The following is a 51,976-nucleotide window of genomic DNA, read 5'->3' on the forward strand; positions in this document are numbered from 1 at the left end:
ACATGGAAATATGATTAATGAGAAAATAATAGACCTGTAAATATTTTTAATGAGCTTACTAACCTTTTAATTGTTAAAATGTGATCTTACTCTCCAAAACTTAAAGCATATCTCTTTAATGCTTTCCATTCAAAGATATTATTGATTTCAGAAAGGTTGTTGATGTGCCTAAAGGGATAAATATTCACAGAATGTTACAGGACTGTAGACTACAAACAGAAATTAGTTTTCTACCTTTTTTTTTTTGTGGGGGGAGGGGGGGGCTATTTTTGTGCCACCATTGTTCCCTTTGGTAGAGTCCTGTCAGTGCTATAACTCCTTGCTTAATGAGTCAATGCTTTGTTTATGCAATTTTTTAAAAGCAGCTTGCACTTGGATGAAACGATCCTTTTTTTCTGCAGAAAAATGTGAAATTAACACAAATAAATGAAAGCACTTTCCCCAGCATATGTAAAACTTATAAAAATTGAGCCAAGATATTTTCATGCTATTTTTATTCAGCAGTTTTTACACTATTCTTATTGCCAAAACACTTTATTTCACATTGTCTTCCTTTGATACATACCGTAAGGTTTTAAAAAGCACTCAGGTTTTAAAAAGCACTGATCAAACTCTTTGATGGCTGTTCTTGTCAGAGAGAGATTCCTACGTTGTCCCTTCCTGCCATTGGTGTAAGAACTGCTGAGACTCAACAGCAGACCCACTCTACATTGGGCCCACTTTTCCTCCATGCCCAGTCACAACCTCCATGCACTTCCACAGACAAGGACAAAGCCGTGGGGATGGGAGTCCTGAAAAGAGATGTTCTTTCTTACATATCTGAGATTTCTCTGTGGGGCTGACACAGGATTTTGGGTAAGCCAGCAGCGCTGAGGAGCAGGTGAGACTTGGAATGTGCAGGGAGATAAACTCCCTTCCACAGACCTTCCAGGATAATAGAGATGTGAAAGGAGAGTTTAGCAATATATTGTACACTTGAGGTATTTGCTGAAATTATATCCTGCTGAAGAGCACTGTGTTGGTACCAGAAGGATCTCCAGAGCACAGCATCCCTGTAGCCTTCCACAGGCAGGACATGAGGGATTGCTGGGTCTGGGCAGCTGAAGCAAGGCTGATGGGATTCCACAAGGATTATCTGATAAATGAGGACTGAATTCTTACCCTAAGAACAGACATTTACCTGAGGCATTTCCACCAGGGAGAGAACCCCTCCCTTGTCCCGGAAGGAGATGGACAGGCTCAGGGAATGACCCAGAAATGGGCCAGCTGAGTCAAGGGGAAGCAATCCCCTGAGGGAGATTTTGGTAATGACTTCATTCACAGAGTTATGTGAGGTGTACCAGATGGATCCAAAAATTGGTGTAGCATTCTCCTGTGCAGTTTGCACACTGACAGCACCTCTCTGCAGAACTAGTTTCTGGAACTTACAGCCCCCACAGCCTTCCAACTCTTTTTTTCTCATCCCTCAGTGTCTCCATCTGTACTAGAAGGAAGAAGTAACTTTCCAGGACTTAAATTTTCATCACTCATCTTTCTTTCTAATAAGAGGGCTACTAAAAGGCATCAAAACCATCTAGGAAGATATGAATGAAATTTATATAGTTTTCTGGTTATCAGCTTTCTCAAGTACATACTTTTGCTACTCTGTCAAGCTTTCTCACTTTTCTTGATACTATTCCCCATTTATCTTGAGAGATCCATCACCTAGAATATGCTGTATAAAGAAAATTCTGTAATCACAGAGACCTTCTTTGATGTTTGTCACCTCTTTGAGGTGACTTTACCCACAAATGGCACAATACATAATGTCAATCTCTGGTTTTATATTAAAAAAGCCATTGTGAAAACTACTATGTTCTTGTTTTTACAACCTGTGAAATCGTCTGGGTAAACTCCTAGGATTGCCTTTATCTCTTCCTCTTCTTGAATTAATCTTCTGCCTTGAATGCATTCCCATCGCCCCACCCTAAGACATATAACAGAAGACATATAATGTATAACACAACATATTTATTGTTATTATTATTATTATTAACCTTAACACAAAAGTTATTGCTAATTCACATTTTAAAAATTGCTAATTCATATTTTAAAACTAATTAATAATGTAGTATAGACAAAAGAAAATAATATCTCATAGAGCCTCATAGGATGAAACTAAGTTGGGTTGTTGCACAAAGCCAAGGGCTTAATTACTCAGAGCTTGAAACTGCTCCTCTCTGCTGCCTCTGTGTCTGGCCAGGCTGAACTCTGGTAGTGTAGGACCCCATGCTAAACCCTGGGGATCAGATCTGTGCAGGGGAAACTTCTGAGCTGTAAAACTGCAGCTTTAATCTGTGCCATGTTCAGTGCCATGAACATTGCTTAACTCGGTGCCTTCAGCACCTCCTTCCTGGCTGTGCTGCAAACCCTCAGACCTGGCAGCGCAAACCTAGACTCAAAGATTTCTTATTGCTGACAAAGATGAATATGTGACCTACTTCTGGCTTTTATATAACAGTTATGGGTCTCTAGCATGGTAATGCTGATTCCCTGGCAGCATTCAGTGTTCCAGTTCCAGTCAGCTTGCGCACAGACCACCCTTGCTCTCTGTCAGTGAAGTCATTGAGGGATTTTTGAGATTTTATGTGCGAGAGATTTGGTCCAGGTCAACTGTTGTTGCAGTCAAGAATTTTAGATGTAACAGGTTATATTTTGTGACTCTAATTTGCATGCCTGCTTTTGGATTCCAAGGAAAGTTTCTATTCATACATGACAAGTACTTGAAATTCTGTTTGTGGATAAATTTCCCCTGTTGGCACCCAAGAGTCCTTTAATTCCAGCAATAATTTATGAGTTATAACAAAATCATGGTTACAGGAAATATTCCCTTGTTCACTGAGTATAGACAGACAGCTCCAGCATTCCCACTTTCAATGTTTCCAACGTCATCTCAGCTACATCTTCCATTTGCCAGGAATTTCATTGCTTTTCCTAAAATGAAGTAGTGCTGCTTCATTTCAAAGTTTAAGACATTACCAAAGCAAAAATACAGACAGAAATTCCATGATTAGCACATCTCACTGGTCCCCTTGTCTACGTGAAATCCATGGCATGTTGTCATCCATTTCTGCTCTGGGCTACATTTTTCTTCATAGCTAAGTAAATATCACTCATTTTTCAGACATTGTGAGTTTTAGCTAATTAATGCTCAAGGTGGAGGGAGTATTTTAATTTTGCTGTTTCCTGGATGTCATAGCTCAAAAAGTAGTACTAACTTTATGCAGGAGAGATACTTTAATCTAGCATGAGTCAGTGTAAACACCAACAGTGTTCTGCTTCACTGTTGCTGAAATGTTCCTTTTGGTTCCTCCTAAACCACTTTCAAGTCTCAGACAGCAAACAGAGCCTAAAGGCCTGATTTCTGAAGGTAGCCTTCACATACAAGAAGGCATCTATTTAGGATATCAAAGTATGTAGGTGTTTTTAAAAACAAAGAGAAATAACTCCATTAGTTATGCACAAACAGTACTCGCAAGCACCCTGCCTAAGCCTGGAGGCATGTAAAGTCCTCAGATTGAAGTTTGTTCAGGATAGGCTATGTACAGAGCAAGAGCTACTGAGAAAGACACTGGGAGATGTTTGGGCAGCACCAGCATTCCTATGTCTCTGCCCTGCCTGGACTGCTGCCAGGTGAGCTCACCCACTTTTCAGTCCATGACTTCACCACAGTGATCCACTGCTCTTGTGGCAATGCTGAGCTGTTGTGTCCCTATTTGACGCAACAGTAGGGACTGTTGTTAAAGTTAAAAGCAACTTTTAAGGCATGGCCTGATTTGTAATATAAGTTGGTTTTAAACCTGGCTTTAGAGGTACTTAGAGCATATCTAGCATGGCATCAAACATTAATGAGGAGAACACAGCAGAGATGAGATTTTCCAAGATCATAAAATTATAGGCTTTTTGGGGTAGAAAGGACTTAAAGGACAATCTGGTTCCAGCCCACCTGTGACAGCCTTGGACACCTTCCACTAGACCAGGTTGCTCAAAGCCCCCTCTGGCATAGCATCATCTCTGCTGCCTTTCTTAGATCTGGGCTGTGAGCACAGTGGGCCTGTGGGTGCACTGGGAGACACATGGCTTCCTCTGGCCCCGATGGATGGGGGGGACAGGTGATAGTATGTCTTTGATCAGATGTCTGAGGCAATTGCCCTGTGCAGAAGATGAGGAGCAAATTTTACCTCTTCCTAATGGGGTTTGAGCTGTGTTAAATGGAATAGTGTCCTTGTCAGCCATTCCAGTCCTCTCTTTTTGCCTTTGCCAGTTCTGTTAGACAAAGATTAATAGCCAGTTGACTTCCTTGCACAATCGCATCATCACATCAGTGTTGCAAGAGATGGGACCAAATTCCTTCAAATAGAGGATGGACTACAGCCAAGCTCTCTTAAACCCAAGGGGTATTTTAACTCACTGAGATATTGCCCTGTGAGCAGGACCCAAACAAGGAGGAAGCAGGTGTGCTTTTCTCTATGTTTCACCATGCATCCTCTGGAGGATTCATCTGTGGTAGCTCCATAAAAATCCTTAGATTTTTTTTCTTATTATTTTGGCTTGTGTGCTCTGGAAAAATGTTCTTGTTTCTGGTTTGTTGTCAAGGATTGTGTGGTAGACTGCCAGCCCTGACTCCATTTCCATGGCACATGGTTATAGCTCAGGAGGGCTAATCCACTGAGTCCCTGTGACCCTGTGATCATATCTCCATCATTTCCCACCCTGCCTGCATGGCACCTCCATCCCCAAACTGGGCACTTGCCCTTCTCTCTAGTAGCTCATGTCCTGCTGTACCGATGACTCTGCCCATTAAAACCACGCTCAGTGGTGCTGGCACACTGGTCCTCTCAGCTACTGCCACGTTCCCATCTACCTGTCCCCACGCCTGCCTTGACCCCTCTGTCCCTGTGCCAGAGGCCATGGCAGCTGAGGCCATAGACTCCAATCTCTCCCTTCGCACACTCTTGTGAAGGAGCTCCTTTTATGCCTCTCCCACATTGTTCCTGAGTGCCTTGTTTCCCTCGTTTGTCACGTGGATAATTTCTAATTGCCTGCAAGAACTGCCCCTTTACTTCTCTTTAACTTTCCTCCCACAGGCACTGAGCCCTGCTGAAAATGCTGATGGGTCTTGGTGCCATTCAGCTTGCGTGTTGTAGCAGATGCCTTGTCTCCAGTGGACTGAGTCAGAACACAAGAACTGCCAAACTCAAGCAAAATACTTTATTACTCAAAAACAACTTGATTAATAAATAATTGGAGGACAAAAATAAATTAAAGCTGTACATTAGGTTTTACATTTTAAAAGTTTTAAATTAGAATTGCCAAAGGCCATCATTTCAGACTCAGTTGCATAGGAACAGGTGAATAACACTGTCTAAAATCAAGAAACATGAAAAATTCTCTCTGGTACAAATACAATCCTGCACCATCACTTAAAATTTCTAGCAATTAAACCAGCTGTTGCTTTTCATTATACGGATGAGTTTCTTCCTCTTGATGTCAATTTCATACTGGTTCGATCCACGGAAAAAGTAGAAATATCCTAGAATTGGGAGGAAAAATATAGAAAAATTAGTATTTCATTTTTGTATATCTGTTGTTACAAGCTCACTATTTCCTTGGATGACTTAAAAAAATCAAACAAAAAATTTAATATATGTATTGAAACATGCTTTTTTTTTTTTTTTGCATTTGGCAGGTGGTCTTTGGGATTTTTAAAATTACATTTTAATTTATTTACCATTTTTCTGAAGGGCAGCATCAATTGGATGGCCGATCCCTTGGAAGTCAGCATATATTTTTCTTGGATAGCCTCTTTCCATTGATTGATTATTTTCATTGAAACTAAATAAAGAAATTGTGGAAACAGAAAACAAGCATGTGACATTCAAAGTTGAAACTGGATTGATTTTTTACAAATATTGCTACTCTCAGCTGAAAATCCAACACCTGTGATCTCACAGAGTTGTATAAATCCTGGCTGTGTGAGTATTTACATTTTTAGTACCCTCGGTAAGTCTGTTTTCAGAATATCAGATTAGAACATTTACTTTTATTCCCTGAGACTGACAATAAGGCTGAATGGGGCTTATACTGAGTAACAATCTTAAATAATTAATCAAGCATAATAATTTTAATTTTACAGCACACAACCTATGAAGTGACCTCATAAGAGAAATGCAAACTTCAGGTGTAATAACACTCTTTCAAGATAGTATTACAGACTAATTATTAGGCTAAGATTACTGCTTAGCTGAACTGTTTCTTAGGAATTAAATATTTTAATCTTCTTCTATAACTTTCTTGGTTTATCATTTATAAATTTCACAAAGCACTTCTGCTTCTTAGTAACTACTGAATGAATACCTGACATGATGGCAAAGTCCACTCAATTTATATTTTTATACTAATTATATTACATTATATTTTTATACTAGCTCACACTGCTTCCTAATGAATAAACAAAACTCATTTGCCCCTTAATCACAACCTGATAAGAGTAAGTGAACACTCAGGTGTAAAAGACTTTGTTTTATAAAAACACCTGAGTAATTGCATTTCAGCTTTAAGCAGTTGAGAAGGCTGACAAAGAGAGGACATGAACTTTCTGTTCAAATACTCACATCACTTGATTAAAAAAGCTGGTTTTATTATCTCTTCTACAGAAGAGAGAAGAACCTTACCTCCAGTACTTGTTGCCGACAAAGAAATAGGTTCTCTTGGTACTTTGGTCATGGACGGCTGCATCGATTTTCCCAACACTGCTGGGGAAGCCCAGGTTCTGAATGGGCTTGGGGAACCCTGACTCTATTCTGTAGCCACTGACAGCCCAGTACTGGCCATCTACAGGAAAACAGAAAACATTGTAAGGATTCTTGAGGAGTCTGATCTCCTTTTTGTCAAAGCCCCAGAGATTTCTGTGTAGTAAATGCTACCAAACATCACAGATGACCAGCTGAAAACATTATCCACTTAGGGCACAGAGAAGTTTAAATATCTCACAGCTGCTGGATTTTCTACTTTTTATAGTCATTAGGAGTATTAGATACTCAATAATTAAAAGTCAATATATTTTTAGGTGTGTTTGTCATCTTTAAAAATGTATTTAGATAATGTAATGTAGCAATCAATTTTGCTACATTGGTCTTTGCTACATTGGTCAGCTATGGTCTTTGCTCTCACTGACCAAGGGAAGTCTGTGTAGGACCATTGTGAAGCAGCATTAGTTACTGGTAGTAGTGTAATTTGCAAAATTTAAATGGATTTAAATATTAAGAATATTCTCTCTTAATGGTAGTACCAGTATTAGAGTTAATATTAATATTACTATATCTTCCATTATGATTAAATAACATTAGTAGTATTGCTGTAACTTCATGTACGCATAAAAAACTGCTGGAAATGTAAGATAAGTACCTTTAAAAAATAGCACTCGATCTTTCTTGTCAACCTCATACGCAGCATCAAAGCCAGCTGTCAGTGACGGCCAGAAGGAGAAGATGGTGTCATGCTCGATTTCTGAGAAATACGGACTTTTGCGCCAGACATAGCTGATAGAAACAAAACCAGCAGTGCTTCATTGTCTGTACTTCAATAGGAGATCAAGGGCCTGTAAATGTACTCAAAATCCTACTGTCTGGGCGCTGGAACCAGTGCTCCCAATGAGGCAGAGGTACCACCCCTTTTGGGATGCAGTCCTTCACTCTGCCCTGCTCCCTCACAGATCTGTGCCCTTTGCTACAGAATAGTTGAGCTGGGAAGGGACCTCTGAAGCTCATCTTGTCCAACCCCCTGGTTCAACCAGGGTCACCTACAGCTAGTGGCCCTGTGGACTTCTGCATTTGTGCCATAATGGTTTGTCCAGGACAACTTAGGATATTTGTGGCAGTGCTGAGAATTGCAGCTTTCTCTCCATCATGACCCACGTAAGTAGGCACAACCCATTCTTAAGAAACATGTTAAAGCACAGTTTAAGGAAGAATTGTTCTTGCCCCCTTCTCCTTGAAAACTATTAAGCTACAATTCTTCATACATTTTAGAAGGAAAATCAGACCTACATCATCAAAGGAAGTTTGTTCAATCAAAACACAACTACCAAGCCAAGAACGGGGGGAAGTCCTGCTGTTTGCTCTCACCAGGTTGGATGCACCCAGCTAGAAATCACTACAGTGAGTGTCAGAGTGTGCCCAAAACAAGGCCACCCTGTAACAGCAGGGGGTGTCTGTAGACATTACTGGTCTAGTGCAGAATCCTAGGTCAGAGTGACACTAAAAATCACCAGTGACATTTTCTACAGCTCCCTGGCCCACACACAGGATGGTGTGATCAGGACAGTGCTGCATGTGAAGCAGCTGCAGGCTGAGGAGTGACACAGGAATTGTTCAGCCTTGCACAATTTTAATAGACAAGGACAATCATGTATGATGGATTAAAACATTATATTCACTTGTTAGTAAACCATGTTACTCACCCAGCGCAGGTGGGCTAATAAACTTTTTCAAAGTTTCCTTAACACTTACAGAAAGAAATAGTTTTTTTGTAACCAAGCAAGGATAAATCCTTTGAACTAAACTTTATGCTTTGACTTTGTAAGTCTCACAAAAATATGTTGCTGGAAATAAAAGTGTTTACCTGTCTTTGAAGAACAGTGTTTCCCCACGGAGAGTAGTGACAGCATCAAAAGTCAGATGAGGGTCACAGTCGTCTGGTCTTTGGGGTGGCATGGAGGGTGTCACTTCTGTTGGTTCTTCCCTGGGAGACATTGGAGTTGATGCTTCTGCAGGTACCATTTCAGTTGGTTCTTGTGGAGGAAAAGCTTTTGTTGGAAGTGCAGGAGATTCCTTGGGGGGTCCTTTGGAAAATAAGTAAGTGTGGAAATGGAAGGTGAATCAGAGTAGTTAATGTCACAGCATTTCAGGCTGTACCATGGGAAGCCAAGTTTTTGGGCAGCTGTGCACATGACTCCCCTTCTGTGGAAAATAAGAGGGTTTAATGCTACAGACATGGGCTGTTCCTCTGGTATCATTGGGGAAAGGCTCTTGGATCTTTTGACTAACTGGAATGAATATAGCCTACAGATTCCATTTTGCAGTGTGGACTCATCTGTTAGGTAAAATGAATTATAAACTGTTATCCATTGTTCATCAGAAAATTATGTTTCTTGCTTACCATAGAGGGCTTGAATGCCATCAATGTCATCCTGATGAAGTTGGTAGTTCCTTGTATCCACAGCCATATATATGGGATACATCAAAGCACCAAAAACGTTGGAATGACTGAGACCTAGTGAGTGGCCCAACTCATGAGCAGCAACGAGAAATAAGTTGTATCCTAAAAAAGATACAGCACAAAGAACAAACACTAAACAATTTTTTTGCATGACAACAGGATGCAGGTGCCATTCTCTGGTGTAAGATATATCACTTACAGTCTTAAAAAAAGGCAGAATCTAACTATGCTCAAGTAAGAGCTCTCTGGCCTCCTGGAGAAGAAATGAGTTTTGAATCATAGGCATTGATTTCTTACTGGAAAACCACTTTGGGAACAATTTTTGCCCATGTTGCAGAAATTTTCCAACGACAAATCAAGGTTTCTTTAACATTAATAACAATTGAAAAGCAGGTGAGAAGGTTTTAGTCACCTGATCAGATTTTGGGAATAGTAAATGACATGGAATTTGCCTGAGGACCTCACAAAGCCAGGAACATATAGCATAATCCCTGGACATTGCTGGAAACCAGAACAATTCACTATTATATTTAATTTTATTTGCCAATAAATTCAGGATGCTTTTTCCTTTCCAGAAGTTAAAGATGAGCATGACTTTAAATCAGAAAAAAACCCAAACTCAAGCAAACAAACAAATGTGAGAGGTTATATTATTGCTTTTAAGGTCATTATTCGAGGGTGAAAATTCCCTGTCTTTTGATGTTCATGATAACTCAACTATTCCATGTTAACTTCATTTCCTTCACTGGAGGGGCAACTGCAGTCTGCATTAACTTCAAGGGACTGTTGTGACTGCATCCCAGATCAAAATATGCAGAACTGTTTTACTAAATTACACTGACATTTTACATCTCAGTAAATACTGGAACTGCTGCCATGGTATATGTGACTTTACAGCATCTTCAAGACAACACTTTCTAATAAAATAACAGTCAACATTATGTTTAAGTTTGCCTACCACTATAGGTTGTAAATTTGGTCCAGTTTTCATCTTCATCAAAATGGGCATCTCCTCCTATCCCACTGCCAGGGGGGTAGGCATGAGCCAGAGTTCCTCCTGGACCATCAAAGGAATAGAAGTCACCGTGAACTAAAAATAAGGAGGGGGAAAAAGGGATGCTTTTCATTATCTTGGTAAGAAAAAGTGACAAGTACTATGATTCCCTGGCAAGAGAGTTTCCTTACATCTAGCTGCAAAGGAAATCATTATATCTGCTTGGCCACCATAGACTCTGGTGAACCTCAGAGGAGTGACACTGCTCCAGAGCTGGAAGGCTCTTGCAATTGCTTCCTCTACATCAGCTTGCAGCATGTCTGGAGTGTAGTTCAGAATCCTGTGAATTAAAGACAAAAGGAATTAAAGGCAACCAGATCACATGTGACTGGGTCACATGGTATCAAGGTCAAATATTGTAATCAGTTGTTACAATTATTTATGTGTCTCAAGTGGTTTATTTTCAAAATATTTGCTTACATAACAGATAAAGATTTCATAGCTTTCTTTTATACATTTCAGAAAGCCTAACATTTATACTCAGCTGTATTCCTTCTATTCACTGAGTTTATTATTTAGTAGGCTATTAACTAACTAATGTAAACTCCTATTTTGTAGGAGTTCTCATCACTATTTGGTAGCCTGAATATTTTCCACATTCCTCTCCCTTTCATCCTGAATGAAGCTTTTATATGGATAAATACAGAAATAATTAGTAAAGAAACCATTTACTTTACTTCTGCCTATCATTCACAAAGCTTCCCAGTGTTGCGGAGAAAATCCTGCTCTAATGTATGTTACCGATAGGTCACATCTTCTTTCATCCACGTGGGGCTGCGTGGGAAGGCGCTGTATGAACGGATGTCTGGTATTCCACATCTAGGCTGCTTCATCATGTCCAGTGTCTTCTGATTCAGCTCCCCAGTCACCTCCAGCCCAAAGAATGACTGCATCTCTCGTATTTTGTCAGCCATGTGGTTGAGGTCCTTTGCTTTAAACAGAGAATGTTTCTCTTCTTTAAAATCATAGAAGTTTTCAAGATACTTCTGATAGGGAAGAAAAAGCAACAGTTTAGAATATAAAACTTTATTTTCAAGTGCAGAGATCTGGTAATAAAATACTTTGCTAATACATCACTGTGTTCATTTTCTTAATAAATTATTTCATGGGTTCTGTCCATAGTCCTTACCTTGGCAAATTGCATATCTTTTTTTTCCTTTTCTGGAGCCACTGGAAAAGCAGAGGAACATATAAAATATAATAACTCAAGGAGAAGAAGGATCTTTGTCTTCATCTTTGTCTCCCTGTCCTACCAGCCCTTGCTAGAAGACCTCTCAATCTCTTTTTCCTCTGTCTAAGACGCACCAGTGTTTCACTATTTATATCAGTGCTGTGCTTACTAAAGTCAATAATGGATGACTCAGCGTATAACATCCTCTGATTTTCCACAGAAATGCAGAAAACAAATTTGGGTTTAGAGGCAAGCAAACACATGACAGTTTACCTTGCCCAAAACCCCCTGATTTCGCAATCATATTACTGGACAGTATGTTGTTTTTTTTCTTTATTCCTAAATTGGGCTGGACAAAAACTACTCCATTTTTCAGAGGTGCTGAAATGACCTGGTTCTTTGTGAGGGTCAACAATCTGTAATTCCTCAAAGCACTTGAGAAGGGACCTCCAGAAACTGTTTTTAGTTTTCTCAAAGTGGCTTGCATTCAGGACCTCAGCATGCCAGGAAAAAAAATCTCTTCCTTTCACCCATGTTGTACCTGATAATTTTAGTGACATAGTAAATTATACAAAAAGCCCATTTTTCTTTTCTTGACTCTGAAATCCCAGCATTGTTATAGAACCATTATTTGTGCTGCTACCTGGCACAGGTAATCATGGATCTATGAATTCATCCCCTTTCTCCCTCACACCACAAAGCAAAAGTCTCAGTAGACTACCAGAGATCATATATCCTGGTCTGCATGGCCTGTTAGCCAAGGGTGGTTTCACAACTAAAGAAGAAACAGCAGAAATTGCCCTACACAACTACAGGCGCCTTTGGGATAAAGGGTCTTCAGCAGAACCTTTTAATAAACTTCTCCAACACCAGGTGGAAGGTAATGAGGATTTGTGCCATACACTCCAAGCTTCCCATTTTGCCAGAAGTCCTACTTTCAGTTCCTATGCCCTTCTCTGAACCTGGTGCAATGCAGTTTATGGAGGGATTGCAGAACTCCTGTCACCCGGTGACTGTCACTTGGTGACTATTGACTGTCATTTCTTAGACATTCACCTTTGAAACAAAATTCTCCTGTGTTGACTTAATACCCACATGCAAGTTCAAAAGAAGAAATATGAGCTAAAAATAGTCTACTTCTCTTTGAACATAAGAAAAACATGAAAAAAGGAACCGCTTCTCCAGTGAGAAAAAACATATTGGAAACTTCATAAAAACAATCCTAGCACCACAGCAGCTGAGCTCTGCAGTCTGCAAGGTGGCCTGGGGAAAGGCATGGCCTTCTTCCAAAGGAAACTGGAGTTGAACTGCCTGGCTGGAGTCAGGTCACACTGTGTGTGTGACCCAGGTCAGAGACCAGGGCCCTGAACCAGTGAGTGAAGTGGTACAAATGTTTACATCTAAGGCTGCAGCAGGATGAGGGTTGCTTTGCCAATAGCCCTCTGCTGCTGTAACGGGGTCCTCCTGCTCCTCCCAGCCTGGCCAGTGCTCTTGCTGGTTTCCTGTGCCCTTCTGTTACCAAGTATGTTTTCAATAAACCAATTCAGAGGGCTGGAGGTACAGGAAACAGCCCATAAAAATAACCCTAACCCCACTAAAAATGGCTTGATTCTGAAGTTAGAAAATGCACTGGCACCCTAAGGGGTGCAAAGGAGGGGTGGGATGTCATGGATGGGAACAGTGATGCAGGAAGGCAGCCAGGAAGGCTGGGAAGCTAGGACCTTTCCTTTGGCAGCGGCAGGGTTTCTCTGCTGGTCATGGAACAGCATCCCAAGCTGCATTTGTAGGTTATGATGTTTGCATTTCCACATAGGAATCCAGACACAAAGCAGGGACATTCTAAATACTGCTGCCTGGCAGCAGCAGCTTGCATATGACACTTATCCTCTGCTTTCAGCTGAATGTTTTGTAAACACCTCGTTTGCTGTGTCCGGGGGCGAAGCAGTCAGAGCATGAGATGCAGCACACCCAGTTGGAAAATATTTTAGTGAGCCTTTTGGATACTTAGGAAGCTTTTATTTTCTTTCAGTGACTTTAACATGGCTGCCAATAGGCATGCTGCAGCTCCAGCTGTTGGTTTCCCTTTCCAGATACTGTTGCCTGCATGCTCAAGCTGACGTTTATGGAGTGGCTGGTGAGTGTTGGGAGGAAGAGCTGTATCTTGCTTTGTGCTTGGCAGCACAAGTGATGCAAATTCACTGCTGAGCAGTCTGCATGGCTCTGAGATGTGTGAGCAATTGTGATACTTACATATGGATCCAAGAAGTGACTTGCCTTCTTATACTGAACCCTAAGACAGCAGTCTTAGTGTTCAAACTAACCTGAGTATTCAGTCTTGTGTTTAAGTATTGCAGGATAAAAGCAGAAGCTGTGTTGTGGCTTTAATCAGAAGTTTAAACTGTTTGAAAATTACACTACCAGGGGACACAGTGAAGATTTACTGGCAAAGACGCAGCTTAAATTTGAATGGAGCGAACTGAGCTGGTACCTTACGTGGCATTCTTGCTTACCTATAGGTCAACTAGTTGATGACTTCTGCTTCAGGGATTCCCAGAATCACTTAATCCTTGACAAGGCATGAAGCAGGTCAGATGCCTGTTTCATGCCTTAATCCCATAGGTAAACAGATGCTGGTATTCCCATCCCAGTCCTGTGAAACTGATCCCTGATGTGCCCTGAAGTCATTGTTGTCCTTCCTCTGGGTTGGAGACCATGTAGAAGTCAGAGGTGACTTGCCAGCTTAAGCACCAGTGAAGCAGCCAGAATGGGTCCAGGAATCCTGCTCATTTCTTCCCTCAGCTCAGCAGCACTCAGACTCATTCGTCCCTCATTGCCAGCAGTTAACTACATTAACTACGCACCCAGGGACAAGAGTGGGTGCTTTCCCAGGAAGACCCCTGAAGTAGGACAGAGCATTTCACAGAAAGCCTGCCAACATCAAGGCTAATATTCTTCCACCACAGAACTGTTTGTCCTTTGGCAGTGCAATTTGTGTTATTCTGTGGGGTCTAGTCCAAGTGCCAGGGTTTTTAGAGGATTTGTCAAACTTCTACCTGGGAATTTTGCCATTTCTTTTTTTTTTTTTTATTTTATTTTTATTTTTTTTATTTTTTTTTTTTAAGTGCTTGGCACTTTTGACTTATGGAAAGAAGTGGAAGGATACTTAAGGATACTTAACACAGTCTTGTAAACAATTATAATTAACCCTTTAAACAACAGAAAATTAAGTCAAAAGAAGCTTGAACTAACCACACACACACACACACATACACACACACACACACATACACTATGATTTCACCTCCTAAACTTTTTAGCAGGATCTGTAGATATCTGTTTTTCCACCTCCCCTTCACTCACGCTGTTTCTAAACTCTCCCTCCTTGTGCTAAAGAAGCAAGATGTGTTATAAAAGTGTTGAACATGCCTGGACATGGAAGAAGATGCTGGTTTCTTTCACTTGAATGGAATTGGGAGATAAATTCATACAAAGAGATTCTGAGACTTGAGGAACAATAACTGAAAAGAAAAAGACACAAACCCTTTACATTATGAGCCAGTCTTTAAGAAATAACAGCTGAATCATAGCATGTAAGTGGTCAGGGGAAGTAGGCAAGCAGAAAATTTGTGACATGGAAAAATGTAGGTCTACTATTAAAAGACCCAGAAAAATCAGAAAATACTTACTGAAAATGATACATTCAATCTCTTTCTACAAGATAGTATTTTGGGAGTATTGAAACTGAGTCTGAAAGAGGTATTGACTTGAATTCCATGTTTTTTCCTGTATATCCATGTACTTCCATTTATCAGTTGAATCTCTTCATCCTGCTTTTCTAATATACACCTTCTAATAGTAATAATATCTGTCACTTTTCTACTTCATCTAAGCATTTTGTCCAAGTTCCATTGCAAACTGAGAGATGGCATGTAGAGGTAGACTCAATAGCTGATCTTAGTTAAACAGGAATTTAGATATTTTTGATGTCTGTATTCTTGAGTATTATCAGCAATAACAAAGCTTAAATCACTTCCATATTTGTATTTTGTATATAAACATGTTTTTTAAGCTGCATGTCATTTCCTCTCAGTAATGTCTGACTTGGTAGCTTAGAAGGCAAGGTCACAGAATGATTGCATTGGTGTTACATTATCCATCAGTGAATAAGAGATGTGACAGAATCCAATGCCCAAGAACTCTGGGGGTTGCAGGAACTAAACTGGAATATGAAAGTTGGAAATAATAGCACCCTTATTTCATATGTGGCAATGTATTGGGGTCATACTCTGAATTTGGACATGGCCTGAGCAATGGGTGTGACAGGAAGCACTGTGGTTGTGGTACACAATTAATTCACTGTTTCCTCTGCCTTTCCTTCTGAAGGTGATGGTCAGTAAAATGTTGTACTTCTCTCTCCTCCTATGCACAGACTTTTATGGTCAAGGACCTGTATGATTCTTATTCTCTTATAAAGGATATGAATAAGCTGCCAGATCTCTGGTTGTTAATTAAGGTGATGGGTTTTTAGACTCAAGATCTATTGTAGTTTTTTAGTTGTGTAGAGCAGAAGACAAATCCACAGAAGATGATTTCTGATGTGTGGTTGCTCATCCCATCTCTTAAAAACTGTTTGACTTTGCTATGTCCATTAGCCATATTGTTAAAATATTACATGCTAATGTTTTATGAACTTGACTGCAATGCTTTGAAATAAATATTAGGAAAAGATAGGGAACTTTGCCATGTAAAGAATCTCCTAACTTTTCTGAAATTCCTTTTGATGTGGACTGGAAAAAGCTGATAGCTTTTATAATTTGTCTTACAAGCCCTAAGATATTTAGCTAGCATACTATCAATACATTAAAAAAAAATAAAAAGACACTGCCTTGAGCTCTCTGTCCATAAAAAGACCTGAGTAAGGAAAGTGAGGAAGCATTCAAGGAAACAGTCTGCCATCCTGCTCTCACATGTCATGATCATCATTTGAGACTTATGTAATCAACCACTGGCAGTCATTTTATGTAGAGGTCTGCGTTGATCCTTAAGTAGCTGCCAGTAGAGCATGAGCACTGTTTGCTTTACCTCCATTACTTATCTTCTTTATCTGGAGACCAAGATCATTTGTGCAATCAATCCTTTCCTTATTTTTCCTTTTTTGATGAATAAAATAAAGTGGCCATACCCACCTTGGAGCTGTGTCTGCTCTGAGCAAACCTGCACCCACAAAGGTTTCACTTAGCAGAAGGAGGTCTTTGAACGATGGGATGAATAGGGAAATCTTTAGGTGCTTGCATAGAAGACCAGGGTCTAATTTATCAGCTTTGTAATGAAATTGACAATTAAATGTTTTAGTGATGTTCTAGGACATGAACCCACAGAACAGAGGGCAATTGCCAAACACAAGCCAAAAGGATTGAATACTAATTGTATGTCTAAAAGATGAAAAACATTTATTTCATTTAAACTCTTGTAAAAAAAAAAGGTTAGTCAATATCTCAAATCACTTCTTTGAAGATGCTGACTAGTGCAGGTGCTGTCATTGTGTATTTGTGGAAATGCTAAGCTAAAAGTAAGTAATGGTTTTTCTACATCTCTTTTACTCCTGCATACCAAAGAATATTTTTACTTTGAATACCAGTTCAAGTAATCAAATACCACAGTTAACACATTAAACTGTCTTGGAACATAATTTCAAAATGTTTCTTGACTTAATAAAAAGCTGTTATAATAAATATTTCAAGTATTAAATTCACAATCCATTTGATTTATATAAAAAAAAAAACCTTGAACATATGATTCTTGTAGCTAACAGAGAACAATTTGTGATCTCAAGAATGCAGAGTCATGACAAAGCACAGATATGAAAATACTAATTAATATGTCAATTTCCAGCAGTGTCTTCCTCCAGCTCATCACTATGTGCCTGCACAGGGATTACTGAATATCTAGCTGAGGTAGTCAATGAATTCATGTTACCTCACCCAAGATAAGTTGAACTGGAAAACCTTTGCAACGTTAATTGCTAATGAAATCCAAGTGATCTGTGTGAAGTGTGTCCGGGAGGGATGGGCTCTGCTGTAGAGCAAAGGAAGAGGCTTCTGGGCAGCAGTTTCTCCAGCTGTCACTGCTGAGGATGGCATATGGGCCAAGCTTGCATGTGCAGTCATGCACATGGACAGGGATTAGGTTTCAGATATTAAATCAAACTACCTTTTCATGCTCACAATGTTCTCAAGGAATTGGACTCACACGACTTAATTAGAAATGATTATCCAGTGGCCTCCAGCTAATTAAAAAACACAAGGCAGGCTCATCAGGATGTTGCTTCATTACAGTTTTGTAAAACTTGATCACAGTCTTTTCTCTCCAAGATGCCTTAGGATATTACTTCACATGCTAAAGACATGTTAAACTCTTCCCAGATTTAAGACAAGTTCTTCAGGCCCATGTGAACAGAAGGAAGTGCTGTGGGTCATCATGGAGTTTGAGGTATGGAGTAATAAGCAGCTGTGTAATTCAGAATGACAGATTTTTCCCTAGATCATGCATTTACAAGACACACAGGACTTGTCAGTGCATGTCATCTGCCCTTCCCGTAAACACTTCATCATAAACCCAGTATGATTTCCAGATCATGCATGAATTTCTTGCAGTGGAAAGCACTTCATTCAGTGTACCATGTACTTTCTCAGGAGCTAGCTGGGGTAAACTAAGGGAAACTTACACAATGTCTTTCACAGATGTGTTGGACACCAAATCATATGGCTGTGCCCAATATCAAAAAAAACCCCTCACATCAACACACACACAATTAGGGCACATCATTAGCTCACTCCCAGTCACTACCTACTGTCTACAGGTCAAAACTTGTCTTTCTTTTTTTTTTTTTTTTTCCCAGCAATAGCTACAATATTATTTATTTTCCCTGGGAAATTTTGGTTAGTCCTACCTGTACCTTAGTAAGAGTTTCCTCAGCCCCACATATGGCAACCATCTTTCCCTGTAGACATTACATAATACACCTGTAGCTAAACTATAAAAAAATAATCTCATATTGCATTTGATTCTAAAGTAATCTGCTTCTCTTTCAAACCTCCAAAAAATTATTTTTACTGGCATGAATATTTTTTTATCTAGTAAGAGTTTCTTTTATCTGTGCAATTTAGCAAATAGATATCTACTTGTAACATTAAAAAATACGTGATTCCATTTAATTAATAGTACAAATGTCAAAAGGCCACAGGGAATAGGCTGTGGGTTTTTAAAATATATTTTACAATTGTTTTTTTCATTATTTATGTTCTTGAAATGATTACTGATCTTTGGACCTGCACTACAAAATACAAAGTTAGAATTGTCCAAAGTGACACAGAATCATCTTTTCAAACACTGTAATTCTCAAAGGACCTACACTGTACAGAATTTGGCTTTGCAGTATCCAAGTTTTATTTTGTCAGAAGTAGGATGCTGTGTAAAATAGGTCATCAGTTCATTTCTCTAATATCTGTGTCACATAGTCTCTCCTTATTCTACTAGAAAACACAAATAATATTTGTGAAGAAATTAAAAAAGAAACAAAGTAGACAGAGGTTTTATCATTCTATTCAGAGTAGACAGAAAAAGAATAAAGGGAAAAATAGTTTTGTTGTCCAGGTATTATTAATGTTAGTTGAAGACATCCAGTGAAAGGAAAGCAGGAACATTTTAAAACTTGATTTCTTTTTAATGTGAAAACCCTCATTCTTTTGACCTGCCAACATTCTTTAAGTGTATCTTCCCTTATATTTCAGGAAACTGTAAAAGTGAGGCAAATATATTTGTTTAAAAAACAGTTCATCCCAATACATCTGAAATCAACTTCTAATACAACATCTAGAAATTATTTCCATGGTTTATTTCTTCTGAAAAAAGATATTGTGTATAGTTTGTTTCCAAGTACTGCAAAGAACGGACTTCTTGTCTCCTTTGAGGATTATTTGAGAACATACTCACTTATCATTGTATGATAAAATTAAGGAAAGTATATTGACATGAAAGGTTGTTCATTTTCTGTAAAGTGCAAAAGAATCTGGTCTGAGTTTTCTTTGGTATTAATAGAGATTTCAGTGATGGAAGAGTGAAAAGATTCTGTTGCAATATGGGCTCAAACATGGTTCAATTTAAATAAAAATCATAGTTGGGCAAAAAATGAAGTAAATTTCAGCCCACTTGAGAAATCCCATGCTATGGAATATGAGTTAATATAAATTTGTGTTAAAAATAAACATACAAGACTCATAAATTGTTAATAGAGAATTTTTCATAATTTCTCAAACATAATATGCTTGGCAACTCCTTGTTTTTCTTTCTTCCAACAACAAAAATTCCCTTTCTCTTAAAAATATATAGTAGTCAAAACCACCCAAAATTTCCCACATTATGTCTTAGCTCTTCCAAATTTTTACACCACTTATTATTTCACATATTCAGAAACCATTTCCTCCTCAAAGTTGACAAATAAAAGAAAAGGGCTTATGAAAAAAAAATAAACCTCATTAAATTCAGATGGTGTTGAGTACCAAGAGCACTGAAAATATTAAATATAGTTTTCCTCCTGAACTTGGAAAATTTTGATTTCTGGTTTTACACATTTTTTAATACTATTAAATTAAGTCTACTACTATAGTATTAATAGTATTACTACCACTATTAATAGTAGTACTACTACTATTTAATACTATTAAGACCCAATCAAATATATATTGCTTGTAACATATATTTTGAATTTAATACGGAAAAAAAAAATTCCTTGAAACACATCATATAAAAGATCAGTAATGTTCAGCTAAGTGCTCAGAAACAGAAATATGTAGTTTTTAACTTTACACTGGTGCCATAGCTGATGTACACATCCATCCATGCTCTTTCCTTATGAACCTACCTCATATACAGAGCAACACAGCCATAAAGAGAGATATATAGATGGGTAATTATGGCAAAATAATAAAGTTCAGAGCTCTGATGTTTCTCTCTCACGGTCTGTTTTTCCTCTGCTTGGATCAGGGCAACATCCTTCCTACCAAAGTATTGTACTACAGATGAATAATCACTCTCAGGCACACATGAAAGGTTGAAACACAGGTCTAATGCAAAGGAAAGGAAAGTAGCAGTCTTTGATAAAAACTGCCTTGTAACTCCCAAACTGCAATAATCACATCCATCAGAGCAGGGAAACACTCAAAGTAGTACTTGTGATTTCATCTGTCACATCTCATAAGGAAGCTTAAGCACAACCTGTCTGTGCCTAAAGGCAGCTGGAGAGGAGAGATGGACAACTTCAGCACTGCTTATACACCTTGCTTGTCCTGCCTACCCTAAACATTTATTGAAAAAACTAGTAAGATTTCTGGATGCACACATGACCTTGGAGGGGAAATAATTTATAGGGAAAGGGAAGAATATTCTTTCACTGAACTAGTAGAGCCTGAAGGAGGAAGAACCTGAAGGGAGGTCTTTGTAGCTGCAGACAAGCTGCTTTAGAGGACTGGAGTATTTTACTGCAGTCACATCCTTTGTTAGCACTAATCCCAGCACAATAAGTTTGAGGCTCAGTTGCAGTTTTTTCTGTGCAAAGACAGGGATAGACTTTGTTGATAGTGCAGCTCCCATGACTCTAAAGCAGTATCTGAGAAACATAATTAACTGAAATTGCCTGAAATAACTCCTTTAAGACAGAGTGAAACAGCACTTAGAGAGTTTCCTCTGTTTGTTAACTGACCACAAAAAGTCTTTTATAACAGTGACATAAGTCCTTCCACGAGAGACATTCCACATATTTATGCAGCTGTACAAGCAATTCTTTATTTTTCTTTTTAGTAAAACAGATAGCGCCAAAACCAGCTGGCTGTCATGTTAACCACCACCTTGTTAGCACAGGGAATTGGAAACACAGACAAGAGTGCATTCTGCTCACAAGCAATTTACAGATCCATATATATATCTGATCAATTATAAATTACAGTGTTGGTACAAGAAGGATAATTAAAAAAAAGGGAAAAAAAATTGTTTGTTGTTACACAAAGAATAATGTGGAAAGTGCAATAGGATTTTCATCATCCTATAGCATGTTGCCCCCATGGTAGTAAAAGAAACATATCTAATTAATTTTTCTGAGCAGTTTTTTAGGGAATGAATCTTTAGTGCAGTCATTGGTACCATACTTTAGTTGTGGAATTAAATAGAATGCACCAATATATCTCAGTGCCTCTCAGCAGGCATTTCAGAAAGGAGCATTTAACCTAAATTGTATTGCTGAAATATCATTTTGTCTCAGTAATCCGTATCAATTTTCTTGAAACTCATTCTTTTGTAAGAGCATTAAAATTATGCATGACTCAGGTGTTTACAACTTATTTAGCACAGTGAGTCAATTAGAAGTATCTGCTTGAGGCTCTGTTCTGGAGTGAAAACTATTGTGTGGAAATTGTATTTTGCTGAAGCAGTCACGTCCCCACTTCCACACCCTGCAGGACTGATCTGGTGGGGACTGAGCAGATGCCCAGGAGACACAAGCCCGTGGGAATGAGGAGACACCAGTGGGACAGGGAAATATTCTGAAAACCAAACATGCTTTAAGGAAGGCACTGATCCTTTCCAAGAAGTAGCTAAGGCAAATAGTTCAGGTAATCTCCTTGAGAGAAAATATTCACTGTGTGTCTCCTTGAGTCTGGGGCACATGTACATTCATAAGGAGTGTCACTGGTATCAGTTCAGGAGAGGCAGCACCACATGTGTGTCATGTAGGCACTCACTGGAAGCCTCCTGGGGACACCACCTAGGTCAACAAAGAGTCTCACCCACTGGTCCTGGAAAGCACAGTGTGCCTCGTGCCCTCCTGTGGCTGAGCTTTCATGCCCTCCCTGCTCCAGAATGACCCCTTTTACAGGAGCTGTCAGCCTGGCTGTGCCCAAAGGCTGTGCCTGCAGCATGGCACTTGGCACTGGGGGTGGGCTGAGCCCTGAACCCCACAGTCACTCACCTGCCCCTGTCCCTGCCAGCTGAGCAATCCCTGTGTCTCTGTGGACCATCACAGGTAATATTTGCCCCACAAGCCATGGCAGCTGCCAAAGCTGGTAACCAACTGAAGTCAGGAAAAGGCTCTTTCCTTCCTTCCTTTTCCCAGAGCTGTGCCAGAGCCCAGGTTCTTCAGTCCCCATCCCAGGAGCAGAGCCTGCCCGTGGAGCAGCTGCCACCCGGTACAGAGTCTCACTGCACTTGGCAGGGAAGCCACTGCCCTCATCTTCCCTCAGGCACTGCCAGAACAGGGGAGATGGACCTACAAGCTCAGCTGGAGTCTACTGAGATCTCACTTTAGGATGCTTAACTGGTGGGTTTATCTGGGTTTGTCACTTCCACAATGTTGATCAGCCTGGGCTGTTTATTTTCTTTGTAATAACAAAAGCTCTGTGAGAAAAGACAAGACTTGAAAAGGTGGAATCCAGCAATCCCTCAACAGAGATTTGCCTTGCCTCCATTTCCACGATATCAATAACAGCTAAAATTTGGCTTATTTTTGTCTTTTCCCACACTTCTACACTATTTGTCCAAAAGCATTATTGACCACAGAGGCTTCCTGAATACTTCTACATCATCTTTTTTTTATGTCTTCAGGCGTAGTTTTAAAATATTTGTACAATGAAGATTCACTTATTCAAAACAATTGTTTGCAAGCAAATATATAACTTCTCTTCCTTTTTGCTATTTCATGTTATTTATTTTATATATTCTGCCCAATCCTTATTAATTTATTTTTTCTCTTGCATAATAGTCCTGAATTTTAACTCTGAATTTTTTTAATTCAAATCATCTTTAATTTTTGACTGTAAACAGAGACAGATACTAAAATGTTGAAGGCTTCCAAATACAGTAGATAGTATCTCAGAACAAGAATCCAAGACCAAAGTTAACAATAACATGACAGAACAAAAGTGTGAGTGGAACATAATCATTGGTGTGTGGACATTGTGGGCTGATGTGAGAAACAAGAAAGGGATGATCATTTAGCCTTAAACATTACGATGTGACGGAATAAAAGCATACAAGTCTTCTAAAAAAAAAAATTTATCTGCATCAAAATTTTGTGCACTTGAGTACCTGACTGATTCTGATCATAGTGGAATTCTTTTAGAGAAATAAAATCTATGAAAATCATCTTCAGGAATGAAATTAATTTCCCTTAATGTTGGATCTCTCCTTTTGAAAGATTAGCCTACTGAGAATGTGATTAATCTCACCCTAAAGCGCACACTTAAAATACATTAAAAGAGCTTTATACAAAGATTGTGTTGCTTTGCTTTAAAAAAAGCTTAAGACCAAAGGGGATATCACAGGTTTACATTTATGTTTCACCAGAAGGGATCACCCCATCTTCCTAACAAAAATCAGCTACAAGGTCCAAACGGACCTTGTCATTACAGCCAATATGGTGATTACCAGTAATTAGTGCCCCCATTATGAAGTATTTCTGTTTTGGCTTTGATTTCTCTAAGTGACTACAAAGTGTGAAATGTCATTGACTGACTAAGTCATTGCATCTTGAATTTCATTGGGCAAAACCAATGAATTGATCAGAAGATAGCTGGAGTAAAATGTCCAGGTACTTGAATGAGAGGGGATCTGAATTTTCTGAGGATCCAAAGGTGAAAATAAACTGGATGCCCCAAAGACAAAATCTTTGAAAGATACTTCAACATATTAGAATTCTAGTAATTTAAATTAAAAAAAAAAAAAAAAAAAAAAAAAAGCAGGGGTGCTATATGTAAAATCAGAAACCTGGCTAAATCTAAGATAAATCTTTCATAAATGTAGCATAGATTTGTCTAGGCTAAGAGCACAGTCATTCATTTTCCTAACTGCAGTCAATGAAGAAAAAAAGATGCCTTCAGACAGAAGCTGAGATATAAGTGCTGTGAATCACTTTCTTCTACCTTTCTTCATTGACTAAATGGGAAGCAGAGGACAATTTTACATCTGGCTTAGAATTTCATTTAGAGGCTGTTAGTCTGGTAAAAGTTAGACTATGTGGTAAGAAGCTGGTGTCCATGCAAAGAGAACTGGACCCCAAAAACATCCCAACACAGCATCAGAGGAACACATCTGGCCTCCCAAAGCCTGGCATTTGCTTACTGGGAATATGTGACCAGCCCAGATGTAAGAAAGATCCCTCTTGTTAACACCATATTCAATAAGTCATGATGGCTTCAGCCCTTTACCTCTGCTGTGTCTCAGTCCTCAATCTGGTCAAAAGGAGATACCTGAAGAAGTGAGCCATTGTTCAGCAGTGGAGGTGATTAAGCAATTTGTACAACCTCAGGGATGCCCCAGGATTAGGCAGAAAGAAAACAAGATTGCAAAATAACCAGAGGTCCTTAGGTAATGTAAGTCAGGTTTAGCCTATGAATGTGAATGAAGTGTGTTGTCCTTATGTAGAGCATTAATCTCCTTCAATAACAGCCATATCTTTCTACTTTCTTTATGCATTTAGTCAGAATTTTTTTTTGCTTGGTTGCTGGCTTTGTTTGTCTCTGTGATAAAGGTGAAAATTGTTTCATTTACATAACTTATGGTGCCAGTATGACCAGCCATGGGACATGAGGAAATGGAATGAAGCTGCATCAGGGCAAAATCAGATTGGAAATCAGGAAAAGGTTTTTCACTGAAACAGTTGTCAGTCACTGGAACAGGTTGCCTGGGGAAGTGGTCATGGCACCAAGGCTGCCAGAGTTCTGGAAACTAATTGTGAAGCCACTGGGTTTTACCTTCAGATCAATAAATAATTACTAAAACCAAACTAATTCTTTAACAAAAATAATTTATATCTTTCCAAAAGAAGAATTTATTTGTCTTTCACAATCAATCAGTTCTACTTAAAAGACACCTCACCTTAAACTCAAATTGAAATAATGTGTGTGACAGCTCACTTATCTGACTTTAAGCCAACCCTTGTCCGATGAATGCAAATAATTTACTTCAACTCAGAAGCGATTACATGGACAGAAGAAGTATTCACTATTAATAAAGAAGTAATAACTCCAGTGTGTTGCTTCTGTTATTTTTATCTCACAGCTAAGTACGACAAAAGGAGTTTTACAATTGATCCTATAGTTCAGTTTCTTTCCTTCTTTCTGTTACATACGTAGCTAATTTTCTTTTTGTTTCCTGGAACATTTCAACAGGTCTGCTGAAAAAAGTCCTTATGCAAGTGGATGTTCTTTTCTGGGTTTTTACTTTCTCTTACTTCCCTGAAGGTTGTCCTGTACCTTCCTTCACTGATTAACTGGTTTGCAATCATTTTTTCAAAGTGAGTCCCTTATGTTCCATCATCTGCCATCATGTGTCATCACCTGTTCATTGCCAGGTGGTTTGGGGACAAGAGTGTAACTGTGAAGTGTTTGATGAAGGCTCAGGACTCTTGTATTACATCTCCTTACCTGCAGGTGTTTTCTGCTGGATCATACTTAAATTCCTTTTGAAGCCTTTGAAACTAAACAACATGAAAAATTTTAAGGCATTTTGGGGTGGGCAAAGTGGGAGGAATGCGGTGCCTGATTTGTGTCATTTATGTGACAGCTGAGCCCAGGGGATCCAATCATGATGGAAATCCTGCTTGCTTCCATGACATCCAAATGCAGACACTGCTACAGAAATCACATATCAGGGAAGGAACTAAAGCTGCTCTTTCAACACTAATCCAAACTATATTCATCTCTACTCAAGTTCTAGCAGGCATTATTTCCTGCTGCATGACATAACACAGCCTGGTGTGTTTGTTCTTTTGCTGGGTGCAGAAAGGCCCTCCAGGTTTTTGCTATTTACTCCATGCCAGCTGAAGCAAGAATGTCTGACACAGCAAATGAGAAAGGGTTTGTGGTACCTGAGAGCTGAAACAAAATTAAATCCGTGCAATCTGCTTGATGGAAATATCTAATGATTCAAAGTGAGGAAGCAGACTAGTCAGTGGGATCATGCTAGACAAGTACTACACCCACACAATAAACCTGGGATATTCCCAAGACGATAACCCAACAGTTGCTTGTGATGATCTCCAGTATGAAAAATAATGAAAATACTGCCGAACATATGGAGCAGACCCAATTTCTCAGACCTGCAAAGAAAAATTGTTTGAATTTGAATGTGTTTTAGCTTTGAAGTGAATTTAAAATGTAGTCTTGGATACCTCAGAAGTGTAACAATTTTTGTGTGTGTGTGTGTGTTATAAGCTGTGGGAATGTCCACAGTGACTCTACCTGTGAAGGCACATCTCCGGCATGATCACTACCACCAACTGGTGTGTTTGCTCTTTGCTCTCTTTTCATTGTAACAGGAAGGAATGAAGACAATGAAACATCCAACATTTCTTAGTTAATCTCACACATAGGGTTACACTGCTTTCCTTGGTATAACTTGTGTTGAGCAGCAACAGAAATCTTGTGCAGAAAGATACATTATTTAGAACTGAACAACAAGTCCTAGTAAATCTCTCCTTTTGAGAACTCAGGATCTGATAAACCAGCTAGCTCATGGAAAATATTTACTGTTTATACAAAAATAACTCATCCTTCATTCTCTGAAACTTCAAACAGGAAGATTTCAGCCTGACTCTGAAAACAGTTCTGAGAGAATAAACAGGCAGACTTGGAAAGTTTTTATTTCTCCACATCTGCCTAGCAGTCTGCTGCTTTCTTAGCAAAATGTCCGGTACAGACTATAATCTAAAAACTTAGTAACAAAGCATTGTAAGAATGATTTGAAGATAAAATATCAAGTCATTCAATGGAATTTTTAAGACAGCCAGGGCACTTAAGCATCTTCCCTACATCTGGGCAAAGTGGTCTGGGAGCAGTTCCTGGCTCTCAGTTTCAGTTTCCTCTGGAATCAAACGAAGCACAAACTGTAATATTGCCATAGGAAGGAAACTGAGCAGCAAAGGACCCACTCTGTGTTTCCATATGAATGGGATCTGAGCTGCCCCACAGTCCAGGGCAGTCTGACACAGTCACCCGTCCTCTCTCCCTTCCCTTCCCTTCCCTTCCCTTCCCTTCCCTTCCCTTCCCTTCCCTTCCCTTCCCTTCCCTTCCCTTCCCTTCCCTTCCCTTCCCTTCCCTTCCCTTCCCTTCCCTTCCCTTCCCTTCCCTTCCCTTCCCTTCCCTTCCCTTCCCTTCCCTTCCCTTCCCTTCCCTTCCCTTCCCTTCCCTTCCCTTCCCTTCCCTTCCCTTCCCTTCCCTTCCCTTCCCTTCCCTTCCCTTCCCTTCCCTTCCCTTCCCTTCCCTTCCCTTCCCTTCCCTTCCCTTCCCTTCCCTTCCCTTCCCTTCCCTTCCCTTCCCTTCCCTTCCCTTCCCTTCCCTTCCCTTCCCTTCCCTTCCCTTCCCTTCCCTTCCCTTCCCTTCCCTTCCCTTCCCTTCCCTTCCCTTCCCTTCCCTTCCCTTCCCTTCCCTTCCCTTCCCTTCCCTTCCCTTCCCTTCCCTTCCCTTCCCTTCCCTTCATCTCCCTGCAGGCCCTCTTCTTGGTGGTCCTTGTCTCTGTTTTTGCCTTCTCCAACCAAAAGCATGCCACCCAAATCTGGGGAAAGAAATACACCATGGATTGGCTCTGACTCCTGCAGGCTGGAGCTCTGCTTGTGGGCTATGTGGTTATACCTGCCAGCTCACAGTGCATTACATCTCCCTGGAGCGTAAACTCTCTGGAGGAGGAATTGACTCATCCCAAACTGGAGTTATGAAGACTGCTGTTCCCTGGTCCACGAGAACAAGCATGTCTGTGCCAAAACAGAAAGCAGTTTACCTCAAGATGTGTGGCCCCTAAACTCTACCTCTGCTTCACCCTTAACATTTCAGAAGTGAGTCCCTTTTGATCATTCTCATGGCAAGTCACTAACGATACAGTAATCACCCTATCATATAGCCTTGCAACTTCTGTCTTGGCTGTGCAGACACACAGTGTGTTGTTTAGTCGTCTAATGCAGAGGAAGTGAAGCTAATTTTGTCATTGGGATATTTTAAGAAATAAATATTTTACACGCACACTATTTTCAGTAACAAATTGCAATGCTAGAAATAATAGCGAGACTTGTTTTGATTATATCATCTCATCAAAATTTAGTCTACCCACTCTGAGCCTAAACACATCTGTCCCACCTGCACAGCTGTGGTTGCTCTAAGGTGTGTTGGGGGTGGGGGGTGGGGTTGGAATAACAGCCGCATAATCTTGTAGCCAAATCTGTGATGACAGGAGATTTAATCCACCCATGCATTTCAGTATTGGATCAAAGCTGTGGGTCTCCCATATTTGTAAAGGTTGACTTGACATTTCTTACTCCTTTGAGTTTTGCTTTCATGTATCCTCCCTTGTAAGGATAACAGCACTGGTGGAGTTTACTGGTAGCAGTAACCTTCCTTCTTTTCCTGTTGCCACAGTTTGTTCCTATCTTGTACCCTAAGGGTTGCATTCCATACATTCATTAAATCTCTACCCTGTTATAAAGTAGGTTATTTTCCCGGATCCTCTGCTTCCCAGAAGTGTATTTTCAGGCTGCATTTCTTGCCTTTTGGTTGTTTATAAACTCATTTTCTAAAACTTGGCATCATGAAATTGGCACGATAATCTGAGCAGTTAGTACACTTTAGTAAATGCATCAGAGGAAGGAAAATAATTCCTAGTTTCACACAGTCCTCTGACTTTGTCTAACACTAGTATTTATAACTTTATTCCTGAGTGGTTTTGCTATAACAGGGTGGCTCGGCTTCTCTGTGATTCAGTTCTTGCAGGTGGTGTTGATGCATGTTAATCTTGTAAATCTCTGACTTTTAGTAAACACGGAGAAGATGGTAGATTGCAGATAACTAGATAACTAGTCACTGAAGCAATACTGATGATGTCCTTGACTCCTGCTTATTTTCCTGTAATTCTGGGGGAATGTCTTAAATTTGTGTTCCTGTGGCTTGTCTTAGATGAAATTATTTGAAATGCCTTTATTAGATGAAGTCTCTGTTAACTGAGAATAAAGTAAATCTTTTATAACAACTAAAACCAATCTAAAACTCCCAATACATGTCCACAAAAAAATAAGGCTATGAAGTGTAGAGGAAGAGATTAATGATAATTCTAGAAACATAATGACCTGATTCCGTCTGACCTGAATATTCTGTCTAGCTCTGGTCACACAGTCCTACAAAGCAGATAGCAAGAAAAATGTCTGCCAAAACTGTCAGGAGAAATAAAAAATATTGCTCACATCAAAGGGCAAGAAATTGTAACATCAGTTTTAAACTTAAAACAAATAAAAACTCTGCTAAAGATACCTAAGCAAGCAACTTACAGAAAGCAGGTCCTTTTATTTACTGTTTCTTGATATAAGAACATGCTCAGTGAACAAGGACAATAATTTAAAAATAGATCATAAGGGATTAGCCTTTCCCAAGGAGCACAAAAAAAAATCTGTTGAGTTTACTGTACTATTTTAAATCTGAGATTCAGTTGAGAATGTGGATATTAAGAACGCCTGTGTCTATGCAAGAAATAACTAAAGAAAAACAATGAAAAATTCAGCATTGCTTGAAATATTACAGGACAGGATCTTATTTACTCTGCATTTCCATTATGGATAAAAAAGAATAGGACCATCTAAGATGGCCTGATTTGAACAGCTGGGTATTGCTGACATTCTGTGACTCTAATGATTAGATTAAAGGAGAAATGTCACAGTTTAAACACATGTCAACATAATGCAAGTCATCCTTGGGGTGCTATGAAAATTTTAATACAGAGAGCTATTAATAGAACAAGACAAATCATAACAATTAAAATTTCCGGTGTTTATTTAAGGCTGCATGCACAGCACTAGATTGTTTAAGCTTGAAATTTCAACAAGTATTTTCCTTCTGGAGTTGATGCTTGTGAAGCCTTATAGAGGGAGAAGGAGCCCACATCCGATATTTATTTTGTGCATAAAGTGACTCAGTTTCAGTGAGTGTAACTCATACTCTAAGTCAGATGAACATAGCACAGAAAATTCCCGAATGCAAAGTTCTGAGCTGCGTGTTTCCTCCTTGGCACTCAGCAGAAAGCTGCCAAAGGGCTTTTGCTGCCCTTTTTCTGAAATGCTTGAATGGTACCAGATCCAGGGGCTGTTTCAAAAATTGTGTTTATATTATCTTCTCTAAAATTACTATTAACTTTGAGACTGCTTATATGAGAGCAATGATTTCCCAAAGCAGTTTGCAAAGCAGCTGTTATCTCGGCAATTATTCCCTGAACCAAAACCAAGTGAAGTCTATGTTAAGATTTTTGTTTTGTTTGAATCTTGGTTCAGATCCTAACAGACATTTATTGATTACTTCTTTTTTAATATTAGTATCTGAAGTGTTCCAGATACTAATATTGATTATACAAATACAGTAATTGGAAATAAGCTGATGCTATCACTTGCTTTTTATTTCCTACTACATCCTCATTCTCCTGTTATAGATCTCTATCTCCCTGTTGCAATGTCATCCACTGTTTTCTACCACTGCAGATAGACCTGGGTGAATTTTATTTCCTGCACCATGATTTTCAACAGAATTTTAGACAGGACATTTCTGTTGTGCTGTTGAGTGTGCAATTTAATTTTTGTCTCTCTTAATCAGAAATTGACCTCAGTGTTGGAAATATGTACTCATATACAAGATAATTGGTGAGCCAAGTGACCCTACTGGAGCTTCTTTCCCTGTGTTTTGGTGCAGACTATCTACATTGGAACTACAAAAATCTTCCCAAAGCATTTTCTCAAAAAAAAAAAAAAAAAAAAAAAAAAAAAAAAAAAAAAAAAAGTAAAAAAAAGTGCTAAATTATTAGTGTTACAGACCCAAACTTTTCACTTGGAAGAGTCCTTGGGTGATTCCTGGAAAGTACAGCTGGATAGCCCAGCTATCAGCTTACTCTCTGATATGGGCTACTTTGAGACATAAACCAACCTTGTGTTTAGGCTCAGCTAGAATAATGAAAATAGCTTTCCTTTATTGTTTTTGCCTGTAGGGTCTAGTCTAATCAACTGAGACCAACATATCAGAATATGTAACTAGGATGAGAGCAAGCATTTTACCAAGCTCAGCTGTTCCAGCTGCCTGGCACATCCTGGCTGCCCCTTGATGAAACTGCACTGTGGCACTGCACAGACCACTCTGTCCTGGCTTATTTGTACTGCAGCTTCCCTTGGGAGACCTCAAACATGACGTTTCATCCCATGGGCCCTTGCAGCTTTCATGACCAAGTTTTTTCTGACACTTATCTCATCCTGTCTTCTCTGCACCACTGATGGTTTTTGACCCCATCATGCAGCTCTGCCTGATTTATTTGCCATTGTACCACCAATGTGCTATAGCAAAATAGCACATAATTTGGACCAGGAGTAAGATTTATAAAATCTTCTGATTCTCCTGAAAACAACCTGGAACCATTAATTTAACCATATAATCATAGAATTGTAGAACAGTCTGAGCTGAGTCTGAAAAGGACATTTTCTAGATAAACAGATAGTGGGAAGGACACTGTCAACTCCAGACCCTTCAGACATGGCTGATTCCCAACAGACTTTCTCAAGTTCTTCTTAGGATGACAATCTCTGAGGAGGGCTATATAATTTTTTTCTTCCTGTGAAGGATATGTTCACACAACAAAAATCATGCAGAAATAAAAATAATTTTTTTTCTTTCTTCATAGGGTGGTAATCCCTGTGAGATTACAGAGAGATTACAGAGAGATTACAGAGGCTGTAATAGTATCATTTGGGCTAAGAAAGCAACACTTGGTCCTGGGAATGACCCAACTACCTCTTTTAAGAAGACCAGAACAGGATCACGTAAGAGCATGTAAGGTCCAGCAGTGTCTACAGAGTATGGATGTGACTATTCTGAGGACACTGCTCCATCAGGCTCCTCCTGCCCAGTGGTAGGATTCTGGTGTAGTCCAACAAAAAGTCAAGACACAACATGGATGGCTCATTCCAATGTACACAGAAATGCACCATCCTGTATTACTGTGGCAGTAGGAAAATTTTTATATGACATTTAAATAAGGAACTGAAAGTTGCTTGTCTGCTTCCTGGTAAGAGTTTCCTTAGAGGAAGATATTCTTTGATCCATTTTCTGTGAGTAAAGGGGCAGGGGCAGAGCACACTCTCTATAGCACAGCACTTGGCAGATAGGTAAAGTGAGTGCCAGAGGTAGTCCTGAACAGCACTGCTTGGAAATTCAAACTACAGTATATAATCAAAAGGCTGTGACTAAAATGGATGTACACATCCCCTGTGTTAAGCAGGAAAGAGAAGAATCATAGGCTGGAGGTAATCTGTGTGGGCTTTGTACCCTCTGCATCATCTCAGGGAGAATTACTGAGGAACTTGGAAATGTTTTTCATCAGAAGCAGCAGAACCACCAAACCCCAAAACTGGTACAGACTCACAGTGTGTGCAGACACCTCTCTTTGTGCAAAAACCCCTAAAAATAATTGACAGAAGGTCTTGATCCTACATCCCAGATAAGCTTTCTGGTTAGTGGGCCATCAATATTTCCACAAAGTATTGTTTAATTGTATATGTGTGAACAGAAAACATCTCCAACAGAACCAGTGAACACACACCCACCACAAAAGAACTGACTGTGCAGTTCTTTGACCTAGGCTGAAGGCTGAGGTCTAAATTCTTGTTTAAGCCAGTCTGAGAAAATACTGAAACAATAGATTCTCCTCTCTAGACTCAGTAAGGCTTTATGAAGGGTTAAAATGTTCCCAGGAAGTTAGAACATATCTATACATGTGCATGTGTAATTTTCCGGTGAATGAGGTTAGACTAAGGGGTTACATTGTGCCTAGGACAAAGGTGTGCTGTTTGAAGTGTTTGCATTGAATTCTGGAAAAGACTAAAAAATTAGTATCCCTGATAGTGAATATATCTAGAAGCTTCCTGAACATTATTATATCCTTTTTACTCAGTGATCTGCATTTCAATAGAAGAAATATTTAAATTCTCTTTATTAGTGTTGGGGTTTTTTATGCCTTCACAAAATGTAAGAACTCAGTATAGTTGTGGCTTCCTTACTCACCATTACAATTTTAAATTCTGTGCAAAGTCTCTAAGAAGCAAAGCTGTCACTGCCATCTAGTGTCTTTAGAATAGATTTCTGGAGATTATGCTACGAAAAAATACCCCATTCTTATAACTTTGAATTCCTCCTCAAGTTCCTCAGGTACTAGTAGTTCATGGAAATTCTTACATTGTTGCTTAATTTCTCGCTTTGGAAAGTTTAAATTATGTTTGCTTACTTTTTTCCTCACCTGGAATATATATTTGCATTCTCTAAATCCTCCTTGTTCAGGATCATGCTATCAGGACAGAAAGCTCCCTGAGGAGAATCCGACAGATTCCTTTTCTTGCCTTATCCTTTGTTCTCTTTCAAATCACCATTCATAGCAGAGATCAACATGGATTTAAAAGACACATTAATCAATGTTCATGTAGTAGTCACAGAATCACAGAATCAATCACAGAATCACAGAATCACAAAATCACAGAATGTGCTGAGTAGGAAGGATCCACAAAGATCTAGTCCAACTCCTGGCTCTGCACAGGACATCCCCAAGAGTCACACCATGTGCCTGAGAGCATTGTTCAAGTGCTCCTTGAGCTCTGTCAGGCTGACACTGTGACCACTTTCTTGGGGAGCCTGGTCCAGTCCCCAGCCATGCTCTGGGTGAAGAACCTTTTCCTAATATCCAACTTAAACCTCCCTGATAAGTTTCTACTATTAGGTACTGACAATTCTGTCCATTCCCTAGTACTAGGTGGATTTATGTAGTTCCACATAAAAAACTGGCAACCTGGTAGGAAGTTATTAGTTCTGCTTGTATTACATCCTGGGACATAGCTGCTTCAGCCTCCTTATGGTCCTTTCCCCACTCACATCTCAGGGAAACCAGTCAATTCAGTTTCTGCCTCTGGAAAAATACTTCAATTCTTAACAGTCTTGGGTGACATTCCATGTGATTCTCACCAGTCACCTGTGCAATGTTATTCTCATGTGGTGGCAGTGGATCCCAGGGCACAAGGTATTGTGGAGAGTTTTCGTGTTTGGCTGACAGCAGCAACAGGATCCCTCTGGCTCTGATCTCAGCCTTCTATTTTCACAGCACAAGAAATTTTTTCCATTTTGTTTTGCTCAACCAAATGCCAGGAACTGGCAGCCCGGTACTTTCCTCAGCTGAGGTAGAGTTAACCACAGAACAGCTCCCATCTCTCGCTGGGGATGTGGACACAGAAGCTGGAGCCGTGCTTGGACTTGTGTCAAAGGCTGCTTCCAGTCAGCCAAGCAGCTAACAGGAATCTGTCTGTTTGGGCTGGATAGCAGCTGGATATGATCATGCTGAAGGCTTTTGAAGGTCCAGCTTCCTATGCAGTACCTTTTTCCCCTGACAAATGTTCAATGTTAACAGAAATTCACATAGATGTGAAAGCCATTCATTGCTTCTCCTTGCTTCCCTGTCCACATTTGCATTCCTTTACCCAGCACAGCTCATGTCAAACCTTTGAAACACAGAAGACTCAGACTCAACAGCTGGCCCTTATGGAAGATTCATTATTATTTTGATAAAATTTTTCAGTGCGTCTTTTTACTGAGAAAAATGAGGACTATGTCCAAAGCTTTACTGCACTGCCAAAGTAACAAAGTGAAACTTCAGCCCAATATCAAACATATTTTTTCAGGCACACTCTGTCAAAACTTTTTATATGTAATTGAACCAAATTCTGTTTGTTATGCTTAGAGAATTGTACTGACTTTTTCCCTGGCAGTTTTCTCAATATTTTATTATAAAATGAACTTTTATTTAAGTTCACTTTAAGTTTTTCATTTTGCATAGGTTTTTCCCTGTTCTGGTTTCATGCATTTCTTTTAAGCATAATAAGGTCTGGAATTCACCAGCTCACAATTTTATGTTCAGAAGAGAGCTCTCAATATGTTAGGTTATTGCAACCAACCATCTATGTTGTGTGAGCAACAGAATTAACCACACCTAGCCCACCACTAGGTAAGCCTGGTTATTTATGTCTGTTTAAAGATATTAATTGTTGGTGAGCTTTGCTTGGCAGGCCTGGCTGAGTGATCAACTTAGGGGTTCTTTTTGAGAAGAAAGAACAGGACAATGTAGTTTTAATTAATTGCTAATATTTAACATACAAACTAAGATGTTTTTACCAGTATATCTTGATAGTTTCTCATTCTTTCTGTAATGATAAGGCCTAATTCAAACTTAGTTCTTATTTTGCAGATTTGAGGGGTGTTTATGTTTTTCACTCTTCTGTCTTTCCTCTTTTCCATAAAATTATTTTTCTTGAAGTGGCAAAAAGTAAATTTTATTTTTAAACAGAGGTGAAAATCTTAATGAATAAAATGCATAGGTTAGGGATCTTGATTTATTTTGCCCAATAGCTCTGTATTGCTTCTGTGACAGGTAGCATAAAAAAAAATTAAGTAATTTTACAATGTCAATTTATTTCTCCAGTTTATTTAATATTATTTTTAAAAAATCAAAATAATCACAGTCTCACATAATTTGCATTGATTAAAAAAAAACCAGAACAGAACAAAACAAAATATTACAATATACTGAAAAAAACTAATATAGATATTAAAAGAGTGGCCAACATGAAAAAATATATTATTTTCAATATTCTGCTTTGGATGTTCAGGTTCTCTTCTGGCACAGGTATAACCTCTGTAAATGTCACTTCAGTTAACACCAGCTGAAAATATCTGAACTTTGATACCAGGTGTAGCATCATGCACAGTTTGAATATGCATGATTCTCTTGTAGCTGCTTCCTTCTGGTTTTCCCAGTATCATACAGGTTTACAATTTCTCATTTCTCCAGGGAGTACTTTTCCCTTTTTCTGCTTTCCTGTCTGCTTTGGAATGACATCTCACTGTTTCTGTACCTTCTCCTTGTTCTGAAGATGGCATAGGCATCTGCTTCCTGGGGGATATTCCCATTCAGTATAGTCAAATACTTTTGAATTCCCAAATGTCATCATTGCTGCCTGGTGTTACTTGCTCAGGGAGTCACCATACATTCCTCACTCATTCATTACACATCTGAATTCCCAGTATGTTAAAAGGAATTTCAAAAAGGGAAGAAGAATTAGTTTAAAAGCATAAAGCTCCTGGGTTTACCAGGTCTATTTCTTGGGATATGCTGAGAGATCCTTGAAAGGTGCTAGATGTGCTCAGAATACTGGGAATTAGTAGTGTTCATGAAAGTGTGTGATGTATCCAGCATCACTTCAATACTAGACAAATTTTAAATGGTGTAATGCACCTTGAAATGCTAACAATTTATTTTCTCCTTTCCTATTAAGTTAAATCAATTCCAGACTGACATGCAGCTGTATAAGTCCATATGTACAGTGTACATTTGGTTGTAGGTAGACTAGTACTTGTTCATAGAACCTTGCTGTCCTTTGGTACACCTAAATGCCCACTTTACTAATATTCCCATACACTACAAGCTGCTCTGCAGCCTATGACATGGCACTCAGCTGTAATTAGCACCAAAACAAGGAGTTAGTATGCAGAACACGGACAATTCTTTGACTCCAGATGCTGTATTCGAACTGCAGTGGTCCATTGAAGAAGTAGAGGTAACCTATGGAAAAAGAAAGTTTAAAAGAATTAGAAATATTCTAATTCTAGAATTAGAATTAAGAAATTGTGGTGTCATATCAAAATTATTATTAAAATAGTAATTATGTTGCTTACATTTTTAATAATTCAAGTGCAATATTTTCATATTTAGAATGCTGAGCTAAATTTTTTAAAGATCCTCATTCCATTTAGAATGAAATGGATCAGAGTTTTAAAAGTACTGATATTCTTTAATCTTGTGTCAAATTCTAATTGCACTTGATCAGGAAGATACAGGGTTGGCATTTTAAGACACTGACTCAGAAACACTCCTGAAAAGCTGGATAGGAATGGGCTCCAGGTATTACATTACAATACTTCTACTATAAGCATGTCACTTTAGGTTCCCTAAACAAGGAGCTCTTTTTTTGGCCAGAGCATAATTTAGATCAGAAAACTGACTCAGTCAAAAACAGAAGTTTTGATGTGAAGAAATTTAAATTATATATGCATCATTTTCTACAAGACATTAATCTCAAGTTTCAAGGGCAATTAATTGTAATAAAGCTTCATTATCAGATTACATACCATTTCTTTCATAGACTGCATCCACTTTATCACCAATTCCTGCAAATTCTTCCTCTATGAGCCTGGGGTAGCCTGTGTCCATAACCTCTGCCTCTTCATCATAACTATATTGAAAACAAAATAAAAAAAATCAGGAGATTGGAACAGCCTGGGAGTTTGGCCTGTGCCCTTTATATGTGTTGAAGTTACCCGCACCCAAAGCAAGCCATCAGTCTTTGGGTGCTTTCTGTCTAGTGCAATGGTAAAACACAGGGTGATAGATGGCACACCTGCACCAGAAGTGGAATGAACACAAAGCAAATAGAGCTAAGTTTTCAGAATTGATCTATAAAGTATGTGTTATATGGAGATAACTGTACCTGGATGTATTGGTACTATGAACCTATCCTGAGGCTGCTTGACCCAGCGATAGTGGGAAGGGGTGGTAATGTCTTAATTATGCGTGAGCCCCACTCATGGACAGTAAAAAAGAGACACCTTAGGGTGGGACTGATACCATTGCATGTCACACAAGCAACTCAAGGAGGCAAGATGGGAAATTTGTCTAGCAGGCATGACCACATTAGAAATTCTCCCATATTAGAGCACTTTGTTCTCATTTCCTTACACTCATTCAGCTTTTAAAATCTGTGCCCATATTTTTGTAAAAGCCTTGCATACACCTTTACAACATGTTGTAGAGAGCTGTAGCACCAATGAAAATCACAGAATGGATTGGCCAAATGCCTGGTTTGAACCAAACTCCTGATCTTTTCATACAGCTGGACAGGTTATGACTAGGGACACCAAAACTGACCTGTCTCCAGCTTACCTCCAGTACTTATTTCCAGTAAAAAAGAGAGTCTTGCCAGTATCTTTAACATGGACAGCTGCATCTATTCTTCTCATTTCTTTTGGGAATCCCATTTCATATATCTTTTTAGGGAAGTCTTCAACTATGTCGTAACCATTCAAAGCCCAGACTTTCTTTCCTGAAAATATGAACAAAGTATGAGTGAGTCTTTTGCAAGGACTCAGCTGTGAGAAAAGAATAAAATGAGGAAACCGTGACCCCTATTTTCATAGAAACAAACAGATTGTTAGGTCACATACTCAGTAGGTATTAGATTATTTATACTATGATTCTGGGCATCCTAATTAAATTGTACGTCTCCTAACTCACTGAAAATTTTATAGATGTGCATGAGGTGAAACCGTTTGTTTTTCGAGCAAGGAAGGTAGGATGTTTTATTCTTCAATTGATTACCTCTATACCACCTGTTGAGCTTGAGTTAATATGTGTATTTTTCTGCCAACAACAAAATTGAAAACTCACCTTTAAACATGAACACAAGATCTTTGATGGGATTTTCATAAGCTGCATCTATTTTATTTGGAAGCTCTGGCCAAAAGGACTTAAGTAACACTAGTTCTGCCTCTACCATCTGAGGGTGCAGTCGCCAGAAAAACCTAGTTCAGAAAAGGAAGATATATTTTATGTTTCTTGTCATACTGTAGAATAGCAATATCTTTGTTAAGACAAGTATCTTTACAATAGTTAAAATAAATTACTGGTGAATTAATGATTTTCATATCACAGAATATTGAATAGACTGAGCCCCTCTTAGACCTTTCCTTTCCTTTCCTCACAGCCATCAGTTGCAGACCATTTCTGTCACTCACACAGTGATCATCTCAAACAATAACAAATTTTAAGCTTCTTTCTTTTAGAATAAGAGAAACACTGCTGTCCCATGTGAAGCTCCTGAATGCAGTACAACTTCACCCAAATAAAATTAGCAGATTTATGCATGTTGAAGAAAATCCCATGAATTTAAAAATGTGAACAAAAGTGTCAGTCTTCAGCCATATTATCTTCATATTGCTGGGAAGTCAAGTCTGTAGCTGCATTATAAATCCCACATAAAAAGATATATGATGCAATTTCTTAACAGATATCTATATTGATTGGTGCTCTTTTAAATGCATACTTACCAAAATCTTTAGTAACAAAACCTGAAAGGGTGTTTTTGGTTGCTCAAACTTTATCCAGTACCCACCATCCTTGATGTGAAAGTGTCTTTACCTGTCCTTGAAGACCAGCATTTCTCCACGAAGTTCTGTTATTGCATCAAGTGATAATTCTACATCACATTTCTCTGGTGTTTTGGGATGTTTTGGGTTGGGATCTTTGTCTCCAGCACCTGGAATGATATTGCATGACAATGTTAATTTGCTGTCTATTGATCATGGTATTGAACAGAAAATGGAAGATCTCCCAAGATCATAATGAATACAAACATAACAGGTAAAAAAAATTTACAGAAAAATGTATTGTCTCTTTCCTCTAGCCAAATTAATTTATGAACTTTGCAGTTCAAGTGTGCAGCAAAGGTGTTAAATAAACTTGCTTTCTTTATCCCAAGTTTTGAAGGTCCTCAAAAATCTTATGCTTTTCATAATGAAACATGGATAGTTCTGTTTCTACCTTTAGACTCTGTTTTACCTTCTCTTTTCAGGCAGGTCAAAAAGTAGAAGGACTCTGGTCCCCATCACCTACCACTAAAGGAAAGAGGTCAGTGAAGACCAGCTGTTCTCTGCAGTATTAGTTATTTTTTCTCCCCTCTCAACTACTAAATCTAAGCATCTCCTGTTCCAGTGAATCCTTCTTAACTGATCATGACTGTTGTTACTGAACACATACAGCTCACAGTAACAGTGCAGTGCATCTGCAGCAGGCTATAATGATAGAGGAGATAAATACTATATATTATACAGATTTACCATAGAGTTCTTGGATCCCTTGCACATCATCATCAGGAAGCACAAAACCAGATTTTCCAGTGTATGTGTAGATTGGGAACATCAAAGCTCCAGGGTCTCTAGAGTGTTCAAGTCCCAGTGAATGACCAAATTCATGGGCAGCAACAAGAAACAAGTTATAGCCTATAACAAACCACAGCAAAAGTAAAATGTGTATCTCCTTGCATCACCATACTTGACACTGTGCTTTAACATATGAGACAATGAATGACACAACTGAATATAAGGAAAAATTCTGCATAATTCATGAAGTCATAGTAAAGTTTGGGACCTTAAAGACCACCTAGTTCCAACCCCCTGCCTTGAGCAGGGACACCTTCTACTAGATATAATTGCTTGTGATTTTTGAACTATGATAGATATTAATAAGGGCCTAAGAGATCTAGTGTCTCATAGCTGGTGTTCAGCCTAACTCTTTCATGACAGTGTTACTATGTAAGGAGATTTACATTTCTTGAAATTTCTTAGCAACACTGGAAAGATCTAAGGTGAAGTCTTGGTCTTACTCAAATCAAGAACATTTTGTTGGGAATTCATCTGAGGAAGAGAGTCCATTATTGCAGAAATTAGCATTAATGCCAGGAGGGTGACCTAATCCAGCGCTGAAAAAAATAGTGTTTTGTTCTTTTAAATTCTGTCCGGAATAGGCAAGGTGATGAATTTTCAAATTAAATGCAAGCAGTGTCCAGCTGAGGTATGTCTGCTATAGCCTTCAGTAAGACAGTGCCCATCAGTCTGTGATCAGAACTAGCTGCCTTTAGTGAGATGCCAAAATGACAAAATCTTGATTGTGTAATTTTTTTGTAATCACTTCACTTAGGAATGTTATATCTTAAAATTTATGCTAAGCACGTGTTAAACTCCCATTTATGACTGGAGGTTAAACTCAGCATTCTATGTGTGAACAGTGAACATAATGATGAACAAACAGTCAACGGCAAAACAGTCTACAGATATCAAACAGGGATAAATTTTCCATCTATCATAATTTCAAATAATCTCAGGAACTTCTATTACCTTTAGAATCATCTGACCAAACTTCATCATCATCAAAATGAGCATCTCCTCCATAGTCTGGGCCCGGGGGAAAAGCATGTGCCAGTAATCCAGAGGGTCCATCAAAAGGGTAGAAGTCACCATGTTCTATAAAGCAAAATTCAAAACATCCATTTTATGTATATAGGAATATAGTTTACTTCTAAAATAAAACCAACTGGTTCTGTGTTACCTTTAGTGCCAAAGGAGATCATGATATCAGCTATGCCACTTCGTATTCTGGTGAAGTTCAGTGGAGTCACATCAGACCAAACTTTAAACGCTTTTTTGAAAGCTCTGTCTACTTCATTATGTCTCAGATCTGAAGTGTAATTCATAATTCTGTCAAACAGATTAACATCTCCAGTTAAATTGTGTGAATTAAAGAAATATGCACTGCACTTTTATCTGACTGTACACCTCATGAAAAGTTTTTGCTTTTCTTATATGATCTTATCACATAACAAGGAGCTTAGCAGCTGCATAGTATTAAAAAAATTAAACATTTCTATCATCATTAAAATAATGCAGATATCTGAAATGATCCAACAGCTTTCTGTAATTGGTTTTCTATGCACCAGAGGATTTAGAAAGTGACAGATATATTCAATAGTAAGTAAAATCATACCAGTAACTTCAAAAATTTTATGTCATATAAAATATATCATGATCCTTACTTCCTGGAGGAGCAAAACATTATCCAAAGTGATTTTTCATAGGCTGTAATTGTCCATATTAAAGAAACTTTTATCAGTAGCTATAGAATGAAGAGATTTTATCATACTTGGAATCTGCTAGATAAACTCAGTCTGTAGCTATTGAAAGCTCTAGATATATGACCTTGCAGAATTAAAGCAGAAGGCTGTACCTTCTGAACTGTCAGACCTTCACCTCCTAAGGTCAACTTTTCTGAGGTGATGGTACAGGGATTTCTCTGACCGAAGATCTGGGACCCTACCCCTCTTTCATTTGGCACCATGGATGTGTCCTGAGTGTCTGTATGGAGGCCAAATGCGGAGTTGCTAGTTTAAAGCCCACCAGATTTCCTTTTCCATGACAAAGTGCAATGGAAAAAATTAATGTGTACTTCCTTGGGCTGCAACGTAAGCTGGGAGCACCTTTCCAAAAGTGGGTCTGTAAGCGTTTTAAACTGCAACATTAATTTAGTCAAACTCAAATGCACCCTTCTCACATCAACCTCATGTACTGAGCAACCCATTGGACAACGTACCTGGAAAGAAGGTAATAACAGTAATGATACTCAAAATACCAGGCATTTACCTGTATGTCAAATTCTTTTTTGACCATTTGAGTTTTCTAGGGAAAAAGTTATATTCCCCCACATCTGGGACGCCACATCTTGGTTTCTGCATCAGCTCATATGTTTCTTCATCTAATTTTCCTGTCACCTCCAAGCCAAAAAAAGCTTGCATTTCCCGAAGTTTGGCTGCGACTGTGTTCCCACTCTTCTTCATTATGCCAGCAGGATTCGGGCGGAGATCATAGTGTGTCCTGAGATAGCGCTAAAAAGGGGAAAAGGAGTATTAAGCCTGATTTCCAAACAGTTGTAACTGTGCAGCTTACTGTCACTGGAACATGCAAATTAATTATTTTATACCATACCTCTGCAAACTGAAGGTCCCTTTCTGTGAATTCATGGCTGTCTTCAAGGGGAATAGGGATTGTCAGGCAAAATGACAAACCCAACAAGAAAAAGAAAACAGTAGCAAGTCCTGATTGCATCATGATGGATTTCTGAAGTCTGAAGCCCTGATGTTTTAGAGAGCAGCTACCTTTACTTTTATAGTCCCAACCCAGTGAGTCACCACTTAGAGACAAGTTAGAACTTCCTTGTTGCTGGAAGTAAACATGCTTAGATGGCTGGTTTGTTTCTCCTCCCCAACACTGTGGTTTAGGCATCCGTTCTCCAGCTGAGAGCTCTGAAACTGTACCTTTGTATAAACATGAGGTCTCTGAATATTGACATAAACTGCGGGAAGAAATGGGCATAAGCAAACCACACTTGTTGATTATTTTGCAGTAACTTCCACTGGCAATAACTGGCAACAATGCTGCAATAACTTACTTTTCTTTGCTAGAAAAATTGGCTTTTTTACCATTTGATAAACAATAAAAATACATAACAAGGATCCTTATTTTAAAGTAAAATCTGCGTCTTTTCAGTAATTATACTACTTCAACAGCAATTTTTAGTAAAATAACACTATAGAATATACAATATGATTTTGCTTGTGTAAAGAACTATAACTCCATAGCATTAACAAAAATGTTAATTCAGAGATCCTTAAAGAGAATTTCTATCTATATTACAGGATACTTTACTGTCTGACATACTCAAAAACAGAAATGCTAAATATCAGGAAATAGATTAAGAACATTTAAAAGCATTTTTTTATTAACAAAGCAGGTCATGTAGAGTGACTAATTCATACAATTTATCTTCCAAAAGCCTGAATTTAATTTACTTTATGAGAAGATGATAACATAGATCAATGAGAGAGCTAATACTTTGAGAGAGGCAATCTACCAGCTACAGATAGAGAATGGATCTGTGTGTCAAAATAACTAAAAAATGTGATTTTGTTTTCTTATGAAGTGGATAACAGGAAAAATCTGCCATTATGACAGAAATGGTCATTACTATACCTCAACCATAAGGTATCACCACAATCTCATCTCCTGCTATAACTTGTATCATATCACCTGCTGACAAGCACAGGTCCAAGAGGAGATGTAGTTTCTGCTGAATTTGCCTTGCTCTTTCATGGATAATTTCTTTTGCCTGTATGGAAAACCTCAGGCAACTTTCTGGCAGACAGTGGGACAGGCACCCTGGAATACAGTACCCTGATGTGGATCTTCCTTTGTTGACAAAACAGGAAAACAACAAAAAATCAGTGAAGCTGAATGTGTAAAAGCTCTATTACTCAAACAATGATAGCTGTGTGTTTTATGATGACAAACAGCAAAAGCAAATAAAGCTGAGAAGAATTTGTTATGTAGGCTGTTTCTGCCTCTCTGCCCATCTCAGCCACTGCTAAATATGGTCACACCACTTAGGAACAGGCAACATCTGTTAAAGCAGTTTGTATATTGTCCTTTACACTGTCTGTCAGCAGCACTGAGGCTTTTGCTCAGCAATGGATATAAAGACTGTTGATTAGTTATTCCACCTCCCTGAGAAATGTTCTCCCCTGAAGTGCTTCAGGACAAGCACTGGATCCATACTGCCAGTGCACCCTTTGCTAGTGCAGACTGCCAGGTTACCTCTGTGTCCCATTTCTTTCCCTCCAACATTTCTGTATTGATAGTTGCTTTGAATAATGTTGGGACACCCAGTTAGCAGATAAGCAGTGTTTACTGTGTATTTTGCTTGTTTTGTGTGGAGCTTAAGAGCAGTGGTGTTGCCTTTTGCTTCTTGTGGCTGTAAGCAATGCTTTCCTGGAGACAATGAAGCTGGGAATGTTATTGCTGTACACAGCACTACCAGACATAGCTTAGAAATCTATGAGTGAAATGAATAGCTTAAAACTCTATGGGTAACATTCCACTAAATTCCAAATTCTCTGAAATTAGGTTCTTTATACATAAAAAAGCACAGTTTTATACTGCCATTTGTGTATCACTGCCCCTTACCAGATGTAGTTAAAAGGTTTTTATTCTGTGTCAAGTCCCTGCAGAACTACTCTTTCTCAGCTCAGACACTGGGGTCTTTGCTTCTGGAACAGGAGAGATTTCTTAACCAATTGTTACTGCAAAAATGTGATCAGTCCATTACACTTGAGGAGAAGATGATCCCAAGTTACTGCTCAGTGGTTTCAGGTTTACCTTAATAAACATAGGTCAGCTTACTGCCAGTTAAAGGTGACACCAAATATTCTGTGACAATATTTGAATTATATAAATATAGAACTAAAAAAAAATATTTAGCTTGGCTCAAGAGTAAAATTAAAGAACATTGTTAGCCTGCCCAACAATACTCCCAGGAGATGTGGAGACCTGTTCTTTAAAATGTTTAAGCTGCAGTCAACAAAGCAGTAATAATTATAATTGTCCTGCATTAAGAAAATGATATATTAGGCAAGGAAGAAAGATTTTCCACTTTCTGTGATTTTTTTTTTTTACAAATGCTCTGAAGTAATTTGAAGTTCACTATGAAATCTCTTTCAAAAACTTTGCTTTTGGTGCTTTTGGAGAGCTGTCCTGAGGGATTTCCAAAGAATACTATAAAAAATGGGCAAAGTAATTAAAGGAATAAACTAGAACAGGCAGTTTTTCTGAAAACAACTTCTCTTTGTGTAAGAAAAATTGAGTAAAGCTGGGTCTTTACTACTGTAGGAGAATTAAATGAAATGAACAAATGAAGAGCTAGTCCACTCTAGTGAACAGATTCTGCATGTGAGTAGAAAAACATACAAAGAGAAAAAAAAACTACCAGGGAGTCTGTAGCTATTTTGTCACAGGGAGTAAATCAAAAGGCTAAACCTGAACCTGTTTTTTGAAAGACTGTGTGCAATGAGCCATGTGAGGGTGTACTATGGCTGAATCATGTTTTCAGAACGTTCAGTTAAATCCTTTGAGAGTCCTGGCAGTGTAAAAATACAGAATCCTATATGTTTTCTTACACATTTTATTGTTATTTATACAACATCAGTGGCCAGAAGCCTAAACTGAGGCATGGATTTATGTCTTCTGTAGACAAAGCAAAGCAACAATGGTGAAAGGCCATGCAAGCAAGCAAATAAAAGGCTCAAAGAAAATTAGTTTTATTCCCCCTTTTTCTTAAACAGTGTCATAGATGCAGTCTATGATTATATTTTTAAGGGGAGATAAAGTCTTGACTGAGCTGGGAACTAAGTAGAGACCTCTGAAGGTCTTACCTGTATATATAGTATCTCTTTAAAACCTCAAACAAAGGGATTTTTTAAGCTGGCACTGACAAACAAGAATGTCAAAGCCACCCAGTGTTGGGCACTCTAAGGTGCAAAATCTATGGATCAGGTGATGCCACTGTCTGAAGCAGAAAATTAATTTAAAACTATGAAGAGAGGTGTAAATGAAGGTAAAAACAGTCAGCCGTGGTTCACAGACCTTATGCTGACCCCAGTGCAAACAAGCAAGTCTGGAAAGTTTTATTTTAAAAGCTCTGAAACCCACAAAACTGCTGACTAGTAAGATTTCAACAAGCACTGCAAAATTTCTGCAATTCTGTCATCTTGTGGGTGTGGGTAAAGTTAGCTGGACTGATGGTAATTTACACAGGCACTGCAGAGACTGGAATAATCATAATGGTCTTCACCCCCCAAGGAAAAATGGAAAATGGGGGATGGAAGATGTGTCAAGGAGAAATGAAGTGCCTTAAAGCAACATTTAGGTACTATTTATTTGAAAACAAGAATTGAGCCAACCATGTGATTTCAACCTACCTTTTGCTAACACAAATAATTGAAAGGTGCCCTGTTTTGATTTACAGTCTGTGTTTGGTGCCCAAAATAACAGTATATAGTGAATGTGGTGAATGATCACTGACCCTGAAACAGCAGACACTTCGCTTAAGAAAAATAAGCAAAAGTCAATGGTCCCATTTGTTAATGCTTCTTACCACAAGGCAGTTATATTTCAAGTGAAACATTTCCAGTGCCTGGGCCTGTGCCATCACATTTAGATGAGTTTCCTCTGGGAAAAAGGATGTTATTCTGAGGCCCATTGTACAGATGGGTAAATGGAGTCTCAGAGTAGTTCCAAACACATGGAAATACTCTGGTTCTGCTTCTCCAGGTAGGACTCCATCTCTGGAACCTGTGGTAAAAAGGGGAGGCCAAGACAACTGAGCTGGTATGACAGGGGATGTTACAGCAACCTGACTCCTTTTTATATTAAACAGCAGTATCCCTATGTCATTTGCTGGCAAAAATATGTATTTGGGGAGCTCAGAGATGTTCAATATGGTCCAGTGCCAGAAGCAAGAAACATAAACATTCCCAAGAGGCAGTGACTCTTGTTTGAATGAAACCCTGTAGACTCTGAGTGAGACCCTGTAGACTGTGGAGCAGAGATGAAGGGCACCAGAGATGAACTGCCTTTTTGTCTGCAGAACTAAATTTGGGCACCCTCCTGGGTGCTGTGTCTGAAGTCTCATTATAATCAATGAAGTCAAAGCACTCTCTAATCCCTAGACAGCAGTTCAGTTTATTACACTGAGGTAGGCACCTTGGGGTTATTTCAGCTGCCCACAGACAGATTTCTAACATTGTCTGAAGCTGGGCAATATCCATTCCTTCCAGGACAGAACTCCTGCTCACAGCTCATCTGACCTGGGAGAAACAGAGACTCCTGCCTTACACCCACAGCCAAACTGAAAGAGAGAAAAGCCTTCAAAGAGCTACATGAATCCAAATTTTCTGGGTCCAAACAAAGTGACTGCCCAGATCAAGTACAAAATATCTACTTACCTCTATTAAAGTGTAGGCAAACAATGAGTTCATGAGTTTGTGTCTAGCCAACATAACTTTACTGTTCAGGGGAAGGAGCTGGTCAACACTACAATAAAACTAAGGGAAAATGAAACCACAGGAAAATAGATTCAAGGTAAAAATTTTCTATTTTTTTTAATACATCCATCATCTTAAACCCCTTTTTAAATTCTAGTATTTAAGATTCCACACAGTCCCAAGAATATATTTAAATAGTATCTTAGTGGCACTGTGGATCTCTGACACCGTAAGTAGGTCTTAGTATGGTTTGATGTATTTTATTTCTTGTGTCTGCCCCAAAATTCATATGTTATGTCCTTAAAGTGTTTTTATTTCAGCTCTTCCATCATAGTAAAAATGTCTGTCAATGTCTTGTCAATTTACTGTTTAAGTACTTTGCTGTAGCAACTTTATCCTTAAAACTTAAGACCCTCACTATGAATGGATAGTAATTTTTCATAATTAATTGTAGCTGTTAAAAAAATCTGCATTAAGAAGAAAAATGCATTTGATAGTTTATCTATAAAGCAATCCAACATTTCTTTCTAAAATTTTGGAGACTCAAGAATTTGAATAAATTACCCAAAGGAAACAGAAATTTTGCATGTTAGATATCTAAGTGGAATTTGAACTTTAAATTTGTGGATTCTATACCTTCAGGAGGGACAAATGGCTCCTTCAGTAGTGTGAAATAAAAATTAATATAATGTCCTCTGAAACACTTAAGTTCAGAGTAGATTTGAAAATTTTGGCTAGGAGCCTAACAGAAACACACAAGTCTCTTTCCTGCCTCCACAAGCCTTTTTCTCTGATATATGTTAATACATTTACTATTGATAATGAAGACTCATAATTTCTGATTTGAATTTCTGTTGGTCACTTCTCAAGAGCACTGTATTTTCAACTCCTCTTGAGTAATAATAAGCCTCTTCACTAGACTAGACATGTCAAACCAGTGCTGGCTGTAGTACTTCACCCCATGGAGGCCTTGGTTTTTCTAGGTATTGTAAGAAGAAAGGCAACAGAGGAACAGGGCAGGTTTGGTGTGGATTTCGAGGGTAGAGAGAAAGTGTCTCTTCAGCACCAGTGAAAAATATGAGAGTTGTGTCCATTGTTCATAAGATACATTCATATATAATGCGGTATTACTTGACTCTTTCCAGAGGCATCAGTCACTAAAGGTACACCCTAATTGAACTGTATTCCTGATTCCTTGCATTTTTCTGAGCCAATGTCTATTGGAATTTCCATCTGGATGCTTACAAATTTCTTTTCAAGATCAGAGCCTATCATATATGCACTCAAATAACTTTGTGAATTGAATTCAGAATTATGTTAAATTAATTTAAAAAGTTGCATTGACATTATCTGAAGGAGAAAGCATCACAAATCTTTTGTACAGGTACTTGTCCTTCATGGAAATGCATGAAAATAAAGTTTACTATAATTTTTTTATTTGTAAGGAGTTTTATGTCTAAAACCATACATTTTAAAAACATTTAGGAAAGGAAGTTTAATGTTTAAAGCCATGGGTTTTGCTTGCCAACCACATTCATGATGTTTATACAGCTGGGCTTGTTACAAACAGTTTCTCAGCCCCATTGCAAAAGCTCTTGAGGGTAAGGGGGGCATAAACTAGAAGACTGATGCATACAGTTTTATAGAAAGTACAACAAGCAAGTGGTAAATTTAAAATTAAGGTTTGGATAAAGGTGAATTTAAGAAAACTGGTGCTACCTAGCAAAATGCATATTTTCAACTATAAGGTGATGTGGCACAGGAATAAATGTCAAAATTTTCCCATTAAAAAGAAATACAATAAAAAGTGGGTTCTACATTTAATCATAAATCTCACTTTCCCATTTGGATCAAATTCAGGGTAGGCCATCAAGGTGATGGGGCTGGAGCACTTGCACTGAGAGGAGAGGCTAAACAGCTGGACTCTGCCTGGAGCAGAGGCAGCTTCAGGAGGACCTAACAGCAGCTCCCAGTGCCTGTGGTGAAGTTTCCTCACTACAGGCAACCAAACATCAAAGTTAGATATTTTGAAAACATTTTAGTGAATATGCTTATGTGACACTTTAGGCATACTCAAGTTTCATACATTACAGATTTTTGAGTGAGAATTAGTAATAAACACAATAAACGGGCTCCATATGTTGGCTGTCATTTAAATCCTCAGAGACTTCTCATATTCAAATTTATCAGTCAATATCTTCATGATATCAGTGAATTTTCAGTAACTATGAAATACTGATCAAAAAGTGATCTAGAAAAATTAAGCAACCAATATAGTTCACAAATGCAAATTAATGTGATTCAGACTAAGTTCTCAAGATAATTATTTGCAATATTTTGAACATTTTATTTAGCCTACCTAAAGCCTCAACACTCTTTTGCACACTAACACTGCTCTATATGAATAATATGAACAGAGTATTTTCAGCCATTACTCCAGATTTCCTAATTTCTCTGCCATTCTGACATCCTACCCTTTTTACTCTCTGCTATATAAATGTCCTTCTTTATTCACTTTCAGAAGAAGACAACAGCTTCCATTCCTCTTTTTCACATGGTAGCTGTGGGATGGAATGACAACAAAAGAAAAGAATTTCTGCAGTGTTCCTGATAAGTCATGATAAATTAATTTTTCATCACACTATCTCAGTTCTTATGTCAACTGAAAAATTCCATTAATGTATCCCCTAGACCTGGCATTCAGCATTTTCTTTTCTGTTCTAGCAGATAGCAAGCTTTCACTTCTTCCTCCTAGCAGATAGATTATTTCTCTTCTTCCTCTTTCCTAATCGGGCAGTGTGCTCTGATTCACTGCAGTGATAAAACCAACTGCTAGTAATTCAAATTGGCTAGTGGGGGTTAAAGGATTTGGTTCAGAGAAGAAGACTTGAAAAAGCTGTGATGCTAGAAGTGCTTGTTCATATCTGTGCTAAAAAATTAAGTTCAATAGCTTTGATGATGCAGAAGATGCCTGGAGATCATGGTTTAGGTAGTGTTACCTGGACCAGCTGCCCAAAAAAAATGATCAGAGGGATGGAGCACCTCTCCTGCAAAGAATGGAATGCACTGACCAGTGCACCATCGAATCAATCTCTCTGCAGTTCGGAGAGCAGGGCATTGTGGGGGGCTATGTCAAAGGCTTTAAGGAGCCCAGACATGTGACACCTCTAGCCTTTCCCTTGTCCCTTGCTGCAGTCTCTCCACCGTAGAAGGCCACTGGACTAGTCAGGCAGGACTTGCCCTGTGTGAAGCTGTGCTGGCTGTCTTGAGCCACCTCCATATCTTCACCATGTTTTAGCTAGGAAGACCACACAAAATGCAAGCCATATCCATCTCATTTTTGTGAATTACTCTATGACGGTTCATATTTTCAGATTCATAAACAATAAAAAGCTCATTAAATTACATTGGGCTTAAATCAAAATATATTCTATGCCTGACTGTTTTAAAATGGTTGGAGCATGTTCAGCCTTCATTATCATGATATTGGCATGAGAGAGTCAGAGCAAGGTCTTGGGAGAATTTCCATCTATATGCTCCCGAACCTTCAGCATCTTCATTTGTTTATTCCACTTTTCTCTAGCCAGATGTGAAGTGGAATTTATTATATAAACAAATTAGGAGATATCTGTGCATAGTTGTGTCAGAATCCTTCAAGTTAGTAAAAAATCTGGTATCATATGTGGCTTGGTTTCCTTAGCATATAAAATGAAATTCCTGCCTGAAAGTGAACCATAACAAATGTTCACTGAACATTTCACAAAGCTTATGCATTAAGTTGAGCTGTTGCTTTATGTCCTTTCACTGCAAAATAATTTATAAAACTTGTTCAGAGCTGACATAGAAAACTCTGGCAATGAAAAATACTTCT

The 51,976-nt window shown here is 38.7% G+C and overlaps 2 protein-coding genes across 2 annotated transcripts; both read right to left on the reverse strand.

The window, feature by feature from the left end:
• Positions 1 to 5,471: 5,471 nt before the first annotated feature.
• Positions 5,472 to 11,546, reverse strand: LOC110470055 (stromelysin-1-like). The gene is made up of 10 exons (XM_021529405.3): positions 11,442 to 11,546; positions 11,054 to 11,298; positions 10,444 to 10,592; positions 10,217 to 10,348; positions 9,199 to 9,360; positions 8,662 to 8,881; positions 7,447 to 7,580; positions 6,714 to 6,873; positions 5,771 to 5,874; positions 5,472 to 5,572 (listed from the first exon to the last, which is right to left on the reverse strand). The coding sequence occupies exons 1-10, from the start codon at positions 11,544 to 11,546 to the stop codon at positions 5,472 to 5,474; spliced, it is 1,512 nt and encodes a 503-aa protein (XP_021385080.2).
• Positions 11,547 to 36,897: 25,351 nt separating this feature from the next.
• On the reverse strand, positions 36,898 to 43,520 carry LOC110470056 (collagenase 3). The gene is made up of 10 exons (XM_021529406.3): positions 43,217 to 43,520; positions 42,875 to 43,116; positions 41,787 to 41,935; positions 41,576 to 41,701; positions 40,520 to 40,681; positions 39,822 to 39,939; positions 39,072 to 39,205; positions 38,568 to 38,727; positions 37,757 to 37,860; positions 36,898 to 37,190 (listed from the first exon to the last, which is right to left on the reverse strand). The coding sequence occupies exons 1-10, from the start codon at positions 43,511 to 43,513 to the stop codon at positions 37,090 to 37,092; spliced, it is 1,593 nt and encodes a 530-aa protein (XP_021385081.2). The 5' UTR covers positions 43,514 to 43,520; the 3' UTR covers positions 36,898 to 37,089.
• Between the last annotated feature and the right edge of the window lie 8,456 nt (positions 43,521 to 51,976).

The sequence above is a fragment of the Lonchura striata genome, chromosome 2, assembly GCF_046129695.1.
Source record: "Lonchura striata isolate bLonStr1 chromosome 2, bLonStr1.mat, whole genome shotgun sequence".
Classification (NCBI taxonomy): Eukaryota; Metazoa; Chordata; class Aves; order Passeriformes; family Estrildidae; genus Lonchura; species Lonchura striata.

Excerpts from the sequence above, each read along its gene's own strand:
- LOC110470055 (XM_021529405.3), bottom strand. The coding sequence starts at position 11,546 with ATGAAGACAAAGATCCTTCTTCTCCTTGAGTTATTATATTTTATATGT. Across the intron at positions 10,593-11,053 it reads AAAGAAGATGTGACCTATCG|GATTCTGAACTACACTCCAG; the intron begins GTAACATACATT and ends TTTAATTCACAG. Across the intron at positions 9,361-10,216 it reads CAAATTTACAACCTATAGTG|GATACAACTTATTTCTCGTT; the intron begins GTAGGCAAACTT and ends TATCTTTTTTAG.
- LOC110470056 (XM_021529406.3), bottom strand. The coding sequence starts at position 43,513 with ATGCCTAAACCACAGTGTTGGGGAGGAGAAACAAACCAGCCATCTAAG. Across the intron at positions 41,936-42,874 it reads AAAAAGAATTTGACATACAG|AATTATGAATTACACTTCAG; the intron begins GTAAATGCCTGG and ends TCTGTTTGACAG. Across the intron at positions 38,728-39,071 it reads TCTTGTGTTCATGTTTAAAG|GAAAGAAAGTCTGGGCTTTG; the intron begins GTGAGTTTTCAA and ends TCATATTTTCAG.